Source organism: Mercenaria mercenaria, chromosome 5, assembly GCF_021730395.1.
Source record: "Mercenaria mercenaria strain notata chromosome 5, MADL_Memer_1, whole genome shotgun sequence".
NCBI lineage: Eukaryota > Metazoa > Mollusca > Bivalvia > Venerida > Veneridae > Mercenaria > Mercenaria mercenaria.
In genome coordinates, this window is record NC_069365.1 from 34,595,031 (window position 1) to 34,667,119 (window position 72,089).

Sequence of the window (72,089 nt, forward strand, 5' to 3'; positions counted from 1 at the left end):
AACATCCCCTTTGTTTTGAAGAAAAACAACATTAACAAAGTATAACAAATATAACAGAAAAATCATATTAAACACAATAATAAAATTAGTACATTGTATTAATTAATACATGTGTAATATCAAGAAATTGTTATAATCAATGATAATGTTCCTAACATAGTAATTAGAGTAAATTGTAAGAGAGATAAATTTTGAACTGTTTCTATGAGTAAGCTGTTATCATCCAAAATAGATTCATAACACAGAGAATTAAAAGTTTATCATCAATGGAATTCCATAGCTAATTGTTTAACTGTTTGTTTGACATTAAACTACCCAATCGCTGCTGAGCGATTTTCTCACACTCCGACCAGATCGTGTTACATAACTGTAAGAATTTTTGGATTTGTCCTTGATGCTGGGCAGAGCGGTATCAGGGGTTCTCAGTGGGGAATTGTTGTTAGTGTTATTTTGGCGTGAATTTGCATGATTTGATTTGGACTTTCTAATGAACATGCGATTGCGCCTGTATCCCGCGCCATCGGATGCCTGAATTTTGTATGACCTTTCGTTGTGCTGCTCAAACACTTTCCCTGGTTCCCATTTTTCTCCCGGGGTTTTCTGAAATGTGATATTTTCCCATGATTGCAGAGAAGGGAGTGACCGTGTGGATCTGTCATAATAAAATTCTGACCTTGTTGTTTCTGCATATTTTCCCCGGCTTTCTTTTTGCATTGACAGGCTTTGGAGATAACTGTTCATGAGTTGCTGGGAGAATTAGTCTTAGCCTACGTCCTTGTAGGAGTTGGCTAGGGCTATAGCCAATTGCAGGTAATGAGGAATTTCTGTGTTCGAGAAGAGGCAAGTAGGGGTCACAAGTAGCGTCTCACTCAGTCTGTTTGAACTTTGATGATGTGGGCTTGACGTGACGTGCGTAAAATGCCAGTCTCTAGCAAAATTGCTAAATTGCTCGGATGTGAACTGTGGTCCGTTGTCCGATTTAAGTTGTTCAGGTATACCAAACCGACTAAAATGTACCTTTAATTTGCGAATCCCCGTGTTACTTTTGGTACTGTTTGTTATCGAATGCGAACATGTCACATGATACGTTTTGCCATGGCCTCTGGGGCATCTCATGGGGAAAGAGTGGTTCTTTTGCGTTCGCAGGGCGGTATTTCTCGCATAACGAGCATGCTTGCACGTATTCTAATATTTGATTACTCATACCTGGCCAGAACATGATATCACTAGCACGCCGCGTTGCTTGGTTGCAGCTCTGGTGGCTGTTATCGTGAACGGCTTTTATCATGTCAAAGCGTTCTGACCTTGAAATGATTATCTTTTGTCCCTTAAATATAAGGCCATTTTCATACGATAGCTCATCTCTGTGGTTCCAATACCCAACTACAGATTTGGGACAGTCTTGGCGCATACGTGGCCAACCGTTCCTTATAACCTGTATGAATGTTTTCGAGCTTTTGGTCACTGACTGGTAACTGTTTGAGTACAGTATGTACATGTGCGTCCAGGTCTTCATGTAAGTCCGGATGTGTTTCCGGTATAAAGTTGCAGTTTAACGCGTCTCCGAGTGGTATGTTCGAACCTTTTGATGTTGTCTGAGAGTTTCAGTACGGTTGCAGTTGTAATAGTATTCTTTGCAGGCTGAGAGGTGCTGCACAAAGGGTTTTTTTCATTATGGCGACAACTGGAGCGCAGTCGCTCTCCACTATCGTGTGTTTGCCATATATGTACTGTTTAAACTTCAATACTCCAAGGAGAACGGCCAGTGTCTCTTTTTAAATTTGAGACCATAATATTTGACTTTCGGTTAAGATTTACTGCTGTACACTACTGGTTTGTTGTCTTGTAGACATACCATGCCAATGTCCTTTGGTGAAGCATCAACTTGCAGCGTAACCGGTTTTGCTGGGTCAAAGTATTTTAAGACTGGTGCCTGTATGATGACCTCTTTGACCTTTGCGAATGCCGCGTCATGTTCTGGGTTCCAGATGAACTCTGTGTCCTTTTTAGAAGCGCGCGCATAGATCTTGTCAGTTCCGAAAGGTTTTGCGCGAACTTAGCGAGATAAGTAAAGGCGCCAAGCAAAGATTCTAGTTCTTGTCTGTTTGTGGGCGTGTTCATGTTTACGATAGCAGAAATTTTGTCCTTGTCTACAAGCAGGCCTTGATCCGTGATCACGTGCCCGAAATAATTAACCTGCTTTTGACAAAGGACTGCCTTGTCAGGATTAAATTTTAGTTCCTTTTCTCGCGCTCGCATTAGCATGCTTCTGAGGTTTTCATCGTGCTAGGACTTTGACTTGCGAAATATGATCAAGTCGTCGACTATACAGGCCACGCCTTCGAGCGGCTCCAAAATTTCGTCCATTTTCCGGTTATAGATATCTTGAGACGACTTTAGACCCATGGGAAGACTTAGATAACGGTATCGACCGGAGGGTGTTGCAAATGTGGTGAGACGTGACGACGCGTCAGTTAGCTCACACGAATAGTACCCTTTCGTTGCGTCCAAAACGCAAAAATATTTCGCGCCCGCTAGTTTTGTAGTGACGTCATCGATCGTGCGCATAGCATAGTACGGCTTTCGGATCTATGCAAACTCTTAGACCTTTTTTGTTTGGTTTTTCGACACATACTATAGCATTGGCCCATTCCGTGAGCTCTGTTTCTTTAGCAATTATGCCTTTTGACTCCATTAAATCGAGCTTTGTCTTTAACTTATCCCGTAAGGCATGCGGTACTTTTCTTGTGGCGCACACGACAGGCACAGAATTATCTTTAAGCTTAATTGAACAAGTGCCTTCAAGATGTCCAATTCCTTCGAAAACGTCTCTAAACTCGGTCATTAGTGGATGAACCGTAGTTTTTTGTTAGTCAATGGCATATGTTTACCGAATTAAACCTAGATTGCAGGCTGCTTGTAGGTTTATCAGTGCAGGGGCGTTTTTCTGGTTTACAACATAAAACTCTGCCTGAGATGACCTATCTTTGTAAACACAGTGGAGGTTATTTTACCGATAACAGTCAGCTGATTTCCACAATAGGATGTTAATTTTGATTCGTGGGGTAGCAAAGGGCCATTAATTTTTAATTTTCGGAATTTTTCTTGTGGGAGTATGTTGACCTGGCTTCCTGTATTAATTTTTGCATCAAGGTTTGAGTTATGAATCTGGATATGGACAATGGCCTGATCTGGTCTAGAATCTGAATGAAAATCACTTACCGAGTGAACGAAAAATTCATCCTCACTCGAATCAGTAAACTCAAAATTTTCACAGACTGAATGCACATTTTTATCTGTTTCTGTTCTACACATTTTAGCGAAGTGATTAAATTTCGAATTTAAGCCAAATGCTGGACAGTCTGTTTGTTTGTGTTTTTTATTTCCGCATCGTGAGCAAATGTTCCTGTGTGCCTTCTGCATGTCAGGTCGGCTGCGTCTCATGGGTATCCGTTCGGGCTGGTCACGCTTCTGGTATGACTCTTTCCTTTGTTTATTTAGATTTCGTCCTTTGTGGGCATTAGACTGTGCGGCCCAAAATCCTGCTTTCCGGGACGTGATCGAATCTATCTCTTTGTTGTGAGCTTTCATATCCTCTATTTCTTTTTTATTATATTCGTATGATTGTCCAATTTCCTTTGCCGTTTGTAATGTCTTTTCCTTCTTCTATCAATTTTTCGCGCACCCGTTCCGATTTGCAACCAAATACTATTCTGTCTCTTAGCATTTCGTCTAATTTATCTCCAAAATCAGAATCCTTTGCCTTTATTGATAGTCTTGCGATAAATTCGTCGATGATGTCCTCGTTCTGAATTTCATGATAAAATTTATATCTTGCGAAAACTGGATTTGCTTGGGGTTCAACAAATTCCTTGAATTTGGTAAGAATGAACGCCGGGTCTTTATTTTGAGCCTCCGTTAAGTCCCATGACTCGTGTACCGTGCGGCCTCTATCGCCAACCCATAATAATATATAAGCACATTGTTCTTTTGGATTTTTCCCTTTAAGGGGTCCATCGAACATCAACTTGCTGTGTCTTTCAAACTTACTCCAACTGTCTGGGAGATTGGTTGACTCCCAGTCCATAGATGGGTGTTGTAGACCAGTGCTTCCTGTTGCAATTGTCAGTGTTCACTTTACAAGCATTGCAGTTATAGTGTTTTTGTTTTATATCCAATTTATCACTTTGAGTCGTTTACACTTTTAAGTAACTGATATTAAATCCCGTTTCTTACTCCATGTTTTGTTATTATGATATGTCCACAGTTCGTGGGAGAGAGATCAGAACACAACACGTGATTCTACTCTATACTATTTACTGTAACGACTGACTAGCGCGGGAAGCGCTCTCAGAATATATAGGGGCATTCACGCATGCGCATTTAACATAAACAAATGTAACAGCTACGAAGTTGGAACCGTTAAGAGAGGAGCTGAGATGATAAAATTCCATTCGTTACGATAACATCTAAATTTAATAACGTTAATCTATATGATATTATTATAATGGCATAATTCTTTTAATCGATCTAATCTCGATCAATTGCTTGGAATCAAAATGGAAACTCGCTGCCTACTTAGTCCTATCAAAGAGAGTGAAAGTAATGATCAGAACAAGACAATGAAAAATGTCAGGTACAGTGAGGCTTTTATGGACAAAACAATTAAAATGAGCTAACAAATGAGAACAGAGTAAAAAGTAAAACATGTATTGTCATTATTTTGGAGCCAATGGGTTTGCGTCTTACCTGATTATTTAGCATTGTACATTCAAAATTCTATGTCAACCCTTTGAAGCTAGGTTCAAACTCCTGCCTTTCCTTTAATTTGCTGACATCGTACGTGCAAAACGACAATAACATTAATATTGCTTTCAGCTGCCAATATTCTTAAGGGTTGTACAAGATCGCAAATTGTGAGACATTTCTCATTGAATTTTTTGGAGATTCATATTTGTTTGAAATGCACGCAAATATAATTTTTAAGCTCAAGATATATTTTCCGTGTCAACTTTTCACGCCATTCATTGTTGTTTTGCCGAGTGTAAAGATCTCTGTATGTTTCTTAAGATGAGAACCTGAAAGCATGAAAGGTTATATGATGCAACAGTTTATACAGATTAGCCATATTATTTAAGGAACAAATTCTTGTCTGTTTCTGTTAGTGTTTGCAAAATGTTACGACTCTTCTGTAAAAGCGGAACAAAGAGGTTAGATTTTACTTAAATTTACGTTCTTACTAATAAATGTATCGGCAATTCTGTCATTATTTCAATTAATAAAAGAAAGATTATCAATTACTTCCGATATAAATGTATATTATCTTTACACGTGTGATCAAACCTTCATTTAATTCATACAGTTTGAAACGTCACCAACACATATGCATATTTATAGGCACTGCTCTAGCTCCAGCGTAGAGGAAGATGTCCGAAGTTTTGCATATATCATTTATACCACTAAACCTTTCGGAGCCCTCCGCGGCCGAGTGGTCAATGTAGCAGACTTCAAATCACTTGCCCCTCACCGGTGAGCCTCACTCTGGGCGTTGATACTTCATGTGAGGAAGTCATCCAGGTAGGTGGTTTTACCCAAATGTCCGCTCGTGATGAAATAGTGTAATGTGGGGCACATGGGGTCTTCCTCCACTATCAAAGCTGGCGATTCTCCATATGACCTAAAATCGTGTCGGTGCGACTTAGAGGGCGTGGACGGTAGCATGCATTTCCACTACCGTCCATGAACAGGCTCAATCAAACCGAGCCTGCAACATTTTGTTTTTGTCGTGTTGAGCGACCTGCGAAGTTTCTACTTTTCTCTATTTTAAAACGATAAAACTGAACATTGTCCAATTTGGGGCAGTACATCAAAACATTTGTTAGGTTGATTGTTAACGTTGTACGTTGTACATGGTATATATTATGTTGATTAATGCTGCATTAACTGTTTAATGACAACGAGGGTTAATAAACAACTTTAGTTTACAACAGCTATAATAATAATATTTGATTCAAGTCTATAAGAATATGAAATAAATTTGATTACAAAAGGGTAATGCTGACCCTAGATCTTTCACTTGTGTGTTTCACAGCATAAGTACGATTCATTGGGGCTATAGTTGTTAACAAGTTTACATAATTTAACCATTTTAGTAGAGAGTCACCGAAAGAGCGATTTTACATGTATGAAATTATTCTAAAATGGAACAGTTTTAGACAAGATGATTTTCAAAGTGTACCGCCTTTGTAAATATGACCCTAGCACACTGTTGCTGTAGTTATTTCACTCAAATGTATTATTTTTTGCACACAAGGTAATATACTGAAATCTGGACAGCAATTAATTTACAAGAAGATTTTAAAACACATAGACAGGTTCTTTAATGCAGTTAAGTGGAACCATTCGAAAATATTTCTAAAATGTCCATCATGGAATGCTTCTTTCCATTTACTAATAGTTTTTTTTTTCTATTTTTATTTCTGACGTTGAACATTAGAAGAAATTATTGCATTTGGTCTCAATATAGCAACCGAAATTTTCTGAGAATACTAAGTTTAGATATTCATTAGAATTATTATTTTCAGAAAAAGATTAATAACTGTCAAACATTCAAATTTCTCTCTAGTATTAACAATTCTTGATAAGAACAAAAAAAACTACTTATGTAAAGTCGTACCAAATTGTGCTTATCTGACACACCACTCGGGAAATAACAGTCTAGTGTATGCTTTATTATGAATATATCATACTATTGCAACTATTAGGACTGAATAACAACGCCTCAAATACTTGTGGTAGGTCCAAACGTTACACAGATATTATTCCCAATCAAAAAGGACTTTCATTGAAACACTATTCATTATACTATCTTACAGGTAAGAGGTCATGTTAGATTTCTTCATCATTCTATGTTTCTCTGATTACATATTTACTGCCCTTTGCTATGAACATAGATGTAAATGCTTAAATGTGAATGTAGGTCCATTCTCTAGGAATTACATGTATAACAGCTTTCCCTGACACTGTCAAATGACACTTATCTTATCAAATCATATCTGACATAAGAATGTATAATTAATTACATTAAATTGATAAGGCCCCAAAGTATGTAACTGTTTACAGAGGTAAATGTAAGGGTTACATTTATCAACTTTGAATGGTTCAGCCAGCAGCTGAAAACGTGCTCTTTGTTTTTTGTTTTTGCTTTTTATTCCTATTCGCTAGTGAAATCTGACATTATATTATTGATATTCTTCATCGTATAATATCATTTTTTCTATTTAAAGTGTGTTCTTGTTTTGATCACTTCCCCTGAATATTACCACTCCCGTATGAACTTTATCATTTATGTGTATGTATTTGTTCACATGTATTTACACCATGTAAACCGTGACTCTGAATAAATGTATTGACTTGGCTTGACTAGTGAAAAGTTAATAAGGAAGTGAAATTTTAGAACTTACTTAATGCAAATTTTAAACACTCGTTTTACTTACACGGAAGAGATTGAATTTAAATGTATATAAATGTATTCTTTTGTATTTCCGTGATGGTAATTATACATGCTTTGCATGAGGAAAATGAAAAATAACAAGTTTCTAGTGACAAATTGACAGTGACATATTTAAGGCCAAGACAATATGTTTAATGTCTAAATATGTTATAAACTTAATGTAGTAGTATGCACAGTACTTGATGTATTAATGTGAGTTTAGACCACACTTTGTTTCTTCAGTGTAAGATAGTTATTATTCTATGTTTATAAAACTATACTGAAAAGACAAAACTGAATAAATTTGCAGATGAAGTTGTGAAAACACATTAATTCAAGAAGGGCCTAGATTTTCCACCTGTCATATTGTAGAATAGCTGTTTATACCAGTATTATCAGCATGATTTGCACGAAGTTCATGTCGGAGGAAAAAGTAGGTGACTAGGTCGTGGTGGGTCTTTAAAAGTGAACTAACAAAATGTTTGTACTATTTATCAAAACTACTAATTTTGACCCTTTGTTACTGATAACCCTGATACACGTCATAAATATCTGATAGAATATCAAACCTTTCAACATTGTTTCTGATTTAGTTGTACAATCAAGTGAGGACTATCTGATCATTTGAGAACAATACATGTCAGGATATTTCTGTCAAGTTTGGTGAATGTTAATCAAGCTTTAATCAAGATTTTTTACAAGAAGAATTAATTTAGATTATTTTTTCCTTTTTATTCATTAACAGAATGCTGCAGACCAAATTATGCGAAGGTCAATTGTGTGGTTCTTGAGAAGAAGGTTTTACTATTTACAGCTCCGATGTCTAGTAAGTGCCATCAAGTAGAATCATTTAACAATTTTGAGCAAGGTTCATACAAGGATGCTTATGAAAACGTTTAGTGAAAGTCCCCCGAACGTGTCATGAGTAGAAATTCCTTTAAAGTTTCTCTATTTTCAGCTCGTGTCCTTTAAGTGCAGACACCATTTTGAACAACACTGAGAAAGGTCTTTAAAAGAATGCTTCTGATATACTTTGGTTAGGATCTATCTTCATGAGAAGAAGAAGTCATTAAAAAAAATCCATGTTTATTTGTATAAAACCAGTACAACCAAAAACCAAGTTTGGTGAAGATCAATTCAGTGGTTTGTGAGAAGAAGACGTTTAGAGACATTTTTCTATCTTTAACTCTGGATGCCCGTAAATGTAGTCAAGAAAAAGATTTTAAAGATACGTGGGCGGTCTATATCCGGATGCTACAGACCAACTTTGTGGTAATTCTGGAAAAGATATTTAAGTAAAACTGGTGAGGCCAACGGACGACGGACACAGGGCGATCACAACACATCTGAGCAGAAGTGCTCAGAAGAAGCTAAAGACAACACACTTTCCTGAAATACAGCATAACACAAAAATGATAATCCATCCCTCACATAAAAGCTGAGAGTAGTTTCCCTGCAGTATGGTTCAGTGTATAGTGATGAGAACAAAGAAGAATGCGAACAAAATGTTTTATTCCCGGTAAATCAATTATTCTAGTTATTGCGGGTGTTTCTAAATCAAATCGGTAACGTAAATATCCTTTCTAAAAAATTCTAAAGCATTTATGCAGAAATAATTTTAAAGAAAACTGACTTACTACACCATCAGACTAAAAACCACCTTCCTGGTATCGTATTATTAGAAAATAATGAGAAAAAATCTTGCATTCTTTGAATATCTCATGTTTTTGTCATAAATTTAATTACTTCTGTAAACAGCGACCACATTATATGGCAACACAACAAAGTAATAATCATATTCACTACATTACCGTTTACCCACGTACAAAGTTTAATAAGAAAAAGAAGTAATTTTAAAGTTATCAAATGATTTACTTTGTGTGTCTAACTAAAGGACGGACGGATATACGAGGAACGAGATGTATTCCATGAGTTTCATACAGTTAAATTCTGGCTGCGGATTAGTTATATTCAGCTAAGCTCTTAATGTGTAGCGTCAAGCAGTTCATAACAGTCTTAACCTTTAGCCTGCTGGCGAAAAGTGATTCTGCCTTTGCGACCAGTGCAGACCAAGATCAGCCTGCAAATCCGTCGGTCTCATCATGGTCTAAAATGTTCGCTATTCGTTCAGTAAATTTTCAGTGAACACCCCGACGAATAATAAATGGTATTACCCAAATTGAATGATGAACTAGTCCATTTTAGAAATTTAGCAGACTAAGGGTTAAACTATGTCGTAAAAGTATGTCTTAAAAATACACTGATCTTTCCATTATAGACCCAACATAAATACCGCCTTTTCCTACAAGCTACCTGAAACTACACATTAAAGGGTTTAAACCCTTCTATTACCTAATGAAAAAGAAAAACAAAACCACATGTGCATAACTTCAGACGGTGAATAACATTCCTACAGTTTCATGACAGAATTCGAAAATAAGTGAAAACAGACGAATGCACAAAAAATGTCTAATAATTATGCAGGATGTGAAAAACAGAAACCATTTTCTTAAATACCTCAAAGAAAAATGTTACGCAATGGAATCTCATTAAAGAAATATCTGTAAATAAAGTCGTTAAAATAACTACAGCAATGACACTTTATTTAATATGGGCAGGTGATCTAAAGGAATTTATACGCAATTTTAAGAATAAGTAAACATGTATTTTCTACGCAAAATCATTCTTTTCGAGAAAATACCAACATTCACAGTATTTCCAATTGATTACCTTTGTAAAATGTTTACTAAAATAACGACAATGAAATGCATACGCGAATTACGAGTGCTCTCATTTCTTAACCTGTCATAAAACATGGATGAATTCAGTACATAATGTAGATAAGGGAACACTAATCCAAAATTAAATCTTGCTTTGTATAAATGATAAGTAGATAATAGTCGCCATAGCAATGCAATGTAGAGTCATCCGTTCAAATTTGGTCTCTTTTCCTATTTTGTATTGACTAAAGCATTACTTGCCACTCACTTACTTTCCAAGCTACGAATTCCTTAAATAGTAGTTATGGCAATGGTGTCAAATCATAACTGTAACGCAAGTAGACGATTTGGTGGGCAATTCCTTCATGTCATTGCCTGCAAACGAGCATCGAACAGTGATCAGTGACAATGAGTTGTTGCGTTGAGTAAAACCATTGCTGAGGCATTTAGAAATAATGTTGTGAAGACAGCAACATTTTGTAATTGATATGAAAGACCTAAACTTGACTGGTACAGAATCGTTGATGAAATTCGCATAGAAGACGATACCATCCACTTATGTCTAAAAATTTAAGAATCCATTAATAAAAAAAAGCACAAAACGGTTTTTATCTCATCCATAATCCAGGAACGTAATATGAATAATTCTATTCTTGGACGAAGGGTGGAGAAAATCCATTAAATGACAAGAAAAATGCATTTGATGATATTGTTTGATTTTGCATTTTCATATGAGTACTGGGCCGGAGAATGTTGCCTTGAAATGATAAATAAATTATGTTTATTTCAAGAAATTGGTGATCAATGTCTCACATTTAGTATGCCATCATCTGGCATATTCTGAAATTTCAGAAAATTAGGTTCAGAAAGAATTCCGGTTGAACATCCCTAATATATATTATATTAAAAATAATTTTAACGAATCATTTAAATTTGCTAGTTCCAGTTATACTTAAAGGCCCTTTTAAAATAAGGAGAGATCGTGTTTGTATACAAATCCATTGTATTTTCTATTTTTAGAACTGATAAAACAGTATCGGGTGGGCAGAAGCCGAACGTCCATGTTTTTTTGTAAACATAGATGTTTTTCTAACAGCCTAAACGTTTTTAAAACATGAAATATATCAATAATTTTTTTATCAATGGAAAGGTTATAAAATAAGCAATTTATTAATTTCTTTTAATTGCTATTTCGAAATAAAATGAATTAATTATGAACGCTTAACTTTTTCTAAAAGTTTTGAACATCACTAAGCCGCTATAAAAAGTATAAGTCACTTAAAACGGTTATTCATTCATAAAAGATAGTTGAATAAGAAAATATGAAAATTGTAAGTATTTCAAAACTTTAAGAACTTTGGAAATCCATAAATAAGCGAAAAATTTATTAAAAACTGAAAATTCCGATCCTATACACAAACGATTTAAAACATTTGTTTTGCCCACCACCGAATAAATAGGTATTAATGCGTGACCTCAAGGCGATCTCTCCTATATCATGCAAGCAATATACAAATAATAATTTTACAATATTTTAATATACAGAAATAGTCATAAGGTTGTTTCAATTAACAACTACGAACGCAGTTCGATGCTCTTACAAACTTCGTAACAGTACATGTCACGTGCATTAACTGCTTTGTCATCCTTCTCTTTGTTCAAACAAGCTTATTCAACGTCTTCAGTAAATAACTGGCTTCATTTTCGAATCTTCTACTGCAGTTGAAATACTTTTAGGCTGTTAAAGTTGTGGGCGAGATATAACTTGTTGGTGTTACCATAAAACTTTAGACAGTGTAGAGACTCTATGTCTTCTTTTAAAACTTGAACTGTTTTAAGATCATCAGACAGCTGGTATATGTTGTATGATTCTACTCCGCAATCGTACACCGCTCCAGATTCGTCAGTTGTTATACCTCATGGAACAGCTAGACCATCATCATGAAAAGTGGCAATACCATTGCCGTCACGAGATAGGCTAGTCACAGTGAGTTTCATATTGTCAGACACATAATATATGAACTGTGGTCGGGACTTAGAGCTAGGTATTATGGATGGATGAACAAGTCATCTCCTGTGGAATTTTTTTAGAAAGATTTTAAAACAGCTCCTGATATGTCTATGATCTGAACTTTTGCAGGATTAGTGAAGGATACGATTAAGTTGCCTTGGCTGTACTCTATAGCCCGGCATTCTCCTTCCGTTTTTATAAGCCTTTCTTTGGACATTGAACCAGCTTTGTCTACGGAGATAAACTCGATTTTTTTTTTCAGGAAGGGTAACGGCCACCTTATTATCTTTCACTTTAGTCACTACAGATGGCCATCTATCCGTAAACAGAACTGATTTGATGAAGTTTCGTTCACTGTCAATCGATATCACAGTTTTATTCATGCAATCACTAACGACTAGAACAAGGGGGGTATTCGATCTACTCCTTACCATGGAAAAAAATGGCGACCAAAACTGAAAATGTGAGTTTTTCTTACATGTTTTCTTTTTCAAGGATATCTAGACAATAACACATGTCTATCAACCTGCTCCACTGTTTTCTCTATCTACCGGTACCTTTCACTTTGGAAACAGTGCTGTAATTTGTCTGGAATGCTGGTCATGAGATTCGAATCGATGGAAAATCCTCCGGTAAACACGGGATAAGGAATAGTGCGACTTGCAAAAATGGTCTTTTTTACCTAATATACCGCAGGTTGTAAGCTGTTTTTCCGATTTGAAGGAATATTTCCGCATACTTATCTAATACTGTTGGTTTTGAACAGATCACAGTTCGTATTTTCAAAAAAAACACAATTTTTGTCCGATGGTAAGGAACAGTGTGCGAAAATTAAAGGATAAGGTGCAGAGCAATTTTTTTTCAAACGGATTTTACAGTTTTCTCTCATCGTTTCTGAGATAACCAACTGACATTTCTCTACCATGTAATAATTAAGGAGGTCTGAATCGTAACCCTGGCTGTTAAACTACACTAATACTGCAGGTGAACCTTAGTGTAAACCCTTCCCTCGTTAAAAGTTATGTCAAACAATCTGGTGTTCATTATCGTGCCTGGTCGTTTAAAAATAGGCTCCAGAAGCAAATTAAACATACTATAATTTCAATGACTATGTGTTTATACTTGTTACCTAATGTCAATTGGATTTATCTGATCCATAATCCAAAAAATGTACTAGAGACAATTTAAAATAATACATACGTTACTGATGCCATGCGCAAGTTTTATCCAAAAGATCACAACGCTCGATCGCTTTTATAGTTAAAAAATTTAATAGATTTTTTTAGTAAATGCAAAGAATACATATTCCCTTATTACTAATAACTGCATCATAATATGTATGTTTGTGTTATTACGATTCCTAAACAATAAAACAGACATGACGCCGATGAAGGGATACTTACGCTATGGATCTAATTCCTACTATGAATATATGAGCTTGACATACAAAGAATAGCGTTTTTATGTCTTTAAAGGTTATTTCTAGTTTTGTTTCAACTACATGTTATAAAATTTGATACAAGATATACTTAGTAGTGATATATTTTTCACTTAAACTTTCCTTATGTAAAGATTCCACTTTCTATGATACAAACGTTACCTTTATTCTAAGACATTGAAAATCACAGCAATTCATGTTGAGCTAAGAGTAGTTTTTTCACGCCAAAACAGTGCATGCATTTTCAGTAAATCTATTATGAAGCAGAGGTCCTTCTTAATTTAAATGGCATAGAATGGCAAAATGATACATGATCGATTCAAACGTTACCAGTCTTATTTAAAATAACATAAACAAGAAAGTGTCACTCAGTTTTAATTGACAGTGTCGTCAGTTTGTATCGTCTATGTCATAAGATGCAGATTTCACACATGTAAAGTCACACATTTGTCCTTAAAGACGTGTTTCTTTTTCTGAAAATGTTCAACGGGCTCCGCTGGTAATGTTCGGTTTATATAGGAAGCTAATTTGATATTCCTTAAAGTTAAACCTATTTGTGATTATATGACAATTATATTTTTTGTTTCAATTAAATTTATGTTGTTATACATATTGAGTACGCTATAAACACAGTACAAACTATTGATTCATACGTTACGTATGGTAACGTACGTATCCTTTCATACTTGATATCTTACTGACAGACCATTTTATACATGAGGCTTCTTTATTTTTTTGAAGTCAAGTTTCCAAGTTTTAATTTGCTGAAAAGTTTTGTTTTTATCACTATTTTTGCTCAAAACATGTCATGCAAATTCTATTTTTAAAATCTGATAATATATGCTTTAATATTAATTTCTTGTTAAAAAGGTTTTGTTTACAGAATTGGTCGTATGTCATAGCATTTTTATCATAAAGATAGATGATTGACATGAATACAAAATGAATGGAAACAGCATACCCGTGGTACCCATAGCACAGTGGTCGGTAACGTACGTATCAATACATAGGTTATTGGTGTATGTGTGCGTATATCAGTAATAATAACTCACTGTTGACTTGTGGTGGGCTACTGTTAAGGTAAAAATCTTCCAGTAAAAGGGCATAAAATTTTGTTCCAACCGTGATATATCTTGAAATATTTTTACAAGACTGTTAATATATTTGAAAAAGTCTTTACAGTAAAGACAGACTTAATAGAACTGTTAATTCTGAATGAAATTTTATATGTAGAATTGCCGGTTTGTGTTGATGCTTGGTTCATGAATGTGGTTGTACTCAAATAAAATGACCTTTTCTTCATTTTTTTGGAAAAGTTCTGACACGGTGACTTGTGGTTACATTTAATTTTTAATATTTGAATAAGCACTTTTTCTTCTTATATACAGCTTAATGTTGTGTGATTCATGGATTCAATGACAAAAGCACTTGTTATAAGGGCTGCCACCTTACAAATATACAAGAGAACGAGATTATCAACGCCGCCTTTGAAATTACGAATAATTAATTTGACAATCGTAAGAAATAATTAATTTGAATAAATAAGTATTTGTGCTTTTGATTTACAATGGTCGGCTTCAATTTGATGGCAATCTTGAACACGAATTTTGATGCCCGAAAAGGAATTGATTCGTTATTCTTAATTTGGGATACATACGTTACCATCAGCATATTTCTGATCAGATGGTTACCAAGATTGTATAGTCATATTGTGCATAAGATTATGCTGATTATTTGTCAACGGTTTTACTACAAAGGAATAACCACAATATTTGTTGTTTAAAAGTATTATTGTAAAGTTGCATGTTTTATGTTTTGACAAGTAAATAATACATGTTATAGTTGATTGACATAAATGTTCCCAAGAAAAGCTTGATAATTAAATGAACTTAAATTCGTGGTATAAGATGCATAATGTTGGTAAATAACAATCATATTTGCCAAATATTAAGCCTTACTTGAATGTATTTTTTTCTCATACCCATGTAATTTAGTGTAATGATACGTTACTTTGGTAATGCAGCTTAAGATACAAGAAGGACACATAAAATATTCAAACTGCTCTTTCAAATGTATATGTTAATGGCATCATAAAAGTATATATATGATTTTATGAGCTAATTATGTTTGTGATTTGCCTTTTGTCAATGTTTTTAAATACGTATTGTAACAGTTAAATGTTCGTTCAATAATCTACTAGCGAACTTGCGAGGTAATATCCCTTAATAACTCTAAGCCAACGTTAACTTATAATGTAAGAGTTAACCATAATTATGAAAAGTCGTATACATAGTTAAAGCTTCAACCACAATAATTTCTTGTCTGTATGTATCCAAAAAATCTAGAATTAGTGCGCCTAAATGTCGCATAACGTATGTATCTTAACGCAAAAAAAAGAGCGGTATATTTCAACAATGCATAACGCCTAAACACTTCTTTAATTTCTAATAAAATCCAGCAATTATATTTTTTTCTGGTTTTATTTTGTTACCTCAAATAATAAGATCATAATCATTGAATAAAAAACCCTTATAATTTGACTTATTAAGTTTTAAATAATTACTTTTTTTATGAAATAAAAGTGAGAGTTTCCTAAAAGGAGTTAGAATTGCTTTGCTGTAAGAGTTATAATTTAATTGGTCAGGACATTACTCATGACTGAGCAATCCAAATTAGTATATTATCAATTAAAATAATTTTGTGTACATTCTGAAAAAAGCCTGCATGTCAATCACTAAGCAAAACACAGGAAATAACCAATTTATCGGTAGGCAATAAAATTTATGATTCCCTGATAATTATTAGACTACATGTCAAGTCTACAGAGGTTTTATGGACCCTCATCAGACTGGACCAGACAGGATCTTGTTTATTGGAGATTAAGATGTCTGGTATTTGGGGGTGGGGGTCACTGATATAGGAGATTTTCTTTGCCTTTAAGTGGTGTTGCTGATTTATCACTATCTTTAGTAGAACACAATGTATTTTAAGTAGGCTTAACTTTTTAAGACAAAAATATTTCAACATTTTTGTAAGGCAATTGCTTGTTATTAACGACTTGGGCGCTATACCAAATACTATATTAAATACTTGATAAACTTTCGGCTTTCAGTACATCACGTGTCTGATAGACAGGCGGATACCTTTTAAATCTTCCTACATTGAGCAAGAGATAGTTATAAATGATCATCAAAATATTATTGTAACAGAATTTTACTTGATTGTCTCTGAAAAGAGTGAAGAAAAAAGTCGCTTGAAGAAGTGAACTGCACCTTATCCTCTTATTTTCGTACACTGTTCCTTATCATCAGACAAAAAACTGTGTAATTTAAAATTACGACTTTTAATCGGCTCCAGACTAACCATGATGAAAATATATGTTGAAATCTTACTTCTTATCAGAAAAATAGCTCACAACTATTTGAATAATTGGGGAAAAAGACCATTTTTGCTAATCGCACTATTCCTTATCCCGTGTTTTCAGGAGGATTTTCTATCGATTCAAATCCCATGACCAGCATTTTAGACAAATTACAGCACTGTTTCCAAAGTTAAAGGTACTGATAAATAGAAAAAACAGTGGAGCAGGTTGATAGCCATGTGTCATGGTCTAGAAATCTTTGAAAAAGATAAAAAGTAAGAAAAACTCACATTTTGAGTTTTGGCCGCCATTTTGTTTTGGTGGTAAGGAGTAGATCGAATACCCCCCTTGTAAAAGTGTGTCCGATAACACGCATACCCCAGTTATGTAGCAGACTTTATCATCTTTCTGCGACTTTACGTTGAGGCTACGAACAAATTTTGCTTCTTTATTTTTCTCCGAGTCCAAGATAGTCAAAGATCCAAGATTCCCGGCATCAGCTAGCATATCTCCTAAAATATTTGTAGATTGAAATGCATATTTCACGAACTTACTGCCATCGGTCACTGTTTTCAAATCCTTTTCGATAAGTACAATTCCTTTTTCAGCTTTCTTCACCGCCATAAATAGTATGCATTTTTCATTACAGTTACGCTTCTGGTTCATATCAGACTCGAGTTTTTGCAGATTCTCATGTAACATGTAATATTCTGTCGAGAATGGCTTGATATCAGTTTCATCTTTGAGTTTGATTTCTTCTACTGAACTGTCAAATGCTGTCTCCAACTGATCGATCTTTTTCTTTAAATCACCAAAGTGCTCTTTGATTGCAGTTTTTGTAGCGGTACTGGGGTTTTCAATTGCTTTATTTGTAGTTATTATTTTGTCTTTTGCCTTTGTCGTCTCCATTTTTAGTTTTTTGAATTCTGACAAACTGTGTAAAATTTTCTTGCTTTTCTAATCCATTCACTATCTGTGGCAGATGCATTATTCCTTTGCAACTTTTGTGACTGTGTTCAACACATTTTAAACAAAGAAACTCATCACAATTACGACAACTAAACTTTATTATATCATCTACATGATGTGGACATTTCTCCAAGCAAAAGTCTTGTGGCATACTTTCCTGGTTTAGTGAAACATGGCCTGGTATTAGTTTTCTGTGATATTTTAGTCATGTTTTACACAGATATTCTACACAATCAACGCAGAAACCTATTGCAATAGCGTTGTCACCATCTTTCTGGCAAGACTCACATAACATTTCATGAAGCTCGTCTGATGCATTCGCATTTGAATCATCTTCTCTTTGAGAATGTTTGGAAGAAGCCATCTTCGGATTAATCACAGAGCTGATGCAGGAACTGAAATAAATCATTGAATAAGATGTAACTGTTTTTGTTATGCAACTTTGCTCATAAATTTTTTCCACTAACGTAAAAGTAACGTGTGACAAGTAACTTATATAAAGCATCAAAGCAAGACCAAAAGCAAGTACTTGAAGACAGCTGACAGATTATAGACAATTGTCTGCCTGTAGGTTCGAGCCTCACTCTGGGCGTTGAATTCTTCATGTGAGGAAGCCATCCTGCTGGCTTACGGAAGGTCGGTGGTTCTACCCAGGTGCCCGCTCGTGATGAAATAATGCACGGAGGGGCGCCAGTGGTCTTCTTCCACCATGAAAGCTAGAAAGTCGCCATATGACCTATCATGTGTCGGTGCGACGTTAAATCCAAAAAAAAAATATATATATATCTGTCTGGTAGGTTTTCCCAACCAACCATAAATGAAATGGGGCCATAAAGGGACTCGCAATAACAGTAATACGTCAAGCTTATAAGGTCAACATTTACTCATAAGGTGAGTTTTGTCTCATAACGTGAGTTTATGCGTCTTTAAACTGATATTTTACTCTTTGTCATCTAATAAATGACAAAAGTAGCAGGCTAAAATTGTCATGCAATGCAGTTCTAAGAAAGCGCAATTGCTGTGCTATTTTCCGAAAATCACTATATCTAAATATGTATTTTTTTGACGTTTTTGCAGAATTTACCGTTTGTCTACCCTCTACCCACAAAAGTGTTGAGTTGCGAAGTTAATAGATTGCTTATATAACAAAAGTGGATGATTATAGATCGCCACAGACTGCAATGGTTGTAAGCATCATCGTACCATGCATTTACATTCAGGAGTCTATGACAAAAAGTATAAAGTGATAGGAAAACGATAAAAAGTCTAATATCAGGAAATATCAGGGGCGAGTGGACCGAATTAACAGTACATACATAGTACTTCCTCGCGTGTAACATTAAGACTGCACATTCAGCCGTTTGTTATCGGTTTAAGGACACTACATTAAAAGAGACTGGCCAAAATTGCCTACATATTGAAACCTGCCTCGTTTTAAGCCCTTCAGAGGCTGCATATCAGGTGTCTCACAATCGTTTCCCTGATTCGCACATCTGATTCGATTAAATATATTAAACAAGAGCGCCGCCAAGCGGGGCAATATACGCCCGAAGGGTTACATCAGAGGATGGGAGCAAAATTTAAAGAACTTGACTGTTGAAGCCCAAAGGACAGGAACAACAAAAAGAAGAAATTCCAAAAAAGAAATTCTAAGTCCACAAAAAAATTTAACCAGGTAAAATTATGTCAATATACATCTAAAAATTGGATGTACCATCCATGTTGTACAACAGAAAAGTGGTCTTGGTTTTTTCCTACTGCCAATAATCAAAAAGTTTCAAAATAAGCTATTTATAGTAACATAAAAAGGGAAGTAATTCAAAAAAATATTGTAAGAGAACAAAACGGGATCTGCCAAATAAAAAACAAAAGCACTGCAATGCATAGCAATATACACAAAGCAAAGTCATATATGCCGTTTGACCCCTAAGTGTGACGTTGACCTTAAAGCGAGTCATCCAAAACATGCGCTCTGCATGTCACCTCAGTGTGGTGCAAAGTTCCTTTGAAATCCTTCAAGCAGTTCAAGAGTTACAGAGCGGACACAGCAAAGTCATATATGACCTTTCACTCCTAAGTGTGACCTTGACCTTGAAGCTAGTCATCCGAAACAAGCGCTGTGCACGTCGTCTCAGTGTGGTGAACATTTGTTCCAAGTTTCTTTGAAATCCTTCACGCAGTTCAAGAGTTACAGAGCGGACACGAAACACTCATATGACCTTTGACCCCTAAGTGTGACCTTGACCTTCAAATGAGACATCCAAAACACGTCGTCTCGGTGTGGTGAACATTTCTGTCAAGTTCCTTTAAAATGCTTCAAGTGGTTCAAGAGCTACAGAGCGGACACGAAATTGCTAACGGACGAATGTACGGACGGACGGACGGATAGACACCTGGACCATAACATAAAACGTCCCTTTGGGCGTATCAAAAGTTAACGTCTTATGAATAGCACTCAACTAATATCAATTTTCCATTGCTGGTCAATATTACAAAGCACAAAATAAATCTTTTTGGGCTTCTTACAGGTTTATTAGCTGTCAAAAATTGACATACGGGCCTTATTTTATCTGTATTGTAAATGCAGGTATTGCATCATCTTTTTTGTAAATTTTTGAGTTATTGAGGTAAATGTTAGATTTCACGCATGAAATACCTCTAAGGTTTTTCTGTATTTCATAACTTAAATATCCATGTAAATTTCATTAAATTCGGTTCAGTAACAAGAAAGTTGATATTTTATAAACTTCAGTAATTCATGTTTTTATCCCCAAAACCACTATAATGGGCCTCAAATTGTCAATTTAAATCCGCGCCAAAGTAGTTAGATTCCCCGGCTATATCGTGAATCCCGTGAAAATGACAAATAGTCATAGTCCACGGCTTAGCCGTGAATCCCATGAAATTTAGTATTTGGCGGGACATTACCCTTTAAATAGACTGGACTAGATATGCCTTGCGCACACCACCTTCCGACATTATAGACGAATCTATGTCTGATTACTTTTCTTGCTAGAAATTTATGCTCGATCGAGGTAAGAAATTTATTTGTTAGATTTTTGTATGATTTTTGCATTACGATTTTTATTTGGTAAATTTTTGTTCAGTCTACAGATTTTTGTAACATTTACTTTTCGGCATGTGATTTTGGCAAGTTTCGGTATGTCAGGATGATTTATTAAATTTTTCAGACTTTTGTAAATTATTTAGAAAGAGGAGTCTAAAACGTTTCGTTTATATAAGATGTTAGATTTATACTGAAATTTGTATCGTGATAATTGTAAAGCACTGTTTCAAAAACTTATGTCAAACATTTTGTTAATTATGGAACGCCATTACTGCATTGTATTGTTATGTATAAATCTATATGGCAAGTCTAGCACCATGTATGTAATATATTATTGTAATTTGTAATTGTGTGCCAGTCTATAGCACATCTAATTAATGTCCGTTTTAGTGTATGGCATTAGATATTATATGGATGCCAACTATCATATAACGTTTGATTTACATTGAATTTTGTTAATTTGTAGTTGTAAATAATAGCTGCAGTTTATCATTTCCGTATCTATAATGTTTCATCATAAACTTTTCATATCTTTTTCATACTTTGACTTTAGTCTTTTAAGTAAGTAATTTTTGTAATAATGGAAGTAATTAGTGACGTATTTTAATCACGTGACGTCTGAACTTAGTAGCACATATATTTGTATAAGTAGCACGTATTATTTATGGGAGCCTACGGAGGTATGGTGTACCCAAAGGAGCTGTTTTATGCCCTGACTTATTTGTTTTGCTAAGGTGCTTACCGTATGTTATATATTTTAGCTTCTTCCGCCAGACGATTTTACCTAGTGATGTCATAACCCGGAAGTACAATGCCCGAGGTTCACTTGTCTTCACTCGCCTGGATGTGATATTCCCAGCGCAGACCTTTCGTCCCATGGTTGTGCCGTAAACCGCAAAGACGCTGATTTTTGTTATCTTCTGAAGTCAGCTCAGGGATGCAATCACCTACCACCATAGGGAGCCAATACGGAATCAACGTATTCACGGTTTAAAGGGACTGGATTAGAAGATATGTTGTCATATATTGTTTGTGCTACTTAAAGTGCGCAATTAAATTAAAGAACTGTGACACGTCACTTTAGAATGGAATGTAAGATCTTTTGTATCCGGGGATACTGAACTTTGATCTTCTTTTTCTTTCTTATAATCAGTTTTTTTTCCATATCATCTATGCATTGTTAATAATCATCTTGTGTAAATAAATTTGTAAATATTGTAAAGGGTGTTGATTTGTTTTGATGGTTACTGTCGCCGGTACGGCCATTCCTGTCACATTAGCTCGTTAGAACAATGTGATATTCAAACAAAACCTATCACTAATGGTGATGAATACCCCAAAACAGCTGCTTATTGTAAGAGGAACAGTACTGACAAGAAGGCCAAGATGACCCAAGGTCGATCAGCTGAGTAACAGACCATTACAGGGTAAACATGTTTGACCTAGTTATTTCATGGGGACAAATACTCTGACCAATTTTCATTGAACCAAGATTGGACCAAAAAATGTGACCTCTCGAGTGAAAATAAGCATTTTCTTTTATTGGACCTAGTGACCTAGTTTTTGACCCCACATGACCCAGATTCGTACTTGTCCAAGATTTCATAACAAGTGGGCCCTGAAGGCCCTGTATCACTCACCTGAAGAAAGTAGGTCAGTAGGTCACATTCATTGTCACTGAAGTCAGTTTTAAGATTAGTGTGCAAAGCTGTACATGTCGTCCAAATTTCAAGTCTGTATCTTAAAAAACAAAAATGTAGGTCAGTAGGTCAAATTCCACATAACCCAGATTCGAACCTCACCTAAAGATCATCAAGGTTAACATTCTGACCAAGTTTCAAGAAGATAGGGTCATAAATATGGCATCTAGAGTGTTAAGCTTTTCCTCTGATTTGAGAGAGTGACCTGGTTTTTGACCTCACATGACCCAGTTTCAAATCTGGCCTCTAGAGTGTTAACAAGCTTTACATTTAATTTGACCTTGTGACCTAGTTTTTGATCCCACCTGAGCAAGATTTAACCTTGACCTAAAGATCATCAAGGTGAACATTCTGACCAAGTTTTATTTAGATATAGTCGTAAATGTGGCCTCTTGAGTATTAAAAAGCTTTTCCTTTGATTTGACCTGATGACCTAGTTTCTGACTCCACTTGACCTAGATTTGAACCTGACATAAAAGTCATCAAGATTAACATTCTGGCCAAATTTTATAGAGATATAATCATAAATGTGGAAGCTTTACATTTGATTTGACCTGGTGACTTAGTTTTTGACCCCATCTGACTCAGATTCTAACTTGACCTAAAGATCATTACGATTAACATTCTAACCAAGAATCATTAAGATGTGATCATGAATGCGGCCTCTAGAGTGTTAACTAGCTTTTCCTTTGATTTGACCTGGTGACCAAGCTTTTGACCTCTACTGACCCAGACTTGAACTGAGAAAACATCAAGATTAACACTCTCACCAAGTTTCATTATGGTACGATCATAAATGTGGCCTTGAGTGTAACTTTTCCTTTGATTTGGGCTGGTGTTTTGCTTTTTGACCCCACCTGACCCAGATTTGAATTGGACATAAATATCATCAAGATTAATATTCTAATTAAGTTTCATTAAGATATAGCCATAAATGTGGCCTCTAGAGTGTTAACAAGCCTTACCTTTGATTTGACCTGGTGATGTAGTTTCTGACTCCACTTGACCTTAATTTGATCTTGACCTAAAGATCATCAAGATTAATATTCTAACCAAGTTTCATGAAGATACAGTCATAAATGTGGCCTCTAGAGAGTTAACAAGCTTTTCCTTCGATCTGACCTGGAGACCTACTTTTTGACCCCACTTGACCCAGATTCGAAATTTACCTTAAGATGATCAAGGTTAACAGTTTTATGAAAATAATGTCATAAGTGTGACCTCTAGAGTGTTACCACTTTTCCTTTCATTTGACCTTGTGACCTACTTATTAAGCCAAGATGACCCAATATCAAACTTGTCCAAGATTTTATTGAAAGTAACATTAAGATTTGGCCAAAATTGTGATCTCTAGAGTGTAAAAAGTCAAATTGTTAACGACGGATGGATGACGGACGACGACGAACAACGTTAAACTATTCCGGATAACCTTGACCGTTGACCTGCTGACCTTAAAATCAATAGGGGACATGTACTGGTCATGACAAAGATTCCTATCAACTTTCATGAGCCTAGGCCAAGCTTTCTTGAGTTACCATCCGGAAACCATTTAATTGTTCTTGGTCACTGTGATCTTATCCTTTGAGTAACTGTCTTAAAAATCAATAGGGATCATCTGCTGGTCATGATCAACTTTTTTATCAACTTTCATGATCGTAGGCTAAAGTGTTCTTGAGTTATCATCTGGAAACCGTTTAACTCTTCAGGGTCACTGTGACCTTGACCTTTGAGAAACTGACCTCAAAGTCAATAAGGGTCATCTACTGGTCATGAACAATCTCCCTATCAACTTTTATGATCATAGGCCCAAGTGTTCTTGAGTTATCATCTGGAAACCAATTGATCTACGGACCGACCGATATACCGACATCTGCAAAAGGGCGGCATAATTATGGTGTTTACGAGTGAAATATATTTTGATTTTATGCTGAAACGAACAAATTTTCTGCTTGTTTAATGTGCTTTGAATAGTTTTAACAAAATTAATATCCTGTTTGTCTGTGAAAAGTTTCGTGAATGACATCATGATGTCATAATATCGGAACATCAGGATATTTTTGTAGAAAAAAACTGTAAGTAAATCTATTCCGTTTCCTACGGTGTTCCGTAGGGGCCATCGCAGTTTAGCGTTGTCGTCCTATGGGCGAAATCGCGAAAACACGATAGTTTGACACGAAAACGCGATACTTTGACGCGAAAACACGATGCTATAAGGCGAAAACACGAAACAAAAAATATCGCGTTTTCGCGCTGTTAATATCGTGCTTTCGTGTATTCGCCCTCGATCCTCCATCGTCTTTTCTTGATTTCGCCTTCGTGGTAAGTAGGGCGAAAACGCGAAAACACGATATTGATAGCGCGAAAACGTGATATTTTTTGCATCGTGTTTTCGCGATCTTGTATTGTGTTTTTGCGTTTTCGCCCTCTCAAATGCAAAGGCGAAACCGCGAAAACTCAATGTTTTAATATCGTAATTTCGCATTCAGGTTGGTCTTGCGCAAACACTAAGTCTTGCAAGCGTTCCGAGAGACCGTAAATTCGACCCCGATACATTTTAACCCCTTATGGTGTTCCTTGGACATTTCGACCCCTCCTTGGACATTTCAACCCTAATCTATGATAAGCATGGCAGGGTAAAATATGTCTTTTTTTTAAAGCGGTGTACTTATGAATCCCTTTTTCCTCACCCATTCTGTGATATGCATGGAGGTTAAAAGATGTAGCAGTGTAGTTATTAATCCATTTTAGAGTTGATTGATAAAGATACACAATAATCTCTAGCAAGTCACTACGTACCATGATTGTTACTTAGTACATTAGATAGTTGTCAACATATTCCTCAGTTGCTTTACGTTGAAAAAATATGATGTGGTCGCTGGACAGTCGACTGTGGTGGGTGCCACTGGATCTGCGCATGCTAATTTAATAATAGGGTTTATTCACTGGCGCCAGATCAGAAAGAAAATGCCTCTGTACATGTTATACCCTACCCCTGGGTATTCTATAAGAACCATGGTCGTGAACGGGAAAATATACTAACCCATTTCAATCGCGTATTTCATACCTAAAACACGCAGTTCAGTAAATGTGTACTATTTATATTAAACAAGTGGTAATTTATCTTCCATTGTGTACCGATCACATTTCTTCAATACTTCTTATCTTAGAAAAACAACGTGTAGTTTACTGTTTTTCAACGTTACACAAAAAAACTTGCTTGAACTTCCCTGGTGAAGTTCCGTTCTAGATTACAAAACCACTCTGATTGGCTGATGTGAAAATGTATGTCAGTCGTCATTTTACTACACGTGTACGCTAAAATGTTTATATGCAGTATAAATGTGCAAAATGAATTAAATAAACAGAATAAATGTATACCAATGTATGATTTCAAATTCAAAATCATATACAAGATGAATTTCATTCATCATTTCGAGTCTTATCGTAAAACTGTGAATATATTGCATTCTGTTTTTGTATGTTTACATTTCGCTTAACATGTGCACACTGCCGTGACCTCTAGACCGGATGTTCATTAGGGGAGTTCACGCAAGTTTTTTCTGTAACGTTGACTAAAGCATAAAATATATGGAGCATCTCTATAATATGGAATATTGAGACAATGTGACTGGTGCACGATGGAAGATAAATTATCGCTTGTTTAATATCAATAGTACACATTTACTGAACTACGTGTTTTAGGTATGAAATACGCGATTGAAATGGGTTAGTATATTTTCCCGTTCACGACCATGGTTCTTATAGAATACCGAGGGGTAGGGTATAACATGTACAGAGGCATTTTCTTTCTGATCTGGCGCCAGTGGGTTTATTGGACAGAAATAACTAATTTTGTAAGTGTATGTATTTTAGCCTTGTGTCATTTTCTGGGGACAATACATGGTCGCGCTGCAAAACAAACAAGCCAATTTCACTTTTGTATTATTTTTTCTCAGTCATAATTGTTTTCGTGTTTTCTTGTCGCAGAAGTTGGTTAGATTCTGCTTTATGCAACTTATTCAGCGGAATTGGACTTAGTACGAACAGAGTGGAATACACAATATATAAGGAGGCAGACACGAGAAGGAACACCTGGTGAAAAGCCAGACATTTTATATTTGTATCGAGAATTATATAGTTAACGAATTACAATTATAATTATGGTCTTGTCACAATAAATATTGTACTGAGTAAAATGGGAAACAGACGCACATTTTGAGTATTTATTCTGCTCTTGTAATTGTGGTGTAAAAATGTTTACCCGTGTCAACACAGTGCAGCGATAGGTCAAATTAGCCTAACAACTATTACAGGAAAAATAGATTTTTTGTGCAGTTACCCAACAAATGTTGCATACATACAATATGTGGAGCAAGAGAAGTGAATGGACTGGAGAATAAACGTGACTTCATACTTTAACAATTTTGATTTAAAAAAAAAAAATCCAAAACAGATGTCAGTATCTAAATTAACCAAAAGTGGAGTTCGTTGTTCTATAAATACAGCATATCGGATGGGATTCAAACCCGCGAGTGTCAATTGTTTTGGTCTTTTACATTACCAACCGTACTAAAATGACTCACAAGATAAATTTGATTAAAATTCAATTTCTTAAGGGTATGTTATTCTGTACAACCATCTATAACACTTGCAAGGACTGAATCGTCTAAAGGGTCAAATCTGAAACAGCGAGCAACTATTCCGTGTTCGCCCGAAGTTGGTCGCCTTTCGTAAAGATAAATTAATTTCCCCATAGTTCGTAACATATTATATGCTACTTCATATGTCTGCATTGAAACTGAAATACGTAGGTAAAATAAACTGAAATTGCAGTGAATGTCATGTTCGTTCAAATGGAACACAAACATTACATTACGTCAGGTGCTCAGAATTATAAGACAGCGGAGTAAATTTAAATTATGCGACGTGATGGTCATGTGTTGAAAAAGCTATTTAAAGGTGTTGATCTTACTTTAATGCTAGTAATCTTTAATGCTACCCATCTATCTTTTTTTCCGGACAGGAACTTATGACTACAAATTCCAGTTGATAGAGGTGGGGGAGGGGGCGTGGAGGGGCTTGACTTGAGATTTTAACGATGACATTTTATAATTGATATTCTATTAGTATGTTGTTACAATTTTCTAAGTGCAGATGCGGCTAAACATTGCCGTTTTATACACTTCGTGAGTGTTTTTTAACTAAAGCATCGCCTTGGTTCAAACAGTATTTAGATATATTTACTTACAAAAAAAAGAATACATTTAGAGACATTTCCCTGCTTTAAATAAAATACTTGTAAACTGGTACGTAAGTATATCCTTCAGACTGCCTTCTAATTATAAAACAGATTTCATGTAAAACACATTTATAAAGTCATAGCAAGTTCTACCTTATTTGACTGATGAAAAGTTAGACAGCGAGCAGGCATATACACGGATAATATTGAATAACTGTTATCTTAATATTAAAAAAATCAAAACCTATATCACCTTCAAAAAGAAAAGATCAACTCGATCCCGATTTCATCATTCTGTTACATGTTATACATATTATCTTTATCTAAAATGGATTAATAACTGCACTGCTACATCTTTTAACCTCCGCTCTAAAAAAAATGACATCTTTTACCCTGCCATGCTTATCATAGATTGGTGTTGAAATGTCCAAGGAGGGGTCGAAATGTCCAAGGAACACCGTAATTTAGGGTTAAAATGTATCGGGGTCGAATCTACGGTCTCTCGAAATGTCTTGCAAGCGTTTGCGCAATACCAACCGGAAGGATTACGATATTAAAACATCGTATTTTCGCGGTTTCGCTTTTGGAGTTGAGAGGGCGAAAACGCGAAAACACGATATTAACAGCGCGAAAACGCGATATTTTTGTTTCGTGTTTTTGCCTTATAGCATCGTGTTTTTGCGTCGAAGTATTGTGTTTTCGCGTCAATATCTCGTGTTTTCGCGATTTCGCCCATAGGACGACAACGTAAAACTGCGATGACCCCAACGGAACACCGTAGTTTCCTGATAACTTTTACATCATACGGATAGCTCAGTGGTTTGCACACTTACATTCCAATCCTGAGGTCGGGGGTTCGATCCCCGGCAGTTACTCGGGAATTTTCAGAAACGCTTTTCAGTGTTTCCCACCCAACTAGAGGTGTACTGATCAGGAACCCAGGCAATCCTTGCGTGTATCAGTGCTATACACTGGATACGTTAAAGAACCAGTCTGTTTATTCGCAACGAGCTAGGCTAAGTTAGCCGGACAAGCCTGTATCTGATTTCTGATCTCTCTGTCATGGGGGCTTTGTCTCACTCTGTCCCTCTGGTCAGATCGCTCTGTGTCTGTACTAGTAGAGGATTAATTATGCGCCCTGTGTGGCTACATTTGAACTATGTAAAGCGCCTTTGAACGTGAAATTGATCATGAAAAGGACGCTATATAAATCTGGTATTATAATTATAATAATAATAATAATAATAACATTCAAGTGTAGTTCCGTACCAGTGAAAAATAAAAATGATATTTCCATTTGAAACAGTGAAAATGTCAATTTTCATTCACTGATAAATTTCAGCATTTCACTGAAGAGCATAAAATGAAAGGGACTTAATGCAAACGCCTATCATACACAATGATGCCGAACAGTCCTTTCCCTTGAAAGATTAGTTGAAACCAAAAGAGGAAGTTAAATTATTTTGGAAAATCTACGTACTCACTATAGGCAATTAAATTTCAGTTTTACGTAAAGAAAACAGGTCAGTTATTTCCATTTCTTTCATTTTATCAGCTATTTTTTATTTTCATTTAGTGTCTGGCATTCATTTTTATAGTCCAGTCCTTTCTTCAGTTAACAAACTTGCTTTTTATTAAATAAGAGGGTCATGGTAGATTGCTCTCCTGACTTTCACAACACAAACAGAAAATGTTGGTAGAGTCATCCAAGAAAAATTTCTTTCAATAACTTTGACCAACAAATTCAGATGAGGTGTTTTCCATATTAAGAAATTTATGCAGTGCAGGATATTCAAAAGCAAATGTTTGTTTTGAGACAAGGAGAAGGGAAAAAAACATGTTTCAACTGTTTACTATTGAACTGATTTTTTAGACATACCATATCTCTAAAACATTTATCAGACAGTATTTTTCTGTGAAAACAAAAAGAATAGACTTGTGTCACACTGTACCCTTTTTAAGCAATTTGTAATTGTACCAAGTGTAATTTTCAGTAAATATGCTATAGTCATTTTAAGCTATTACATGTAATTTCATATTTTATAATAATTTCTAGCAAAATGAAACAGAAAATGATACAAATGAAGCATCATGTGATGGTCCATGCTCAAAATTATATTTCAGGATGTTTCATACACCAGATTACTATCACAATATATCCATGAGACTTTCTGAGGTCCTGGACGATATTGGTGTAAATGAAAATATGGTGATGAAGAGGAGGAGGACATATTTACTGAAAGAAACCGTGGACAATATCATAAACAGAGCAACTAAAGAACAAAGAACTGATTATATGTTAGGCAGTCGATCAGAAGGTACCACAACAGCAGGACTGGAATCAGATGCTGACAACCTTCTCTGTGCAGATGATGTATTTGTTATACAGGACTGGTCTGAATGGTCTCCTGGTAAAGTTAAGTTCCTGATGATGATTCAGAATGAAACAACACCACCTGGGTATTGTCTTCTACAGGAGCTTAGACAGGATGCTCGGCTTCCTGATACACATGAAACGGGCAATAACTTTGTAATGGATACACATGGACGGATATTGTGCAAGAATACAATAATAGATGATGCCTTGCTAGAAGGATGCCGGCGACAAGGACCATCAGTTGCAATAGCAGAACACCTAGGTACTTTTGCTAGTGACATTGTAGTAGCATTTCCTTGTAAATCATGGCCCCAGTCATCTAGAGCTTGCCTGGACAGGCAAGAAACAAATTCATGGCCAACAGCAGAAATGAAGAGATATGAAAAAACTACACTATGTTATGTTGTTGGTGTTGGAAGCAAAGTCAGTGAAAATGCAGACTTTGAATGGAGAATTTCTACCTCATTAGCTGAACGGTGCCTAATGTTCAATTTAAATATTACCCAAATAAGAATTTACATCTTAATGAAAATGATTCTTAAAACATACATTAATGTTGAAAGTCTTAAGAGTGAAAGTTACATTTCAAGTTTCATGTGTAAAACTGTTTTGTTTTACTGTATAGCAAGTAAACCTTCAAAAATATGGAAGGAATGTAACATTTTAAACTGTTTAAATGTCTGTATACAAACACTGAACAGATGTATATTAGGAGGAAATTGTCCACATTTCTTTGATCGTGAAAATAATTCAATGGCAGGAAAAATTTCTACTGTAGTCAAACAGCAGTTACTTAAAAGAATGTCAAATTTGATACCATGTGATGAAACTTCACTTTTTGGAATTCAGATTGATGACCTCGGTGAAAGACTTCAGATTAAGCTAAGTATGATGAACGAAGTACAACATGACATACTACAGCCAGAGGAGTACACTATGTACTTAACAGCTGGTTTATTACAAGACACAATTTGGAATATTTCAAATTCCCATAATGAGCTTTTTCATAGTATAAAAGATATAAGTTTAGAAATGAAATTGATAATTCTGTTTAACATAGTGCTACATTTGACAAGATACTACAGAGATGGTGACATGTTAGAAAAGACAGCATGTAGACTTCAAGCATCTGTATATTGTACCTCAATAGGATCTCTGAAAGCCTCTCAGAACATTCAAATTAACAGAACAGTTTCTCGTCAAGCATTTGACTGGCTTGAAGCAGGACTGGACACAGATGTTGCTTCAAGCAGACTAAAGTTAGCATCTATAATGTATTGTATTGGAGATATGAAAAGAGCTGCTTAGCACACAAAGAAACAGCACTAAATTTACTAGGACAGTGCATGGAACAAGAGAACAGACCTGTTGATGCTCTACGATGTTACATGTTATCTTTACGCTTCAGAGAAAGAAACAATGCTGCTGGATTGCATATATGCATGTGTTTGGCCAATATAGTTTCATTAATACACAGTAATCTTGTGCAAATTTGATATATGATTGATCAAATTTCAAACAAATGACAGTAATTATTATTATTTTATTCTGATTTTCTATGGCCAAAATTCTTGGGGTGTATTTTAGTAAAACAACTGTGTCACCTACTTTGTGAAAAAGTGATTTGCAACAGGTATATAAAATAGCACAAATACAATATATACATATTTGGTTTGAAAAAATCTTTTCAAATAATTTGGAAATTTATGTTTTTAGAGTTTTTAAAACCCTTCTTAAACATTAATTACATGTTATTTCAAACTTGACAATAAAATTTAAATGTTCTTACCTTATTTTTTGACAAAAACTGCCTGTTTCATGAACAGTGCTCAACTAATATCAATTTTCCAATGCTGGTCAATATTACACAGCATCAATTATTGTTTATTGGACTTCTTTTTAATAAAATGTTTATTAGCTCGTTCGAACAATGTGATATTCAAACAAAACCTATCACTATGGTGATGAATACCCCGAAACACTGCTTATTTTCAGAGGAACAGTATTGACAAGATGGCCCTAGGTAACTCGAGTAACACACCATAACAGTGTAAACATGTTTGATTTAGTTATCTCTTGGAGACAAATATTCTGACTATATTTCATTAAGATTGGACCAAAAATGTGGCCACTAGAGTGTAAATAAGCATTTTCTTTTACTGGACCTAGCGACCTAGTTTTTGACCCCACATTACCCAGATTCGTACTTGTCCAAGATTTCATAAAAACAAACATTCTGATAAAGTTTCGGGAAGATTGGAGCAAAAAAGTGGTCTCTGGAGTGTAAAAAAGTTTTTCCTTTTATTTGACCTAGTGATCTTGTTTTTGACCCCACATACCTAGATTTGAAATTATACAAGACTTTATGATAAACATTCTGACCAAGTTTTACGAAGATAGACAAAAATGGGTCCCTAGATTGTAAACTATCTTATTCTTTGATCTGACTTGGTTACCTTGTTTTTTGACCCCACATGACCCAGATGAAAATCCATCTAAGATTTTATGCAGACAAACATTCTAACAAAGTTTCATGCACATCAAATGAAAAAAAGATCATCAAGATAAACCTTTTGACCAAGTTTCATGAAAATAGGGACATAAACATGGCCTCTGTGGTGTTATCAAGCTTTTTCTTTGATTTGACCGGATGACCTAGTTGTTGGCCCCATATGACCCAGATTCACACTTGACCTAGAGGTCATCAAGACAAACATTCTGACAAAGTTTCGTTAAGACTAAATCACAACTGTGGCCTCAAGAGTGTTCGCAAGCTTTTTCTTTGATTTGACTGGGTGATCTAGTTTTCGACCAAACATGACCCGGATTCCAACCTGACCTTAAAGTCATCAAGAAAAATATTCTGACCAATTCTCATGAGTAAAACTTAACAAGATTTTCCTTTGATCTGGTCTAGTGACCTAGTTTTTGACCACATATGACCCAGTTTCGAACCTGATCTAGAGATCAGCAAGACAAACATTCTGACCAAGTTACATAAAGATTAAGTCAAAACTGTGGCCTCTAGTGTTCACAAGCTTTTCCTTTGATCTGGCCTACTGACCAAAATTTTGACACCACATGACCAAGTTTCGAACTTAATCTAGAGATCATCAAGACAAACATTCTGACCAAGTTTCATTAATATTGAGCCACAACTGTGTCCTCTATAATGTTCACAAGGCAAATGCTGACGGACGACGCATGCCCATATATGCCGGACAATGACTGGTTAAAATAGCTCGACTTAAGCACTTTGTGCTCAGGTGAGCTAAAAATGGTCATATTCTATTATACATATATTCTTATTATAACTATGACCATATTTTTCTATAAGTTACCCAATGACCTTTTTGTCACCAAAATTGGATCTCACTGAGATTTGAACTGACACCCTTCCATTCCACAGCACACAAGTCTATTTTTTATTAGCTCACCTGTCACGTAGTGATAGGGTGAGCTTTTGTGATCACCCTTCGTCCGCCGTCCGTCCGTCCGTCGTCCGCAATTTTCTTGTGAACACGGTAGAGACCACATTTTGTTTTTGATTTTTATCAAACTTGCACAAAACTTGTATGGGCACAATATCTTGGTTCCTTTTGAAAACTGGCTTACTTAAACTTAAAGGGCCAAAATTTGCCATTTTTGGATTGTGAACAAAATAGAGACCACATTTTGCGATCATCTTTAATAAAACATGCACACAACTTGTATTGGCATAATATCTTGGTTCCTTTTAAAAACTGGCCAGATCCGATCATGGGTTCCAGAGTTATGGCCCCTTAAAAGGCCAAAATTTGCTATTTTTGGCTTGTGAACACGATAGAGACCACATTTTGCAATCATCTTTAATAAAACTTTCACACAACTTGTATTGACATAATATCTCCGTTGGTTTTGACCACTGGCCAGATCCAATCATGGGTTGCTGAGTTATGGCCCCTTGAAGAGCAGAAATGTGCTACTTTTGGATTGTGAACACGATAGAGACCACATTTTGCAATCATCTTTAATAAAACTTGCACACAACTTGTATTGACATAATATCTCGGTTCGTTTTGAACACTGTCCAGATCTCATCATTGGTTGCAGAGTTATAAAAAAAAGGGTAAAGTTTCTTGTTTAACGTGGGTAGTCGACGAAAGTCCCCACCTGGAATGAATGGAACAACTTATTTCCAGCCAAGCCCACGGCAGGTGTCATATTTACCTCCCCAGCATCCAGTCTAGGCCGATACTGCTGGAAACAGTACCAATTTAAGCATATCACCCAGCACTGAACACTAGTTGGGATATCAGGCGCGACCGGGAATCGAACCCGGACGGCTGGCGTTGTAGTCCAACCTGCTAACCACTGCGCCACTGACTCCTCTTAAAGGGACAAAATGTGATATTTTGGCTTGTGAACACAATAGAGACAACATTTTGCAATCGACTGTAATCAAACTTGCACACAACTTGTATTTGCATAATATCTCGGTTCCTTTCGAAAGTTGGCTAGATCCCTTTATGTGTTCAAGAATTATGCTATTTTGGCTTTTGTAGCCATATAGAGACTTCATTTACACTTTGATTTGATACAAACTTGCAAAATGTCTTCAACAACAATAAATCTTGGATTCCATGATGAATCTGTCAGATCCAATCATAGGTTCTTGAGTTACGGCCCCTGCTTGACCTCTGAAAGAGCCAATATTTGGTAATTTGTACCTTGTGAACACGATAGAAGTGACATAAATTTTTATATTTGATTTTAACCACAATTAAACACAACTTAAGTCACAATAAGATATCAATTCTTTTAGATTCCATAATGGGTTCTCGAGTTACTGCCCCTGAAAACGGCAACATTTTCTATCTTGGCCCTTTCATTTATGCTTTGATTTGATACAAACTCGCACAGAATCATTATCATGATGATCTATAGACCTGTATTGAAACTGGGTCATGTCAGATCAAAAACTAGTTCATCAGGTCAAATCATAGGAAAAACTTGTTAACAACCTAGAGGCCACATTTATCAACCTATCTTCATGAAACTTAGTCAGAATATTCTAAGCCAAGTTTGAAACTGGGTCATATTGGGTCAGAAACTAGGTCATAAGGTCATACCAAAGGAAAAGCTTGTTAACATTCTTCAGGCCATATTTTATGACCCTATCTTCATGAAACTTGGTCAGAATGTTTATTTTGATGATTCCTAGGCCAAATTTGAAACTGATCAATTGGTCAAATCAAATGAAAAGCTTGTTAACACTGTTGTTCATTTGATGTGCATGAAACTTGGTCAGAATGTTTGTCTGCATGAAATATTGTATGATTTTGTATCTGGGTCATTCAGGGTCAAAAACTTGGTCACCAGGTCAAATCAAAGAATAAATTCGTTTACACTCTGATGGCGGGGGCACATTTTTATTCTATCTTCATAAAATTTGGTCAGAATGTTTGTTATCATGAAGTCTTGGATGCTTTCAAATCTGGGTCACATAGGGTCAAAAACTAGGTCACTAGGTCAAATCACAAGAGTGCCAGAATGTCACAATATACGCCCGTCACAGCAAATTTCTTTACACTAGCTCCTGTATTTGCAAATGGAATTTTAATTCTTTGGTTGTTGAGTAATTATTGTAATTCTTTTGTTTTTCTAAATCCACATAAAAACTCCTTACCAGGTAGGTTACCTTAAAATACACCTAAAATTTGAAAGTAACATCTATGTTGTACCACAGAAAAGTGGTTTGGTTTTTCCCTACGGTCAATTATAAAAAAAGTTACAATATAAGTTATTTAAAGTAACAACTAAGGGAAGTTCATCTTTAAAAAAAAATGTAAGTCTACACAACAAAAATCCTTACCAGGTAGAGATAGGTCAAAATACACCTCAGAATTGGATGTAACATGCATGTTGTACTACAGAAAAGTGGTCTCGATTTTTCCCTACGACTAGTAATGAAAAAGTTACAATATAAGCTATTTATAGTAACAAAAAAAGAAAGTAATTCTAAAGAAGGGACTTGGGCATGACACTTTGTCTCATGATGGTGTACAAATGTGCCAAGTTACATCAAAATCCCTCCATGCATGAAGAAGAAATGCTTCGGACAAATTCATTATTGTATCTGACCTTTGGCCTCTAAGTGTGACCTTGACCTTAGACCTATGGACCTGGTTTTTGCACATGACACTCCGTCTCGTGATGGTGAACATTTGTGCCAAGTTATATTAAAATCTCTCCATGCATGAAGACGAAATACTCCGGACAAAGTTTTCATTCTTGTATCCTTTGACCTCTAAGTGTGACCTTGACATTACACTTAAGGACCTGGTTCTTGCGCACGACACTCCGTCTTATGATGGTGATGATTATGCCAAGTTACATCAAAATCCCTCCATGCATGAAGAAGATGTGCTCCGGACAAAGTCATTCTTGAATTTGACCTTTGATCTCTAAGTGTGACCTTGACCTTAGACCTAGGAAACTGGTTCTTGCGCTTGACACTCCGTCTCATGATGGTGAACAATTGTGCCAAGTTTTATCAAAACCCATTCATGCATGAAGAAGATATGCTCCGGACAATGTCATTCTTGAATTCGACCTTTGGCCTCTAAGTGTGACCTTGACCTTAGACTTAGGGACCTGGTTCTTGCGCATGACACTTCGTCTCATAATGGTGAACAACTGTGCCAAGTTTTATTAAAATCCCTCCATGCAAGAAGAAGATATGCTCCGGACAAAGTCTGTGGATGCCGCCTGCCCGCCCAGGGGCGTTCCCATAATACGTCCCGTTTTTCAAACGGGCGTATAAAAATGGAAGTTTCTCTTAGGTTTGTGTGCTTTTGTTACACTGACATCCATGCAGTCCCTATGACGACTTCCTAACTTAAGAAGGCAGAGGAAGACCCAAAATGTCTTTCAAAACATAATGCCAGGCGCGGGCACCTGGGTAGAACTACAGACCTTTCCATAAGCGAACTGCGGATGGCTCCCTCACATTAAATAGTTTTACATTTCATGATAGGTTTCCAACTTGAAGCAGTGAGGGGCAAGTGATTCAAAGTCAGCGAACTAAACCATTGCGGAGGCCCAAACTACAATAAGTTTTCAAGTTTTACAAACAGCGTCAGCTTCTACTGCAAGTTACATGACAGGTCAGTGTCAGAAGCTTTTGTCCCAGTTCCATATATTTATTAAGCTCTTTTTTATGTTTTTATGGACCAATGTAATACTGCTGTTACTTTTAATTTGTTAACTTGACAGTAACGATGTATATTGATTAAAATATGTATAGTAAGTTCGTGTATCAAAAATCATCAATCATGTTCATATAAGCAAACATAACTCGCAGCGTGATAGGTCAAAAGCATTGACTGTCACCTTAATTTAACTAAAGTGAACAAAAGTCGTAAGGTCTCCTGCTCATTTTGTTCATGTAGTAGCCACCATCTTGAGGTTTATTCAAAATGCTAACAAGGTCAATCTATCTGGAACAAATCGTCAGGTCAGAAAAGTGTTACCATCGAATTAAATATTTCATTTCAATTATAACTCGTGTTTTGTAAAGGAAAAGAAAAAATATATCAATAAAGTCCAAAAAAGTTAGAGTTACGTGTTGAAATTTAAAAACAAAGGAGCATAAATAATGCATCAATAGCTTCGATGGTGGTGTTTAAAATGTAATACTGTGGATGATTTATTCTCTGAAATCAGCACCTTCATCTTGTAAATATATATCTATATTTGCATGGATAAATGATGATGTATAGCCACAAAAGAGGAAATAAAGGCAAATCAAACAGAACATTATACGTTTTGTACCAGTTAAATTCCTATAGGCCATTCCTGATTCTTCAAGTATACGGACCGCCTCGGTAGAGCGCCCGCTTCGAGTGCAGGAGGTCGTGGGTTTGATCCCTGTCGGCGTCATACCAAAGACGTAAAAATGGTACTTTAGTCTTTAGTAGCTTCCTCGCTTGGCGCTCAGCATTAAAGAGATAGTGCTAGGACTGGCCAGCCCGGTGTTAGTATAATGCGACTGGGTTGGGTATCATGTCACATGCCTACAGCGTGATAGTCTAGTGAGGCAAACTATAAAGCTGGGAATAGTACTTACTGCTACAAGCAGACACCGTCGTTTATATGACTGAAAAAAATGTTGAAAAAGACGCTAAACCCGAACACACACACTCTTTTTCGTACACTTGTTGCTAACATGTATAACCTCACCAGTCATTTGAAATATTTCTCTTAAATTGATATCATTTAAACATTACTCTCCATAAATCAACACTTGATATTACATTGATTGTACAGCTAATACAGATATTTTAGTAACCCGCCCGCTTAGCTCAATAGGGAGAGCGCCGATCTACGGATCGCGGGGCCGTGAGTATGTTCTCCGTGACGATTTGATAAAAGACATTGTGTCTGAAATCATTCGTCCTCCACCTCTGATTCATGTGGGGACTCGGCGATATATGACCATTTTGTGTCGATTAGCTTTGACCTGAATGCGATATTGAAATGACCCTTAGTATACGACAGTCCCCAGATATTACTGACCCATGTATAAAGATTAGCATTGCTGTGAAACTTTAACAAAGTTTGCCATCAGAGGTAACTATGATAAATACAGTTGAACCTACCTTATCAGCCACCTGCATTTAGCAGTCAATTGCCCTAAGCAGTCGGTCACTTAACTTCCCAAACTTGACTTTTTGTTCTAATTTTAATTTGTCTGAGTTAGGATTGTGTCGCTGCCTCGGCTGGCTGCTAGATTCAGGTTTGATTGTACTTCAATAAGCACAGCAACTGTTTTTGTTGATGATTTTGTTAATCTTAGTAGTAGAATAATTAAAGGAATTAAGACACAAAGTTTAAAAGAATTTAAGGGGGTACATGGAAACAGCAAGGGTGTACAGTTGAACAGTGTATTTGTGGATGCATTCATTTGACCTTTGATCTCATTAAGTGTTTTTGAGAAACTGTAGAAGGCAACAGCCCCTTTTAAATTGCACGTTTGGTCCTCATGATCACTTTTATACTAATATCTGAGCATAAACAGAGAATGCCACCAGAAGTAACAATTGCTTTAATAAATTGGCAGATCTACATTGTTCCTAGCCGCCTACACCGCAATAAGTTGATTTATTTGTAAAATTTTATGTTTATTTGTACACGATATTGTTTACATAAATAGGCAAAAGAACACCCAATTGTAAATGTTATTATGTGAAACGGATTTAGCCGTGCATAAAAAAAATGAGAAAAGAGCCTGAACTAAATCTGCCAGCCCGAGCTCCTCTAATATTCTAATGGTCGCCCCTTAATGATTGCTGGACAAAAAGTCTGCCAACAAAGAGCTTAATTTTGTATTTTTCTTCCCAACTACAGACATAATAATGGTAATTTAACTGTCACCTCCGTCGTCCATCCGTACGTCCGTGCTTTACAACTGTGCTCTCAGCTCATATTACAGTTCTCATTTAATCCAAGTAAAACTTGATCAAAACCAAGTCGACATGCACATATTGTCGGGAGTTTTGTGCTAGACTTTTTATTACATATGTTATTAATTTGGCTTTGTGTATAAACTGGCTGTATTATTCTTTAATTATACTACTACTGATAATACGTTCTATCCAGTATTTTGAGAAAACCCCTCGAAATTGATGTTCAATACACCATGACAAGCTTTATCTTTGTAACATTAGTCTAGTTTTATTGTAACGTGGTGATAACGAAATCCGATACTTAAAGGTGGTTGTTCAAGGTTGAACAAATGATCTTTCAAAATATTTATACTTATTTCTGTTCAATGAGTGCTTTATACATATCAGATTTTCACTGGAGGTGTTTTAAAATTTGATTTTCCTATTTTCCTAATTTTCCTGGATGCCTAGCCGAGATAAGAGCTATTTCAGGATATGTATGAAATTAATAAACATACTGTGCCTAAGGAATGACATGAATATAAGAACTGTTATATTAATATATATCAAAGATTTATATTGACAATTACATAATAAGCCAAACTTCTTTAGAAATGCAAGTTTGTAAAACCTAGCATTATCTCCCTTTGCTTAACTTGGTTGCAGAATCCGGATACTTGTAGATTGGAAAGAAATTTTAATTCTGAAGTTAGACACCGTCTTTAAAATTGCTCTTTCGTTCAGTTTGTTTAAACATTCCTACATCTATCACTAATGCAAACGCTAGAAATTCTACTGAAATCACATTCTAAATATCTTCATATTAAAGTGGAGTAATTATAAATTTCATAAATTATAATAAAATATTATACATTTCTGATAGGGATCTGACTGTGTAATGGCTTATTCTGTTCATTACATCAATCTCCAACAGATTATACTAAATATGAAAAATGTCATAAAATATGGTTTAAACGTGACTGGACACCTTTAAGGTTGGAGTAAAATGTGTTTTCATACCTCCCCTTAGGTGGTTTAATTTTCAAAAACCATTATTATTCATAAAGATGTAATTGAGTATTATAAAATAAATAGCAACAAACTGAATAAACTCACGTGTATCAAATCCATGTTGTATTTTTGTATATAGTAAACATATGTATAGGCAGACGTATCTAGTAACTCATGCAACGGGGGTTAACTTATGTGTGACCGGCTAGGACGCATTCGTTCGGGGCATTATGGGAAAGCGCTATTTTCAACATTGAGTCGCAGTATGTTAAATATTCAACATCGTTGTGTGCATTGTACGTCAGATGAATTCTGGTGATTCTAGTTTCATTTGAAATGTAAAAATTTAAGTGAAATGTACTGGTGCAAATCGATGCATATATGAAAATCGAAATCGTTCAGCTTGTTTAAGCAAAAAAAGGATGTATGTTTTTTCTTAAAAAAAATACTGTACACAAAACGAATGTAAGAAAGTTTTGAATACTCACATGTTTCAGTAAAACAATAAGTTATCCAAAATGATTGTAATGATGACACAGTCATAACATTTTTATTCTAAAAGTAAAATTTATTTTGGCAGGAGTAAGTCTCAAAATACTAGCTCACTCTAGCCAGAAAAGGTAATCATCATCATCAGCCTCACTCATCATGAAGGATAAAACAGTACATACACAGCAGTATGTGGAACTTTACAGCTAAAAGACTCTATATACAACAGCGGTAAAAAGGGATAAAAACCCAGACTTCTTCGTCTACTGGCATGTTGTGTGGGTACCCAACTCTGTCTGGAAACGTACCTGAGTCGGCTGGACCACGACATTTGGTTTGAGGCGATATCATCAATTAAGTTATAGGATCCAGAAAATTTCAATCGAGAACCTGCACAATTATGTTTTCGTTTCCATCAAATTGATTAATATTACTTAAGCCCGAAGAAGAAAATCTTTAAGTTATTAGATCTATGAATAAATATGTAGACTAGCCTGAGATTATTTAAGGTTTTAACATAAAAATACAACATTACAATGTTGTACAGTATTCCACTGTCCAAGCAGCACAGAATTAATTTGCTAATATATAAACAAGTTTCAAAATGCACGTAATAGGAAAATTATTTTCTATGCTAATTTGAATATACAGTCGATTCACAGGAGTTGATATGATATCAGAATAGTAGCCTTATAATTAACTATTTATTGTTGGTTATTCCATTTTACAAGTCTGTATGACAAAGATTTCCTAGCTTGCTCAGCCCAGACATGGTGTCACAAACTGACATAAGAGCCTCAATGTATCTGTAGTTTAAATACAGGTATTGCATCATCTTTTTGTAAATTTTTGAGTTATTGAGGTAAATGTCAGGTTTGTCGCATAAAATATCTCTCATGTTTTTCTGTATTTCATAACTTAAATTTCTATATAAATTTTTTTAAATTCGGTTCAGTAATAAGAAAGTTGATATTTTATAAACTTCAGTAGTTTATGTTTTTATCCCCAAAGCCACTATAACGGGCCTTAAATTGTCAAATTCAATGCGCGCCAAAGTAATCAGATTTCCCGGCAATATCGTGATTCCCGTGGAAATGCAAATAGTCAAGAGTACACGCATAAGTCGTGAGTCCCATGAAATTTAGTAGTTGGCGGGACATTACCCTACAAATGGACTGGACTAGATATGCCTAGGGCACACCACATTCGACATTAGACGAATCTATGTCATATTGATTTCTCTTGGTAGAAATTTATGCTCCATCAAGGTAAGAAGTTTATTTGTTAGATTTTTGTATAATTTTTGAATTACGATTTTTTTTTAGTAAATTTTTGTTCATTCTACAGAATTCTGTAACATTTACTTTTCGGCATGTGATTTTGGCTAGTCAGGATAATTTATTAAATTTTTCAGACTTTTGTAAATTATTTCGAAAGAGGAGTCTAAAATAATTTGTTTATATAAGCTGTAAGATTTGTACTGGAATTTGTGTAACATGATAATTGTAAAGTGCTCTTTGTCAAAATCATATGTCAAACATTTCGTTGTTAATTACGAAACGCCGATACTGCATTGCATTGTAATGTTAAATCTATGTGGCAAGTCTAATACCATGTATGTAATATGTTATTGTAATTTGGAATTATTGTGTGCCAGTCTATAACACATTTAGACAGTGTCCGTTTTGTTGAATAGAAATTGGTATTATATTCATGCTAGCTTCTATATAACATTTATTTCGCATTGCATTGTGTTAATTTGTAGTTGTAAATAATAGCTGCAGTTTATCATTTTCATATCAATAATTTTTCATTATAAACTTTTTATATCTTTTCCATAATTTAACTTTAGACTTTTAAGTTATTAATTTTAGAAATAATGGAAGTAACAAGTGACGTATTTTAATCAGGTGACGTATGAACTTAGTAGCACATATATTTTGTATAAGTAGCACGTATTATTTAGGGGAACCTACGGAGGTATGGTGTACCCAAAGGAGCAGTTTTATGCCCTGACTTATTTGTTATGCTATGGTGCTTACCATATGTTATATATTTTAGCTTCTTCCACCAGACGACTTTTACCTGGTGATGTCACGACCCGGAAGTACAATACCCGCGGTTCCCTTGTCTTCACTCGCCTGGATGTGATTTTCCCAGCGCAGAGCTTTCGTCCCATGGTTGTGCCGTAACCCGCAAAGACGATGACTTTTGCTATCCACTGAAGTCAGCTCAGGGATGCAATCACCTACCATTATAGGGAGCCAAAACGGAGTCAACGTTTTCACAGTTTAGAGGGACTTGGCTTGAAGATATGTTGTTTAGTTTTTGTGCTACTTAGTGTTAACGGAAACATCTGTGTCAACGAACAGTCAGTGTTAGAACTTTATATTTGATAGAAGAGTTACTGAGCTCAGATTTTTTTTCTTACTTTTTTATAATAATTTTTTTTCACTTTTCATTTATATTAAATAATCATTTTATGTTAATAAATTTGTAAATATTGTTAAGGGTGTTGATTTTTTCTGATAGTTATTGTCCCCGGTACGTCCATCCTGTCACACATGGAAGTACAATGTCAAGGGGAGGTCTCAATTTGGCACTTGTTCTCACATATAAGCAGGGTTGTTAATAATTACTTGCAAAAGTAATGCATTAAATTAGCATTACTTAGAAAAAATCGGCATTCAATTAGCATTAGTATTACTCATTTTTGTCAAAATAATGCATTAAATTAGCATTACATAGGGTGCATTAGCATTAGCATTACTTTTTGTAAATCAATGCATGTTATAATCGAATCACTATTTGTTTGTTGTTTGTTTTTCATTTAATCATTTTAGTTGTTCATTTCATAGCAGCAACACATGACTTTATTAGATTTATCATTTGTAATGAATCAAATCTGCCAACTAGGGATTATATATAATTTGTATGAAATACTTTAAATGATCCAATAGCACCATAAGAAACACAGGATTTAAATTCTACAGTATTTTGTATCTGTCTATGTCTCCAGTGCTTGATATTGTTAATGTATTATAGTTTATCACTGTTGCATTTCATGAACATGAGCTGCTCAAAGATTTGAGCGTTTAGCCTGCTTTACAGTATTTACCTACGTAATCTATAGTTAAATACATGCATGACTTTCTTGTATTATATCTGAAGTTTTCTTTTACCATTACCATTACTTTATTTAAAAAAACACATGTGTTGAAAGTCAAGCACCAGTTTAATGTTCTCCTAACAGCCTAATTTGACATGACATGTAAAAGCTAGCTGCCTTAAGGTCTTTCACATCACTATCAGTGGCATAGTGTTAATTGATAAATTAGATACACTGTGAATGTTATTGAAAATTTAATTGGTTACAAACAAATAGTGCTAGTGTTTTAAGTAAAATTGTATGTTCAAAAATGTTTCATAACTAGATAGCCCATGTATGATTTAAATTTTATCAGTATTTAGGCAGAATATTATGCATACCTGAACATTTGGATTGTATTTTATGTACTTCAGATTGAGGTTTGTGGTATATCTCTGGATATGATCTGGTTCATACCAAGTTAACTTGAACCTGGGATTTCCAGTGATACAGAAAGTAATGCCTAAGTAATGCTAAGCATTAGCATTAGCATTACTAACTTTGGCATTAAATTAGCGTTATTTTTAATGCTAAAATTGTGGCATTAATCATTACTTGGAATTATTTGAAAAAAATAATGCATTATTAATGCATTAGCATTAGCATTACTAGAACCCTGCATATAAGTTCCAGTTTTGTCAAGCCACACTTTCATAATTTTGACACATACTCAAAACTTTAATTTTATATTTGATCTAAAATATTTTTCATAATGTAGCACATTTTAGAAAGTGTTTCGAGCATTTTGGAAACATGGTGTGAGTGGTGCTTTGATTTCTTAATATAAAGTTTGTTTAAACCTTCATAAAATGTTACAGTCTATATGCATGAAAACAGTAGATATTAGCTGAAGTAACATTTAGAAATTTGTTCAATTGAGAAACAGTTTTATCCTACCTTTTAAACTGCAGGTCAAGAGGCAATACAAATGAGAACATGTATGTTCTAGATGTAATTTTAAAATATTCAAGATGAATAGCAACTGAGATTGCATGGCTTCGATACATTACATACTTCATATTGTACATAATCTTTTTTTTCTACTGAACTGTATATTTCCCAATTGGCTGTATGATCGGTAATAGTTTGCAAAATATAGAAAAAAAAACATAAAAAGGAATACGTTGAAACTAAATGAGGCTTCAAAATAACAGCAGTGTTCTTTTTTTCAGTTGTGAGGAATTGAGACAGTGCCTGTTAGGAGAGAAAGTTATGTCAAATCAACAAAAACAGGCGGGAAATTGCATGATAATGAAAAGATTTGTCATAAATATGTTGCACTTCAGAGGTAAGGGACTTCAAAGCACGTTGCCTTGTGCTTGTAATGATATTCCTGGAGTGTTCCTACCGATTGTACAAATTTTCAATATTTATATTATATAGATGTAATATCAATTTTACACGTGAAAAACTGATTTTACCTGTTATATATCAAGTGAAACCAAGAGAACTTTACAATCTTATTCAATAGATTGTGACTATGAAATGAATGGGTTTATATAGTTTATTCTTTCAAATAATTCTTTGTTGTTGTTTCATTTGTGTTATTTTTGTTAATGAAACCAATCAGTATTACATTAATGGTTGAAGTCGGAGAAATTGCTCGTAATTGCGGATTTGAGAAATACAATGCACTCCAACCTTCGGGTATTGTGGAATTTTTTTTCACAAATCCACAGTAGCTCATAGCTTCTCCAAAACATAATGTATGATAGCACAATTATATCCGGCTGAATAAAATCTAGGTGTGCTACTTTTATCAGTGACACCAAAAATTAGGTTTCAGTGATTTAAGGACAATGAACACTATCATGTCTATAATCAAACACGATAACCTGATCAAACATTAAACCCTAAAACATGATAACAATCAAGGATACGTGATCAATAACAAACAGATTTGACTGTTAGACTAGTGTTAACTTATTTAAGTTTTGTGTTGTCAGAATGAAGACGTGTACTGTAATTTTGCTACTGGCTGTTGTTGCCCTCCCGTGTAATGCCTGGTGGTTCAGCGACCCGAGGGTGGAGCCTCACGAAGGTATGTTATCTATCTAACTTAATTTGTTTTAACAAAAAGGTCTGCAGGAAAGAAAATGGTAAAATGAGTACTTGCATCTGATTCTGAGAAAGTATTTGTTTGTTATTTGTCATGTTTGCGGGGATTATTTTTATTATACGCCGCCTGCTTGGGATGTATCGAGTAAAATATCTGTGGAGCTTAAGGCTGAACACTACTAAATCCGGCTGTTCTTTATTTCATATAAAATCCACTTACTTTAAAACGGTTTTTCGACATTTTCTACCATATCAGATTTTCAGAGAAAGAACTGGGTTGCGAATCGGGGAGGCTGCAGGGTTGTTGTTTTTTAGCTCGACTATTCGAAGAATAAGTAGAGCTATCCTACTCACCACGGCGTCGGCGTCGGCGTCGGCCTCACACCCTGGTTAAGTTTTTCGTACCAGTCCACATTTTGACAAAGTCTTTTGAAATAAAACTTTGAAACTTTCAACACTTGTTTACCATCACCATGTCCAGTTATAGGCAAGAGTACATAACTCTGTCGAGCATTTTGACTGAATTATGGCCCCTTTTGACTTAGAAATCTTGGTTAAGTTTTTCGTACCAGTTCATATTTTGACAAAGTCTTTTGAGATAAAGCCTTGAAACTTTCAACACTTGTTTACCATCACCATGTCCAGTTGTAGGCAAGAGTACATAACTCCATCAAGTATTTTGGTTGAATTATTGCCCCTTTTTGACTTAGAAATCTTGGTTAAGTTTTTCGTACCAGTCTACATTTTGACAAACTCTTTTGAGATAAAGCTTTGAAACTTTCAACACTTGTTTACCATCACCATGTGCAGTTGTAGGCAAGAGTACATAACTCCATCAAGCATTTTGACTGAATTATGGCCCCTTCTGACTTAGAAATCTTGGTAAAGTTTTTCGTACCAGTTTATATTTTGTGTAAAGTGTTTGACATATGGCTTTGAAACTTTTATATCTTGTTCAGTATTATAGTCTCTATCAATAGGCAAGAGTACATAACTCTGTCATTTTTTTGGCTGAATTATGGCCCGTTTTGAACTTGGAAATTGGTTGTGTTTTCGTATATGTCCATGTTTTGTCAAGACTATTTGACATATGGCTTTTAAACTTTAAACACTTGTTTATCATTATGATTTCCATCTGTAGGCAAGAGTACATAACTCTGATGACTATTTTGGCTGAATTATGGCCCTTTTTGGACTTTGAAATTTTTGTTAAAACTATTTGAACTGTGGCTTTGAAACTTTTAACACTAGTATATCAACATGATTTCCATCTGTAGGCAAGTGTACATAACTCTGTCAACTATTTTGACTGAATTATGACCCTTTTTGGACTTGGAAATTAGTTAAATTTTTTATACAAGTCCATATTTTGCCTAACATATAACTTAACATATTTGCCATCATGGTCACTCATTGCCATTTACTGCAAGACTAATCGAAATCCACAAATACAGGAACATTTTTTGTTTAATCCATTTTTTTCTTTTGTCTGAAAATCTATGGAAATATTTTGACCCCATTCTTCAATCAATTCTTCGAATAGTCGAGCGCGCTGTCATCCGACAGCTCTTGTTTAACGTCGGTTTACCTGTTGGATAAAACTTCTTGTTTTGATAAGATATTCTTCTGTTCTGAGAAGTAAGGTAGGTCTTTCTTAGAGATAAACCTAGCTCTGTGTTCAAAAGAGACAGTGTTTGACCGACCATGTTAATAAGATTAATAATTAAAAATTAAACATAATAACATGTCTTGCTTTTAGTGGACATAATGCAAATACTTGAAAGATGGGTTAGCTGTTTTCGTCCGTATATATATATTTAGTGTATTGCAATTTAATTATGTAAAAAGCTTGCATACACAATTAATTTACATATTTGGTAAAGTTAAAAAACATTAAATGAGAATTTTCTCCAGTTAAAGTAAATATCAAAAAGTAAAATATTTTAGTGAGTAATTGGTATTTAAAATATTTTCCTTTTTTTTACGATTCGCTAACAGAATGACATACTTTTATCTTGCTTCATATGTGGTGGCAATGGTATTGATATATTGTAGATGAATTCTCTTTTTGTGCGATAGTGTCGACGTTAAAAATGTATTTCTCAAGCATAGCATTTGTCTGGCAACCAGCAAATATTTTGAATTGTGGCTAGTGTCGCTGTTCATTTGACAGATGCTGGTTTCCATGATAAAGTGCTTTTTATTTCAGATGTGAGCGACGAATGCTTGCGACTTGCTGAATGGGGTCGCTGTGAGTTTTACGAATGTCTCGAGAGAAGGTTTCCATGTGGTCACCGTGGTTACGCTGTACATGTTGGACTGCATTTCTGCAGGACAATCATCAATATGATGGATGAATTCACAACAGAAGTTAGTTGCATAGCAATAAAAAGTTTGTCTTTTTTATTTCTGACAAATGTATTACAAAAAGATCTGCGGTAGCATCCTTTTATGTATATTTCAATAGAATTTCAGTCAAAACTTCTAAAAAGGCCAGACATGTGAAATAATGAGTATTGCTAGTTTTTCAACAGCTTTACCATGTACCATGTAGTATGTAGTTATAAAATCAAAGTCATAGTTACAATAGTTACAAGGAAATGAATAAATATAAGTTTTCGATGAATGCTTGTTTTCAGATCCTTTAAATTATTTTGATTGTAAATTTTATTGTGTGTTTGTGATTTATGTACATGATACATTTAATAAATACTGTTTAAACTAAAGTCATAGTTTAGTCACGTGATTTGACCAATTTAAATTTAAATAAACTTATTGGATAATTTTCAGTAGACGATTATTATTATGTATAGGGATTTACTATACATTTATTTATTTAGTTATTTGGGTTTTACGGCGCACCAACACAGTATATGTTATATGGCGCAAACAGGACTACAAATTTTGGTTTCACATCTCATTTACTATACATACGCGTACACATACAATATAGTAATCTCAACCTCTCTGTTTATTTTTAAGACGTCTGGTATCTTTGTGCAAAGCAACTTTTAATTCTTTTGAATTCGTGTACTCTGAAACATTTTAACTTTAAATTAGATGCTTTTTGTTTTATATTGTGTAGGGTTATCAATGGATGAACCGAACCAGTGTATGTTTGACAAAGTCCCTCCTGCCAGTATATGAGAGTTACGCCACACGATGTGATGACCTCAGGGACGATGGTGCTGACGGTATTGTCGAATGCAATGCTAGAACTGACCCAGACGGGCAGGATTTCTGCTCATTTGTCCAAGATAACGCGGAAGCATATCAAAATATCTTTGGTCTAGAGGAGATACAACGTATGATCCGGCTCAGGAAACCTCTGTGTGTATTACGTATATAATCTTGGTATTTTGTTATCATTGCATATTCGAAAGAGTTTTCATCAGCGGCAATAATTAGACAAATCAGACCGTAACAACTCTTGTTCAAAGTTTGATGAAAGTTTACTACTTAATGCCTTTTAAGTACGATATATAAATATAATTACTCCACTTCTAACATATTTTGTGATGGTCTACAATTTCCAGTTCAAAAGTAGGACATTTTATCCTACCCATAAAGACCCAGATTATTAAATCCGAAGAGATGATACGCACTATTAGAAATGACTTTTCCTTTTATAAGCATACAGAAACATCTGCGCCACAACATTTGTCGTGCTTTGCTTCCATTATACAAATGCATTCTTTCATAAATAAAAAAAAGTAATTCTCTTTTATTTGCACTGTGCGGTGACCCTGGAATACGGCATGGATTCGTTGAGGTTATGTGCACACCATAAACCGGTGAAAACTACCCAGTAGTGTTTTGCCATTGTTCCAAAGCGGTGCAACACAGTGATCCTTTATTTGTTCGTTTCGTCCTCGTTGTCTATGTTTTACTGTATGCATGTATTTACACACTCATTTTTTTTTAAATAAAACGGGATGAATTATGTAATGGCGATGTCTGTTTGATACTTATCGATGCTTTTTTCTCTTTAAAAAAAAAAAGATTTAAATAAATTTTGATAATTTGAGGGACACAATTATTCATTAATAGGCTTAATACCACCCACACCCTCCCTATCGCTTTGTCCTTGGAAGAAAACGGGATATATTGTTTTGCTCTTTTTCTATTTGTCTGAGAGGCGGCCGATAGACCATTTGGTTTCCGATCAGTATCTAGAAAAAATATGAGCCTACAATGGAGTTTAAAGGCGAAAGGTCAAGGTCACAATCATCCTGTGACTGAAAACAAATTTACCATTATAATCAATGAAAGGCGTTTTGGCCTACTTGTCGTCAATGTTCATACAAAATCATTTTTAAATTATGAGGTCAAAATTACAGTGACTTGTTTCGGCTCATTAGATAAAGAATATTTATATATACTGCCTTCGAACTTCAAATAATGATTGCCTGGCGACAGTAGATGATCCTTTAGTTTTGGGGCTCCAAAGGTCTAACATTAATGTCACAATGACCTTGAGAATGAAAACAGTTTCTCCTTAATAAATGAAGACCATTTTAGCCCGAGGTTAATTGATGACCCTTCTTGTGTTGCGGGTCTATTGGTTAATGGTCAAGGCCGCAGTATATTAGAGAACTTGCCAGTATTTATCTACTTAATCTATATTTATCGATACTGAAAATGTTTTCTTATCAATATCAGCTTATGGCTTTTGGTCTTAAGTCATTAAACCTTATACGATCATCGTCTGTAGCCAGTAGATGCAGGTCATTAGGACAAAGGTCACAACAAGTTAAATCACATACGCAGATGCTTCCGTCGGGCAATTATTGGGCATACATATTTCAAACACAACTCTTGTGTCTATGCTTTTCTGACTTTAAGATACTCTTTTTCTTTTAAATCACTTTTCTATAAATATTAGAGAACTTGCCAGTATTTATCTACTTTATCTATATTTATCGACGAAATTTATGCCATATTTGATAGCGGTAGAAAGTAGGTATCAGTTTTAATATAAGGCTGTATTTGTTTTTCCTCTGTTTCATTAGAAAGGCAAGTATGATCTGTTGCTGCTTCAAAGGTAACCGTTATTGAATGTCGATTCATAGTTTAATTGATATTCTTAGTGATAATGAAATAACATTTTAACTGTATATATGTCTGAATGTATTATCAGGTTTCCAGTTTCAAAACTTCCTACTCATGATATGCTATAGAAGCTTTGAGTGTTTTATGAACATATGTTTTAAATTAAAGAAATTGTTTAATTGGACAAACTATAAAATAGACAATATCTGAAAGCACGAAAATATGTATTTGTATTGTCTAGGGTTATTGCACGGTTGTTGATTGATGGTGCAAGTTGTGGAGCTGAACCACTACAAGACAGACTTTACGCCGTTTCAGGAATGTTTAATGATTTGATTGGATCACTACAGGACCACTTTGAGGGACTAACTGACAGATGGAACAATTTATGGAATTGATATAATTTGTACTTTATTGAATATATGTCAATCTCTTAGAATTAAAGAGTTAACATGTTTGTTCCATATTTTTATAAAGCAGAATGGAAATTATATATATGCAAATAACTTACACTTTTGAACTGTTGTTAGACATTTCCGAATTCTATTACCTGAAATAGATAATATTATTGCAAGGCGAACCTGTGTAAAAAGCGTGCTTTCTTTTGTCGTTCACTTTTTATATACTGCTACATGACTGAAAATATGTTTTTATCACAAATCGTTCTTATAAATAACGGTTTTCAATATAATAAATAACGTAATTATGTATTTCCTATGTTAAAAAGGATTTGTTTCATCACAATGAGTAAATAATTTTTCAAATTCGAAGTTTACTTCATTGCCTCCTGTCTCCTTGATTACATTTTATATATGCAACACTTTCGTCATTTTCGCTTGTTTCGCCGAATACAACGGACTCATTTCTTGTTCTAATTGTATAAGCCACATCAAGTTTTTCATAATAATATGTCGTTGCAAAATTGTTTGAACATGTTATTAATCACATTATCGATTGATTTTTACGTAATGGAGATAAATGGTGTGTCGAGATAATTATGTTTTTCTGCATCATCGGTGATTCCTTTGTAAAGAAGAATGATATCCAAAATAAACAGATCTTGAATTGCCACTCTTTATGCATTTTCTATAGAAATGGGTATGACACGCCAATTGTCCAATAATAACGCGAACCCAGGTTCACGGTAGAAAAACTAGGATTAACGATCGATATCCAGGTTTTTCGAATACTAACCTATATTTTCGAGCGAAAACATAGGATAACGCCGCAAGCCATAGTTCACGCTCGTAAACGTAGGTTCACGCTTGAAAACTCGAGTTCACGGTCGTAAACATAGGTTCATGTTCGTAAACTATGGTTTACGAGCGTGAACTTGGGTTCACGAGCGTAAACATAGGATAACGACCATAGTCAAAGGATAACGACCGAAATCCGTAGTTCAATCGAGAAACCTAGTTTATCAAACGTAAACCATGGTTTACGGTCGATATATTAGGATTATAAAATTAACTATGAATCTCGGGTTTACGGCCGTGAACCTATGTTTACGAGCGTGAACCTACGTTTACGAACGTGAACCCATGTTTACGACCGTGAACCTAGGTTTATGACCGTGAACAATAGTTTACAGACGTGGCATTTGTCCAATAATTTCGTGAACCTCGATTCACGGTCGAAAAACTAGGATTAACCTAGGTTTTTCGAAGGTTAAAACATGTTAACCTATTATTTCGAGCGAAAACATCGGATAACGTCGTAAACCATAGTTCACGCTCGTAAACATAGGTTCACGTTCGTAAACCCAAGTTTACGGCAGAAACCTAGTTGATCGAACGTTAACATGGGTTCAAGAGCGTAAACTGTAGTTTACGCCCGTTGTCCTATGTTTTCGCTCGAAAATATAGGTTAGTATTCGATGATCCTAGTTTTTCGACAAAAGAACGTAATTATTGGATAATTGGCTTGCCGTGAACCATAGTTTACGGTCGTGAACCTATGTTTACGAGCGTGAACCTATGTTTACGAGCGTGAACCATATCTTTACGACCGTGAACTTGGATTTACGAGTGTGAACCGTAGTTTACGAACGTGAACCTAGGTTAGGTTTCTCAAACAAAACCATGATTTTCGGTCATTATCCTATGTTCACGAGCGTGAACATATGTTTATGGTCGTAAACCCATGTTCACGGTCGTTAACATAGGTTCACGTTCGTAAACTATGATTTACGCTCGTGAACCCAAGTTTACGCCCGTTAACATAGGTTCACGCTCGTGTACTTAGGATAACGACCAAAATTCATAGTTTAATCGAGAAACCTAGTTTATCGGTCGTTAATCCTAGTTTTTCGACCATGAACCTAGGTAAACTAAGTTAATATCTAGAATATTTTAGAGGAAATACTATCCGTTATGAACAACTTTCCCGTTTGACGCTTTGCCCGCGTTTTACTTTGAACAACTTCAAACAAAAAACAATAGTTTGATAACGCTGCAACATATACGTCACAGTCGACAGCTGTCATTTACTCTTACAACAAGTTAAAGCATAGCAAATGTTCCTTCTAGGGCACATCTATTCAAATATATAATGATCATCTTGTAAAAGTTTGGTTGCAATGTCTGTTTTAGATATTGGTCATCAGTGTGTGGAACCCCAGGATCGGACACAAGGACAAGATCATTCTACCTTATTGACATTCCGTATACCCCCGTGTAAGCGCCAACGGGGGCGTTACATTTTGCACCAAGGGTGGATTTATTTCTGTACCAAAATACAAAAAAAAACCTAAATCTTTGAAAAAGAACTATGTTGTTTTCTACTGCCTAAAAATGGCCGCGATTTCCAAAGTATTGACACAAACATAAGTTTGTTACATCTAACAACAAAGTACATCCGTTACCGCTTTCAGTTAAGTAAATACGGCAATTAAGAAAAACTGGCTATACACACTGACCCGATCAGTCCAGCTTGTAATGACAACACCTTTCAAAGTGTTTTCGGTTGTTTTAATTTATGTGTTGGTTTCTAATCTAAAATATTTAAGTTGTCCAAATTCAGTATTCTATTTACACGAAAATGTAACGTAAAGATATAACCTTATGCCCACGCAGTTTACCGGAGGCACATCATGAAAGGCACGAATGTATGTCATGACGCCGAAAAGACTGACTATTCCTCCAACAATATTCTTGATTTCGTTTTTCACTTTTAAGCAGTTCAGTAACACTAAGGGTAAGGATGTTTCGGCAAAACATGTTTTAAAAACATTTTTATCAAATATGTGTATAACGCGAATATTACCACTTTGTGGTATATTTTGGACATACGATTTTTAATACTGACGATTGTTATGAATAAAAAGACAGAAACTGTTTAGAAAATCATATGAAATATTCCACAGGTCTAAAATTAGTCTTATTTGTGTTCTGATTAAAGTATAAACTGAATTTTTACAATAGTTAGTTTTCTTTGCACACTGATCTTGTCAAAAGTATTTCGAATGCGGAAAAGGGATATCTCTGCAATAATTTACCCACCTTTAGCTTTAAATACGCTTACAAGGAAAATATTCTTTATGACATGTTTAGCAACCTAAAAAAGCAGTTCGAGATGCAAACTGGCTTTGGCGATGGGATGATTTGACTGAAAAATAGGTACAATTCCCTGTGCTCAACAGTTACATCAAATCCGTTCGTAACGTCTTTGCAAAGGAAATATGTGACGTGTATAAATTGCAGTTATGGATTTTTTAACATTGAATAACATATTTTTGAACCAACACACTCCTTTTAAAACATGTTTCGCTACGTACGTGACAGTTGCATGAATCAGACACTGATACCTTTCCGTCAATGTCGTAACAAATGACATATTACCGATTTAAAAAGCATATTATGTTTTCCTCGTTTATGATAGAATGCACCTCCCCTCATTTTTCAACGGACTGTTGTAAAATTTTTCACAGATTAAAATTGGCGATGTCTGCGATAGTGTGTTTTTTCTCTCTCAATTTTGCTGTTGTATATTTTCAAATATGATCACTAACGTTGTCTTTTCAACACAAGGCAAAATGACAGACTTCATTTACATTATTTCAAATTTAGTTTTTGTTCTATTGTTGGATATAATGAAATAAAATCACAATAGTAATAAAAAGTAGATGTTATTTCGTGGTACTCTTTCAATAAACGAATGTTTTCGATAAAGTGCCCTCCTATACATGACATACACACGTTTATTGTACACGAGTGCGCATGTTCAAGTCAAATAAACGGACTTAATGAACTAATACATTAGTGCATGACATAGTAAAATAAACCAATAGCACGATTCTATTACATCTTTTATTCCAGAAACTGTATTGAGAAAACAGAAGTCACGTAAAACTTTTGCCGAATAAGGACACTCTATGAATTTTAAATCAATAGCAAGACTACAAATTCGACAGGATAATACGAGACAAAAATATTTTAATGAACAGAAATAAAAACAAATAAAGCGGAAAACAAACAAAAGTTTGATGTGGGCCTAAACGGGTTTTTGCAACATGCATATCAATAATTTCCGTCCATACTGAAATGTACACGAACAACTCCCGATGATATGTCGGGTAAACTTCAAAAGACACGTACCGAGAATACAGAGGGGAAACAGGTATTTGAAGTAATTCACAAGTAAACAACAAGGGGAAACATCTTTCTTAATAGGTAGTAAAACAGTATTTATATCAATAATCTTTACATTTACGAGAATTGTAGATTGCAACCTAACGTAGAGTTTTGTTTTTCGAGCCTAAGTTAGCATGCATTTCTAACACCGCAACTAGGAACGTTTCATCCTGCCGTTTTATTTCTCGTGATAATAGTTTAAATTAGCTCTCATCTGGTTCATCTTTTGTCTGAAATAAAGGTGGACGGTCTTAGTGGTCTTGACCTTTTAAAAAGATCAATTGACACAATTGACAGTAGTAAATTCAAACCATAGCTTAAATCCTGTATGTACTCCTTTAGGACTCTAACTGCCTTAAGGTTCGTTTGCTGAACTAGTATTCTGATATTATCCATCACTATGTTAATCAAACTTTATGTTTTTACCGTTTGGATACTAACTTTCGTTGTTGTTTTATCATTTGTCAGAATGAAACTTAATCAATTAAAACTTCAAAGTATTTAACATCATAAAATGTATCCAAAATTACCGTTTTTAAACTTAACACTAAAATTATTCTGTCACCCTAATACTTTAAACTTGTAGCATCATCGCTGCACTCTCTATTTTCTGTTCTTATAAATCTTATTACATTTTGATAGCTTTAATATTATTTCAGTTAAACAAAATAATCATTGGCAAAAGGTCAGAAAAAACGAGGGTTAAAAAAGCATTTCAGTATATATTTCTCATGAGTTGGTACATTACTTGATACAGAACTTTTGTATCAAATTAGCTTGTAAATGAACCAGGTTTAGGTTTGTGTTTAGGTTTGTATTGTTGATTTGGTCATATCATGGTCTAGGGCAATTTAAGATAGACAAAAGTTGTCTAACTTAATAACTACAGTAAAGTGTTAGCAATTAATCATATCACTTGAACTTGGTAGCTTGCACAGAGTCCAAGATTTGGCTATATTTTAGGATGTGTAGAGCTAAAGGTCATTTTGCTTAAAGGCACTCGCTACAGTTTTTCCTGACGGGTCGAAATTTACCCTAACACCGTGCCAATTTGGTTGTGTTTCTAATCGATGTAGCTCACTACAGAGTTGGAGCGGTTTTCTGCGCATGCCCGGAAGTGATTATCTAATGTCGCGTACGGCAAAAATTCGCAAATTATTGTATGTTCGCATGCATTTAATGTAAAATAGTATAATATACTGACTAAACGTTAGAGTAAGTATCATCACCATGGTTACAAAATAAATACATTTAAAGTACATTTAGTTCAAATTGCTTCAATCCGACATATACTGGAGTCTGTAATTTATAGGTCACAATTAGCTAAATAGTTTTCCCTATGTATTCTATATAAAACTGACCTTTTTTAAAGAGCTACCAAGAGAACAAATCCTTACCTCATTTTAAAGAGTTATGATAAAACTGATATAAAATGAAGAGAAAAGTAGGGGTCATGTATCTTCTAAGAGAGATTTCTCTGGTCACATTTGCTTACTGTAAACTGACATCAAAATCACACTGCTGTGACCTGGAAGTACTACTCATACCAAAATTGAGCTTCACTTCACCAAATACAACCTGCTCTCCCATTTTTCATACCAAAATGTCAAAAATACATCCACAATGAAATCTAAACAGAAACTAGCTTCAGTTTAGACCTCTGTTACCATGCTAAGTGAAAAATTAGTGTTCAAATACCTGGCAGCCAGTACGCGAATAGACCAGATGGCTCCCACGCTGGTTCCTTTAGTTTAGTTAGGCCTATACCGGCGCTCGAACTCTGCATCGAGTCACAGCTGTTTCTAATCCCGTACCGTACCCATACCGTACATCCGTATTCGTAAACTATACGTTTTGTTCGGAGAAAGGCGGAAACTTTCATCGTTCTATGAAATTAAAATGCTTCAGAAACACCTTAAAATCCGCTTATTAAGAAATCTGCCGTTTGATAATTTGAAATATCACTAAGTCATTTGCTCAAACACTGAAAGAGTATTTCGTACCAATTTGCGTTGTATAAATGCCCGCCACACCCCACCTCGTTGTAATTTGATTTAAGCGAAATGTAATAGAGAGACCTATCCATTTTCTTTTTGTTTTAGATTAGGTAGACATTACCAAAGGTATGTGCAGAGTTTGATTAAATTCTATTATGTGAAACTCGAGAAAATAGCAGAAGTACCAACTTAAAATTGACAGAAATATGCAAAAATAGCCCTTGGGTCTGCTGAACAAGTATTCCTTTCTCTACAAAATCATTTACTTTTGATTTCTGTGAGCATGTTTCAAATAGATATATTGTTTTCCGTTATAAAAAATGCTTAGATATCAAATTTATGCTGATTATTGTAGTTTACTGAACTATATTTTAGGATTATAGAAATTTTGAAAAATGTTTAAAATAGCACCATATCTAGGGGCTATTTAAATTGAAACAAAGCTGGTGACCTAGTATTTTTATTGCATTTTCAATACATCATAACATGATCTTTTAATACAAAACATTTCATCAAAATCTATTTTTGAGAAAAAAATTACGAAACTGTAGCGAGCGTCCTTAAAGTTATATAAGGACTGTTTTTACTGGATAATTCTCTAAAAATTAAAGTATTGTCATCAAAAAAATTGTAACGAGCGAATCGACCGAAAAAGATAATGTATCGCTGAAGAGAATAACTGTAAACGAAAATAGAAAAACGTCGCTTCTGTTAAAACGTATACATAGTGTTAGAAATACCAGTGGAAAACATAGAGCTATCGAAATCGAAATCAAAGTAAATAAGTTCCATTAAAACAATGTTTTATAGTTTAAAGTTATCGCAGGATCCAACAAACGGGCGTCAAACCATAGGTCTCTTCAGTTTTAATGGTACAGGACAAATAAGTTGCTAGGTTTAAAGACCAATACATATGTTCTGACTAATGGCATCTGACAATAATTATGCAGATTCTTCAATCTTACAACTCTCAATTTGCTCTTTTATTATATTATATATGATCCTTGCACAATAATTTGTCATTTTGTTTAATGCAAAGCTTTCATAAAATGATTTTATTACATTGGAAAATCGTGTATGTAGGAATTAATTCTTTCGCCCCAGCGAACACTGCCACAGACCAAATTAGATAAATAAATCAAATCAAATTTGTAAATAAATTTCAGCGAAAGAACAGTTAACCCAAGTGATAGCTGCTCGAGGAATTGTCTTATATTCACATTATTACACAAGTAACACCAACTGAAATATTCAAAGCATTTTTTCACATTTATTTGTAATCACCCTGCAACCTACCATACCTGAATTGAACTTATGTTTGTTGAAAGGCTACTAAATTATTATTTTATATACTTATATATGAATAATGAATAATTTCAACTTTATTATGACCCAAAAATGGATGGCCAACTTTTTTATTTCCATGTAGGAATGTGTTTCAGAATGCAGATGATGAGCACTATAAACTTCTTTTTTCAAAACAAGTAGTGACTCCAAAACTCGAAAGAAAATAATTTACAGTTTTTAAATATTTAAGTTTTTTTATATTCTAATATTAACTTATATCACAAAACATAGTTTCTTATGATTAATACATCAGATCCTGCTTTAAATTGCACTGCTACGGTAGTTGTTTCCATTCAACGCGCTTTACATATATGACTTTAAATCTATTCTAGTTTTATTTGTTGTTGTTTCGGACAGTCATCTGTTTGAAAAACTATGAAGCTTGTCTTTGTAACTGGAGTAGAATATAGTTCTGGGACAACGTGTGTATGAAAGGAGTGGGAACCAATGTCTTACTCTTGGCGACTAATGAGATCTCGACACTTGCTTTTGCTGTATCTCTTCGATTCCAGAATGTATAAAAATTGTGATTCTATACATTCTTTTTCTCCGATGAAAATCAGATGTGAAAAAAAAACTGTTTTGTCATGTTCAACTCTATGTAAGTTGTACTGTTTTTCTTCGTGTAATGTAATCCCAAATCTTTTCTCGCTTGTGGCACCTGGCCCTTAATGGTGTTTCTTTTGTTGCTCTGCTTTCACTAAGGCATCGAGAACCTGCATATTTAATTCTAAAATTTACACGATCATTTTTGTGTTCTACTTTTTATTTCCGTATGTAACGGATACACCTGAAGGAGATAGTTTCATTCGCACTGTCCTGCAGCTTTATAAAATGGTGTGGAGAGAGAGTGAGTGTTGCACGTTCCAAAGCGGACCACCGCTGTGTTTCTTATTAATTATGTTTCTGTTATTGTTGTCATCTTTTCACTTTGTCTGTGTTTTATATGGTTTGGTTTTGATGTTTGAGAATCCAATTTATAGACTTGTCTGTCGATTAGGGTAACCAGCATGATTTACTATGAGTTATGTAGGTAAGAACCACTATCGTACCTAAATAACGGACCGTTCCATTTTTAAAAGTACTAAAACATCGCTGACCTCAAAACCGAACTATAAATGTCTATTGGTTACACAAATATAGGAGTTGTTGTGGGGTTTTGCTTTGGAAAATTGTGTTCTCGGATCGTTGCTACTCCTATTGGATCCTTGTCAGTGCTGTCTTTTGTTTCTTCGATAAGGTATTGTTGACCGGGTAGTGGATTGACGGTGTAGCGAACCCCCTCGTCGAGCGTTGGCCTGTTAGCTCTAGAGAGGGTGCTACGTGCGTTCGCCTGGGCCCGGCTTTTGGCAATTACCGAAAGTGTTTTTCATATATAATCTAATTTATGGGTAAATATAATGGAGGCAATTTTAAAGTTTAACTGTAACTTTTATTAACTATAGAAGAACACCAGCATGGCATTACATAATGTTATACATAGCGTAAAAACGAAAGTATAATGATATGCTATAAAGACAATTTCTATAACAGTAAAATGTTATCTGTGCATCGCGTTTAGTCCGTAATTGTAAAAGTTAAGCACCATAAATAACGTTAGCTTGTCCTTTAATCACACACTTCAGCTTAAAGAAAACACACACTATTTTATAACACTTCTTAGAAATAAGTAGCACTTGAAATCAGCACTAGGAACACAGGGATAAAACTCCCCGGAATATGAAATTCACTGAGTATTACTCGTCATCACACCCTATAACGTGATAGCGCGACACCACCAGATAACATGACACCAGATCAGATAACGCGACACTCTGCGGAGTTTGTTGTCGATTAGAAGTAAGTATTTTCAATTTTTTCTTTACATAGTGGGAATCAATGAAAAGCAGACTCTTACCAGGTTTCGAGGATAGAAAGAGGCATCTAAAGGAATGTTTTCTGAATTAAAAAGACCACCAAATAATCATACAGATGGCTAATCCACGGCCAGAATTTCATTGTTTTGGATATTGAACCGAGGATTTTATCTCATTTCTGAAGCAACAAGCTTGACATTACCCTCAATAGAAAGCCAAACATTCGCTCTCTCTGTCTGCCAAATATCCTGGCAAAATCTCCATTACTTTCGAAAATACGAGGTGTTAAAGTCGGATAGGTAGACCAAAAATGTTCTGTCTGACACCACATAATTCCCAGGGAAGGTTCTTACTGACACCAACTTTTGAAGATTAGATGTTCTGTCTGACACCAGCATTTGATCATACTTTTTTTGCCTTTATTTCGCTCGGTTTGCAGTATTTTATCGAATTTACGCATGTTTTCGGGTATAACGGGTCGTTAAATTCATTTTTCTAATAAGGGTTTAGGTTATAGTGTAGAAATTCACCGTAATTCGGTCGAAAATGTGCCTTCGTGGTGTTGTTGAAAGTAGTATACATAAAAAAGGGAGACAATCAAAATCCCCTTGATCAAAATCCCCTACGCTGAAAAATGACAGGGTGTTACAAAATCCCCTTCATACTTTTGCAGAGGGTATCATAATCCCCTCTGTGATTTTTACTTATTTCATCAAGTTCAAATACAACTATATACAATTTAAAAGTCTGTTGCATAAAACACGTAAATACAATGCCTTTAGCAAACATAATATAATTCGGAGCACTGATATCTATATATCTATAATGAAAATCACAGAGGGGATTACGATACCCCCTGCAAAAGTATGAAGGGGATTTTGTAACACCCTGTCATTTTTCAATGGAGGGGGTTTTGATCAAGGGGATTTTGATATACACTCCATAAAAAATACTTACTTTTTTATTTTTGGCACTTTTGCGTGTTAAATGGGGGCTTATTTCATTCGCAGAATGTATTTTTAGTAAAAAAATAAGACGCGTTTCAGGTTAAATATCGCGTGTATATGGCAAATGACGAGAGAAAATGAAAGATGGGTCGTTTACTGCGCGACACCGTCAACAACGCGATTCGAGAAAGGGTCAGTGGCTTCAATCTGGCGGCGTTCCACCACAAATCTACCTACACCACCTTTTCTTTTCATAGTTTGACGGCTGATTATGTGTAGTTTACTATATATATATATATATATATATATATATATATATATATATATATATATATATATATATATATATATATATATATATATATATATATATGGGTTTCTATGGGTTGAAGTTCTAAAAAGTATAGTATATGGATCTAAACTATGGCGAATTTACACTAGAACCCTGGTATAAAACCTTTACAGTTCAAGACGACATTCAGCACGATTTTAGGTGTCATGACAATAAATGTGTAGAAAAAGTAAAATCCCGAATGATTTAACGGTTGTGCACCTCGGAGTGGGGTAGGAGGAGTTATATTTTGATAGGATTGTCAGAGTCAATATTCAACAAGCTCTGAAAGACCTATTCATATATTGTTGACCTATTCATATTCTGTCAATGTTTTAGTATCTAGATATATATGATATATGAGCACCATGAGAAAACCAACATAGTGGCTTTGCGACCAGCATGGATCCAGACCAGCCTGCGCATCCGCGCAGTCTTGTCAGGATCCATGCTGTTCGCTAACAGTTTCTCTAATTGCAATAGGCTTTGAAAGCGAACAACATGGATCCTGGCAAGACTGCGCGGATGCGCATGCTGATCTGGATCCATGCTGGTCGCAAAGCCACTTATAATGTTTGTTTCCTCATGGCGCGGCTCATATAGAAGTAGAACATATATTCTGAGGGGGTCTCAGGCGTCATTTTGATTCATTGTGATGTTGGTGGAATCCAGACATTTGAATTGAAAAGACTGGCTGGCAGATAGGTTGCTATTTACAACTTAATGGAGACCCATTATTAAAAAAATCTTATAGTCCAAAGGTCGTGTACAGAAAATTTAAAGACATTCTCTCCTCCAGAACTTACTCTTTGGTACGCTTTCAAAAAATCGAAAATGAATGTACTATCGTATTGCATACATGCCCTTGATACATTAAAACAACTTGCTTGAATTGAAGCTGGCAATATTCATATAGACAGCTTAGTTAAAATGTTAAGTTATTGCCAATTTTCAATATTACAAATCATCTGCAGGCCCGTCGGAAGTATTGTAAAGTATATAGCGGTCGATAGTTATAGCGGCTAATTCAACCGTTTTCGTATAATTTCTGTATATATCTATATATTCCACACATTAATAGCAATTAATATTTCAGGTTAATGGAAGAATAATGGACAACAGACGGAAGTACAGGTGTTATTACTGTGATGAAAGCTTTGATGTATTCAAAGTTACAATAGATCATTTAGTGCAAAATCACCCATCATACTGTATCAGATATCGAGAAATTGAACTGAATCCTGAAAATGGTTGAAATTAAAAGGTTTATACCAGTATAAATTGAAACCACTGACCCTTTCTCGAATCGCGTTGTTCACGGCGTCGCGCAGTACACGACCCATCTTTCGTTTTCTCTCATCATTTGCCATATACACGCGATATTTAACCTGAAACGCGTCTTATTTTACTGAAAATACATTCTGCTTATGAAATAAGCCCCCATTTTACACGCAAAAGTGCCAAAAATAAAAAGTAAGTATTTTTTTATGTATACTACTTTCAACAACACCACGAAGGCACATTTTCGACCGAATTACGGTGAATTTCTACACTATAACCTAAACCCTTATTAGAAAAATGAATTTAACGACCCGTTATACCCGAAAACATGCGTAAATTCGATAAAATACTGCAAACCGAGCGAAATAAAGGCATAAAAAGTATGATCAAATGCTGGTGTCAGACAGAACATCTAATCTTCAAATGTTGGTGTCGGTAAGAACCTTCCCTGGGAATTATGTGGTGTCAGACAGAACATTTTTGGTCTACCTATCCGACTTTAACACCTCGTATTTTCGAAAGTAATGGAGATTTTGCCGGGATATTTGGCAGACAGAGAGAGCGAATGTTTGGCTTTCTATTGAGTGTAATGCCAAGCTTGTTGCTTCAGAAATGAGAAAAAATCCTCGGTTCAATATCCAAAACAATGAAATTCTGGCCGTGGATTAGCCATCTGTATGATTATTTGGTGGTCTTTTTAATTCAGAAAACATTCCTTTAGATGCCTCTTTCTATCCTCGAAACCTGGTAAGAGTCTGCTTTTCATTGATTCCCACTATGTAAAGAAAAAATTGAAAATACTTACTTCTAATCGACAACAAACTCCGCAGAGTGTCGCGTTATCTGATCTGGTGTCATGTTATCTGGTGGTGTCGCGCTATCACGTTATAGGGTGTGGTCATCTTAATAAATACACTGTAAGGAATCAAGTTAAATAAACTATCACTGTTCAGTGGTATAGATATAATACTCCGAACGTTGCTTTTAATATTGAAGTACGTAAATATGTGAATTTGGTATTGTTTACCAAATAGTATCACTGCTGCTTAAACATAATACACCACTATGCGTATCTAACACAACGATTTAGAATTACAAGTCCATAATAAAGTTTACACTGTAACACGCCGTTGGTATTTGGTATCGCAGGTATCGGATACCAATTATACCAATTGGTATCAACGATAGATAAGCTGATTATTAAAATTTACGATCACTAGATAAACACATATAGCGCAACTTCCATTGTAAACACAAATTCTAAGATATTTTACACTGTAATTCACTGTTGGTATTTACGCCAAATGGTATATACCAATAGATCTATTGGTATTTATAATGTTTAACACCGAATACCAATTCAAGGATATTATAATACTATAAGTAATCTTATGAAGTTTGATAGATGAGTATGTACGGTAAAGAACACGGGTATTGGTATACGATACCAATTGGTATACGATGATGCTGGAGATGGAAACAAGGAAAACCAATTCCACACTTTATTTATTTTAAGAATATTACCTCTTCTTTGTTCATGGTTGTATACCAGATTTGGTTTTCTGAACTAGATGGTAGATTTTAAAGTGGCATTGGTATTGATACCAGTTGGTATATTTAACATATAATTTTACGTTGGTAGTGTTGGTAGGTGTACCGCACGAATACCGTCCTTGTTCGGTATTGTTTTAAATTTCGCGCCGTTCCCACTTTTATACTCCGATACTTGTGACGTCACGTCTCGTGAAAGTGAAGCGCAGTAATGGCGGCTCTAAAACCAGGAAGTGACTTGAAATTACACTTTTATTTAACGATTTTAAGCAACAAAAACATTATGAAAGGATATTTCGGGAATATTTCGTAAGTAAATCATATTTATTATCGATATTTATCGGTTGAAAGAAGCGTAAATCAGTTGAATAGCGGAAATCTAGCATTTACGCTAGAAATAAATACTGCCGATTTCAAGCACAAACTTCCATGAATATTTTGATCGCGGACGACGATGCACAGTAAAAATTAAATCTGTAATCAAAAGTATGCATATCTATGTACATCATATTACAAATAAAATGAGTGAATTTACATTTAGAAACAAATATCAACAACAACAAGTGCTATTTTCAACATGGGTGGGGGAACATAAACATTAATAAAGTACAGCTATTAAAGAGGGTAGGACTAGAATGAAATAACGGATCGTTACAACGGATATAGCAAAGCATAAAAATACATTTGTATGTTATATTTTGACTGTAGGAGGGGGACCTATGTCACTCATTGCCATGAGCGTATTCAGTTTGTGAAATGCATTTAAAATATGTCATTGAGAGTAACCCCTTGATATAAAACTTGCTCATGAGTGATAGTTCGTTAATCTCTGTAATATCTTCCGACATATTAGCGCTCACGCGCTCTAGCACCGTATTAAACGGAATTCTTTTACATATATTTTGAATTGACTCCATGATCCCAAAGGACCCGAAAACTATTAACACCGAATCCAAGTACAGGGAGACTTTAACGGCTGTCACATGACACTTAAAGATTGCTGTTGATATTTTGGTAATAAATCCATATGAAGATCCTAAATGAACAAAACTTGCATCATGAATGAGCTTTTGTAAGACGTCAGTAACTGCTGATTAAGGACATGATCTCATTGTATTTGATTGTGTATGTGTCAATTCTACAATTATTATGACAATGTGAATTGAACAAGATCTACATATAATTTATGTGCATTACATATAATTTATGTGCATTTGTACCATTATAATAGGCTCTTTTCTGCTTATTGTTTAAAATGCCAGGGCAATCTAGCGCATTTTATCATTAAGTAACTATTGCGTCTTCACAAAACCCACCAGCACTATACGGCGATCTATTGATACTTAAGACGTCTGCTTGCATAAATTATTTTCACTTTTTATCAAATCTTACATTTTCATGAAACAGATCTACGCAGATACACGAAGCCTTGTTTTTCGTATCAGGCCAAAGCAATGCCATCTCTTTACTATGATCTAAAGATTGTGCTATTAAATGTAAACTTGTTAAGATGGTTGTTTTTCTAATTAGATCTCCGGATAAAGAAAACTGGATGCTAACATACTGACAAACATGTAAGAATTAAGAATACACAGAAAATGCAACAAAATGCGTGCAATTTATAACATAATCTTGTTTACAAATCGAAAGGAAATATAGTGTAAATATAAGAAATGAAACTTTTATTTCGGTATTCATGTGAAATAAACGACAGAACAGGATCGGCAAATTAAACATGAATCGCTAGCTATATCGAGTACAATGAACTGCAAAATCAACTGTTTCATGATATCTACTCTGCAGACAATGTTTATCATATGTAAAATCCACTCCTTTCCTGCGAACAATTATATTATCTTTTAAATGTGTGATTTTCTTCTGTGACGCAAGGAATATCTTGAATGTGTGAAATCAACATTTTTTTATTCTCTGCTCCTTTTGAAATGAAAGTTTAGTTAAAGTTAAACGGTTTAGAACAAGATCATTTAGTTGACAAATGATTTTATCAAGCACTGAAATCAACAAGGAAACGAAATTAAATTTTTCATAAAAGCTATTTCTGAACGCATGAGGAAGTTCCGGAAGCAAATTCCATATTCCAAGGACGCACTCGATGTTCTTTTTAGTCCTTGTGGTGGTATTGTATTGTGGTCGTTTTACAAAAGCACACATCAATGGACTTAAAATAGCACTTTTAATTGAGCGAAAGACATTTGCTTTAACTTTGCAAGTGAAAAAAGTAAAAATGTTTATGATGATGTTTACAGTTACAATTTAACACCCGTCTTTTAAATATTATCAAGTATCTGTTTTCATGACAAACAGTTAAAAATGGGTTTTGTGACGTCTTTAACATTAAATTCCGTTCCCATGTCGATCTCAATGTCATTCATTCAATGTGATGACGTTGTTTACTGTTTCAAAGATAATAAAAACCTGTTGATTCTTTACTCGACCTAAAGGGTATTCAGAGTTTGAAATACTAAGATTGTTTCAACAATGTTATTGCCAACCCTTGAAATAGTACTTCTGACAGATACATTCGATTTCAAATATTCACTTTTAGTATTAATGATGGATAATCTGCTTTGGTATTTGCGACCGATGTAACAGCTCTAATTCTGTAAAATTTGCTTTAATAGTTTCCCCTTGCATGATGTCCAGACATAGATACAACAGATTGCGTTCAATTCCGGCATTCTTTGATTTTAACGAAGCAATTTTCCTTGGTAGTTAATTGACACATTTAAATATTTTGACCTTTTGGGCAAGGAACAGTTCTTTGATCTTAAGCAGTATATCAGTAGAACCCTTAGGTGTACGAATGTTGAAAGGTAGCAAACGGCTAGCGCTTTAAACCGCAGTGGGGCTTTAGTTGGTCAGCAATTTAGATGCAATTTGGAATCGAAGTCAAGGTCACAGCTCTAATAATAGAAATAAATGTTTGGTTTGTAACTGTTTTGGATTTTATAGCAAATGCTTAATAACTTCATATTGAATTGAGCAAACAAATTTTATGTATGAAGTTACTATAAACGAGGACTATTTAGGTCGCTCGTTCAAATATAATGGTGGTTGTTGTTGGTAGCTAACACTAATGTAAAAAGGAGATATTGTGAAGAACCTTGGTACATCTATGTCAGTAGTATTGTCATAGTCTGCAAACGCTTTTATATGTGGAATACATCATCATTAAGGTGTTTTATGACGAAATCTGACAATAACCATGACCAGGCTTATTCATCTTCAGAGAAAGTGCCATTAGCATTAAACATAACAGAAGAAGCAATACACCACATTGCTGTTGAGCTACCTAATTTTGTATGTGAAATTTAATACAAAATTTAAGTAAACTGATACACAGACTACTGTTACAACACAAGGTTCTGTCCATTCTGTACTCTCTGTATTGCATTTTCTGAAAATTATTGAAACTTTGTTTAAGACAAGGCCATTTCCCGGAGAAGGTGTAAAAATTTATATAACTTCTTGCATACCTATCCGGGAAAGTTAAGTTTATTAAGTAATTCAGTTCAATTGACGTCATTATTAAAATTAGAATCAAGCATTTCAAGGTAAAGATTTAATGTTTTTAATGTTAAACGTCTGAACTTTAAGAAATATAACACAAACCTTAAACACTTACAAAACGTGGTCTTACAGACCCGGTACACTAGAGATGTAGTTTATAAAATTCAAAAAATTAAAAATAATAATTATTTTAATCACATATTTGTAAAATGTGTCAAACAGTTATCAAAAGACGATACGATGCGAAAATCATTAAATGCAGTGCATGTTTCGTGATTGACCCCTTTGCAGTTAATCGCTACGCTTTCCTATTTGATGGTGCGATGACAAATAAAGTGTAAGACTCATTGATGCTTTTCTCCTAAATCCTAAAAAAAACGCCAGGAGGGAGTGGAATTTTGTCTTGCAGCTTGCTTAGTCGTGCCCTTAAAAGTTAGGCTCTCAGACAAGTTGTTGAGTCCATCTACATCTACATCTACGAGGATACTCCCAACAATCAATTTCTGCTCATAACTGGGAGGTAATTGGAGTAATCATACCTTAGATTTACCCTATTTTTTATGTTTTACTTTATATGATCTGGTATTTTGTCACTAATGCTAGAGCTTTTTTCTCATCGGAGAGTGATTTTATTATACACTGTCTTGCCTTCCTTGTTGAAAATAGGATAAGTGCGAGGCTGACATGCTCTAAACGCGTTTAAACCCCCGGTTTCCCTTTTGTAGGTTACTGGCCCTTCCAAGGCGGTGCCCCTATTTTCAACTTTTTTCTGTCCGTCTCATACTTTATGTTGTGTATGTTGTCTTATTTGTTGCTAGCGTTCCTTTCCTCTTTCTCCTCACTACTCTTTTTACCCCTATCGCCCCAACACATCCCTTTCCCTTGCATTTTCACTTCCTTGCATTTGCTGTCTCATATCTCTTCATATTTGAAACGCATCTTATATATTATACAGTAGAATTATCATCATCAATGTCGTCGTAATCATCATTCATCATCATTATCATCATTACCACCGTCATTTATCATCAGCATAATTATGTTTCTTCAACATTTTAATCAGTTGCCGTATGCCCCGGGCGAACGAACGAAGTATGCACGCCTTGATTTTACTTACTTCACAACAGCGGGTGTTAAGTGATGTGTGGCGGCCGTAAAAAGTCGCCCCGACTTCATCTCAGTGTTGTTATATTTTCTGGTCCTTCGGGATCATTGATTTCAACTCATTTGGATTTGAAGATTGAATACTGCTTAAGCCGGTGCTAGGGGGCGTGGGCAGTGTTGCATTTTCCATTCCTGCTCATGAACAGACTCAATCAAACCGAGTCTGCAATTTTCACTGTTTGCATTGTTATCGGTGCTTCCGAGGGATCTACTTTCCAGATTTTATTGACAATTTTCAGAGAGTATAAAACAATTTGTATCATAGCTCAGTGTTTTTTCTTAACAAATTTGGTGCAGGCAAATCGTATATACTGAGTGCAGGGTGCGGTAACAAAAAGTGTGCAGGTATTTGATACCCGCACGCTAGTTACCGCACTGTTGGATAGGAAAGTATGCCAGCGTGTCTGAAACAGTATACCGGTACAGTGGTGTATTTTACTATTGATTTTCTGCTCTCGCATTGGTTTATTTTACCTGGGCTTTACACATTTGTAAAGCAAGGATTTTAAGTACTCACTGAACTGCTGAATATTGCAATGCGGAACGCATACTTAACTACCATAATTATATGGATGGCTATGATACATAACAGAAAGAACATCAAAACTCTCGTGTAAACGATTTATACTCGGGGCTAGGCCCCCTCGTACAAATCGTTTACCCTCGAGTTTCAATATTTAATGCTCTTTCTATTACATAATAAGCATAGCTCAAGTGCATACAGTAACGGTTATATCAAAAATAAATGTGTTCGGCCTTTTTAAAGATGGTGGCGATGGTGATGGTGGTTATGATTATGATAGATAATTCAGTCGAGCTTTGGTAACATTACAAATTGCGTTACTACCGCTTTAAAGCGTTACAATGCTTTATTAGCAGACATGTCTACATGTTGAAACTTTTTCAAAGTCTTCACAGCCGTATGTTGGTGCTCCTGTGACCAATGCATGCACTAAATGATGTTTGACGAGGCCTATTGGTCCTCTGAGATGTTGGCAAATGTTTCCATATTTTTCAGATGGAAATTACTAGTACACTGAGGACATGTTCTACAACAAGTTATACCTGTCTGTTATGTTTTATAATGTGTTGTATATGATTTAAGAAATAATTTGTAGCAAAAGAGTGTTTTAACACTATTTATGCACGATGGGAGGTTAAACGTCGGGCATAATAATTTAATAATTTCACGAGGGCGCAGCCCGAGTGAAATTATTTCTTCGACGTATTACCCCCCGAGTGTATAAATAGTGTTAAAGCACGGTTTAGCTATTAATTATTTCGATTCTAATATGCCCCTAATCTAAAATAGTAGATTGAATATAGCAGCGCTCTTTCTTTGTCGCAACAAAAACGTTGACTTCATCGCACCTTAACGTCACGTCATTCTAGTGCAAGAGTATTTTAACAGAGACAAGCATATTAGAATATGCTAGATTCTATATTATTAACAACATTTTTTAAGTGCCAATTAGAGATAATTTTTTCAAGACAGGACAAAAAATAAACAAAATGACACGCATTATGTTTACAAATTTGAGAAAGTAGTAATATTAATTGCAAAAGAAGCTATTTTGCACATGTTTCTTCGCTTTTCCCATAAGTAACAAGGAAAGTGTCCTCTAAAATACTGTCAAACCCGCAGGATGAATCTGTGTTAAAATATCCAAAACTAGAGGAAATATAATTGTAGGAAATTAGTGTAAAAAAAAATTCAATGTCGTTTGCAGCCTTTTAGCAAATCGTTTGATCATCCATCCTTTAACATAATGCAAATACTAGACGATGAAATTTAACATTATCTTAAAAGATGTAATTGCTTCATCCATCTCTGTTAACTGTTTAACGAACTGTTCCGTGCTTTTTTGATCCATTACACACGTTTAAATCACT

At 35.0% G+C, this 72,089-nt stretch overlaps 3 protein-coding genes across 4 annotated transcripts; 2 read left to right on the forward strand and 1 right to left on the reverse strand.

Moving 5' to 3' along the window:
* Nucleotides 1-17,238: 17,238 nt before the first annotated feature.
* LOC123556809 (uncharacterized) lies at nucleotides 17,239-41,032 on the reverse strand. Of its 2 annotated transcripts, none has more exons than XM_045347792.2 (2): nucleotides 40,919-41,032; nucleotides 17,239-18,386 (listed from the first exon to the last, which is right to left on the reverse strand). In XM_045347792.2, exon 2 carries the CDS (start codon nucleotides 17,929-17,931, stop codon nucleotides 17,272-17,274), a length of 660 nt encoding a protein of 219 aa, XP_045203727.2. In that variant the 5' UTR covers nucleotides 17,932-18,386; nucleotides 40,919-41,032; the 3' UTR covers nucleotides 17,239-17,271. The 2 variants fall into 2 exon arrangements, with proteins under 2 accessions (XP_045203727.2, XP_045203729.2); XM_045347794.2 differs by lacking the exon at nucleotides 40,919-41,032 and adding an exon at nucleotides 21,801-22,153.
* LOC123556808 (uncharacterized) lies at nucleotides 29,432-31,682 on the forward strand. The gene is made up of 2 exons (XM_045347791.2): nucleotides 29,432-29,520; nucleotides 30,122-31,682. The coding sequence occupies exon 2, from the start codon at nucleotides 30,123-30,125 to the stop codon at nucleotides 31,680-31,682; it is 1,560 nt and encodes a 519-aa protein (XP_045203726.2). The 5' UTR covers nucleotides 29,432-29,520; nucleotide 30,122.
* Nucleotides 41,033-46,331: 5,299 nt separating the features above from the next.
* Nucleotides 46,332-52,631, forward strand: LOC123556807 (uncharacterized). The gene is made up of 4 exons (XM_045347790.2): nucleotides 46,332-46,491; nucleotides 48,718-48,878; nucleotides 49,594-49,838; nucleotides 51,802-52,631. The coding sequence occupies exons 1-4, from the start codon at nucleotides 46,398-46,400 to the stop codon at nucleotides 51,956-51,958; spliced, it is 657 nt and encodes a 218-aa protein (XP_045203725.2). The 5' UTR covers nucleotides 46,332-46,397; the 3' UTR covers nucleotides 51,959-52,631.
* Nucleotides 52,632-72,089: the final 19,458 nt, after the last annotated feature.

Coding starts and splice junctions, on each gene's coding strand:
- LOC123556809 (XM_045347792.2), bottom strand. CDS start 17,931: ATGGAGACGACAAAGGCAAAAGACAAAATAATAACTACAAATAAAGCA.
- LOC123556808 (XM_045347791.2), top strand. CDS start 30,123: ATGTTTCATACACCAGATTACTATCACAATATATCCATGAGACTTTCT.
- LOC123556807 (XM_045347790.2), top strand. CDS start 46,398: ATGAAGACGTGTACTGTAATTTTGCTACTGGCTGTTGTTGCCCTCCCG. Junction 46,492..48,717: donor GAGGGTGGAGCCTCACGAAG/GTATGTTATCTA, acceptor TTTTTATTTCAG/ATGTGAGCGACGAATGCTTG. Junction 48,879..49,593: donor TGGATGAATTCACAACAGAA/GTTAGTTGCATA, acceptor TATATTGTGTAG/GGTTATCAATGGATGAACCG.